Source organism: Pituophis catenifer, unplaced genomic scaffold, assembly GCF_029215685.1.
Source record: "Pituophis catenifer annectens isolate HBS135680 unplaced genomic scaffold, rPitCat1.0.hap2 SCAF_7, whole genome shotgun sequence".
Classification (NCBI taxonomy): Eukaryota; Metazoa; Chordata; class Lepidosauria; order Squamata; family Colubridae; genus Pituophis; species Pituophis catenifer.
In genome coordinates, this window is record NW_027256887.1 from 80,444,221 (window position 1) to 80,516,309 (window position 72,089).

The window sequence follows — 72,089 nt, forward strand, 5'->3', positions numbered from 1 at the left end:
GTTAGAGAATCAATTCCATTTGCAGATATTCTGCTGGCTGGAATGCTGAGGGTACGAAACTTCATCTGTAAACAAAGCTTTAAGTCCAAGAGCACATGGAAAAACGAGCTCCTGGTGTATTGGAACTGCACACATTTCAGCTTCTGAGCTGAAAAGAAGTGCTTCCAAGCCTGCAGGGCAACCATTTAAAGCAGCTGCATCTTCTTCCTGGATGATACAGTTGCTTTCTGTACCATCCCACAACTGGGAAAGAAGAAGAGCTTCTCTCTCTGTGTGGGTACTTAGTGCACGGTTCAAATTAAAGGAAAAGAACCAGGGATGGGCTGCTGGGGGTTCGCAGGGGTTCGGGAGAACCTCTAGCTAAGATTCTGTGCAGTTCGGAGAACCCCCAAATCCCACTCCTGGCTGGCCCGCCCATTCCACCCCACCCATCCCAGGAGTCTCCATGTGGCCCGTTTTGGATGCAGGTAAGTGCAGGGCACATGTGGAGACTCAGGGAGGGCGAAAAACGGACCTACTGGAAGGCTGGGAAGGCCGGAAACGGGCTTGTTTCTGTCTTCCGGAGGGCCTCCAGAGCCTGGGGAGGCCATTTTCGCCTCCCAGAGGCTCAAGGAAAGCCTCTGGAGCTCAGGAAAGGCAAAAACATCACCCCCGCTGTGGTGCAGGAAGTCGACTAGGCCACGCCCATCATGGCCACACCCACCCAGCAACCGGGCAGAGAACCCCTTGCTAAAATTTTTGAAGCCCACCCCTGAAAAGGACACACCTTTACTATGTTGCAAAAAGATTATAATATTTGATCCTTTCTGATTTATGAAAGGTCCAACAACTTCAAAGTTATTTTGCTTTATTTTGTTTTTTTGTTTTTTTTAATTTAATTTTTTTCGCTACTTTTGAGTATGGAGAGTTTAGGATATATGCTACCTATGACATTACTGTTAAAATCAGTGAAGTTAAAATCAGTGAAGGATTTTTCTGATTTTTTTTTTTTTTTTAGCTTTTTCTTGGGCAGGAGGGCATGGCTAAGAATAGCAATGAATATGATCTGTCTTTCAGAAACTAAACTGGTTTTCATATCAAATGTTTCAAATGTTCTTCTTAAAACTGGTAGTTTTGCTACTGAACTTTGGCAATATGTTCCTAAGGGGCTTCAAGGAATCTGGGAGATACAGGTTGCCTAGTCTTGCTTTAGATAAAGCAACTATTCCCAAAATATTACCTCTTCTTGCTAATAGATAGTAAAAATCTTCTAGATGATCTGCCTTACTCTGGCTCACTGCTGCTAACTCAATCTTGATCATGTCCAGCCCTACTATTTGTCTACATTGAGTAAGTGTTGAGGGTAGTTGGATTAAATTTCTTGGTTACGCCTTCTGAGTCTCTTGAAAATCCCCCCCTCTTTATAGATAAGACACAGTTTTACTTCCATGAATTTGCTGCTGAAATGTACATTGGAACAACGCAATTTTATTTTTGACAGTGAAAAAAAGATCTTGGGATACCTCTGAATCTGCAGAAATAAATTCACAGTGTTTTGAGAATGACTGATGCCATTCTTCCACAATAATTTGAACTCTCTGAAATTCATGGCTCTGGGTTTTTAGTGAATCTTAGCAGCCTAGAATATGGTCTAGAGGAGGGCAAAGAAAATGGTGAAGAGCTTAGACACTGAATTTTTTCCACCCCATATATTTATTTATTATTTATTAGTCCAATTTATATGCCTCCCTTCTCCGTAGACTCAGGGCGGCTTACAATGCATTATAGCAATAGCCTGCATACTTTTTTGTATATACCTGCTTATTAGTGCTTTCCCCCCCAAAACTGGTGTTGTTCTATACAAAGTTGGCTTATTGCCCCTCACAATCCAGGTCCTCAATTTACCTACCTCGAAAGGATGGAAGGCTGAGTCAACCTTGAGCCTGGTGAGATTCGAACTTGCACTAATTGCAGGCAGCTGGCAGCTAAGTGCTAGCACTTAACAGCATTTTATGAAGAGTTTTGCGATAAATTCTTTAAAAAAATGAAGCAATTAAAATACATGACATACCCTACGCCATGTCTGTCCACCATCTTTGTTCTAAAGCATTGCAATAAAGTCTAAGTACTGCCACATATGCCTTTTGCACGGCTGGTCTTCTCCATCTTAACCTCTGCATTTGCCTTGGATCCTCATTCAGTCTGATAGCCTGCTTCTATTTGGAAGTTCATCGGGCCTTACTTATAATCAACTGCAAATGCTTGACTAAGCCCACATCCTCCGGAGCTCATTTACTGCTCACTTGGAGTCCACTTCATTTGTTTTGCAATTTTGATGCTCCAGAAAGAAGACGACTGAAAAAGCTTGTTGCCTGAAAAAGCTGAAAGAACAATGACCTTATAGCTGGTGGTCATTTTGCTTGGAGAACTAACTGGAAGGGGAACTTGGTCTCAATTAGGAAGCATAATTTAATATTACAGAATGTATTCAGAAAGCCAAGCCTATGCTGATATACCTTTTGAAGCTGAGATTGTAAACGGAAAGATTTCCCCCCTCCCACTCCTTCCCTGGCTGAAGCATCATCAATCTCTTCCTTTCACCATCTGAAATCTCCCTGCAGGAGAAAATTGGGTGTGTATTGGTGTGTGTTGTGCTTTGTAAATATGCTTGGCTTACAAAATGAGCTGAGAAGAGTAAAGAAAGCTTCCAGGCTATGCTACGAGAATGTAACAGGACTCAGTTGAGAGAATCCCATAAAACTGCTAAGGAAAAAAATAATAATAAACCCTTAATGGTTTCTTCTTCCAATAAGCCACACTTTTCAGATGTGAAAAGAAGCAAAGAATTCATACGTTAGCAAGCTTCCATTCCTTACTGAAAGCGTGAAAGTGGTGTTTTGACAAACATCGGGAACTGCCATTTCGTAGTCATTGTCAAAATTGCAATGACAAAACAGGCTTCTTGGAACAGAGATAAGATCTTGGTAAGTGGTTGGGCTAAGGTACAGTAGCAAACAAAAAATAATAATAATAGCCAACTTGATGAAACTCATTGATGAAAACAATCACTAGGATGATTGTTTATATTATATATAAATATAATAAATGCCAAGAAGGAACAGGTGTGTGGGTGTATGTGCGTGTGTTTATTCATAACATTAGGAAAGGAAGGTTGTTTAGCCCTCCAGTTTGCTATAGTATACAGTAAGTGTCATAGTGTGTGAGAATGACCTTTGGAGCCAGAAGGAAGAGCTGCAGACTGGACAACCATCAAGTAAAAAGTATTTCAACCAGTGGTGGGATTCAAGTTTTTTTACTACTGGTTCTGTGGGCGTGGCTTGGCGGGCGTGGTATGGTTTGGCGGGCGTGGCTTGCGAGTGTGGCAGGGGAAGGATACTGCAAAATCCCCATTCCCTCCCCACCCCACTAACCTGCTTTCCAACTCCGTTCTCCTGTGCAGGGCAACAAAAGAAGACTTAGCCAATCAGCTGGGACTCGGGAGGCAGAGAAGAGATGGAGGCGGGATCAATCAGAGGTGGTGTTTACTGGTTCTCCGAACTACTCAAAATTTCCACTACCGGTTCTCCAGAACTGGTCAGAACCTGCTGAATACCACCTCTGATTTCAACCAGCCTTCAGGACAGCCTACAGAGTTGCCCCTGCATGGCCCCATGGGAGTCTGACAGCCAATCAGAGTGCATTTCTTGCACAAAGCGGGAGGCCTCGGGGCAGGGCCCAAGAGGATATAAAACTGAGGGACTCTCAGCATCTCTTCTCTTTTTTTCTTCGCCCAACATCTTGAAGCATGTGATCACTTTTTCTGTTCAGGAACTCAAGCCACGTGATTCCTGTCCACCATTAAACCATCTTTCCAAGCAGCCCTCATGTTTCCAGTGTCTTTTTCCCCACTTGGAACTGAACCCAGAAGGATATTTCTTCCAACAACAGGACCACAATTCAGAATCTCCTGGTTTCTAGCCTGATGACTTAACCAATACTTTACATTGGTGTGGGGTGCAGCGCAAATATTATGGATTAAGTTGCCAATTTTCTTCTGGTCATCTTATATAAAAATATATCAAAATATGAAAAGTTTTTTTGTTTTACAATTTATTTTATTCTATTTTAATTCCTGACATGTGTGGGTTGTGTTTTCCTTGTGCCTTGCCAGGCCTCCGGAGTCAGGGAATCGGCAGAATATAAATTTTCGAAATAAATATCTTTTATTTGACAAACGCCCTTGGGTGAGATAAAATAGCTGTGTCATGTGGGAAGACCGGGCAAAGCTATTTATAATGCATGATATTTTAAAAAATACAACCCCAAATAAAGCAGACGTTAAGAGATAAGAACAGTCTGGCTGGATAAGGCAAAAATCTGCCTGTATTCTGTTTCCTCCTGGGGTTGAACCGAGTGGAGGACAAACAATAAGTTTATAGACATGGACTGTACATTATCATGATTATTGCTATTAATGTGATGCCAACATATCCAGAGAGGGATTTTGTGGCCAATTGCTATCCCTATTTAAAGAACTGTGCAGATTTTTCTTTTTCTGTGTTTTTTACCAGAATATTTTCAGAATTTGATCACTAGTTATTAGTGAAGTATTCTTAGAAAACTATAGAGGTCCAAAATGTGTCTCGGGGCATTTATGGCTGTGGGGTCACAGGCTGCCCACCTTTGGCCTATGGGAAGTTCATCAGCGGTTCATGAATTCTGTTCTCTTCTCTGCTTCTGTTTCCAAGCAACTGGAAAAAAACAGAGAGCCTGCCTGCTCTAATTTTGGAATTAATCACTATCCTATCTACTATCTACTCTTGTTCTTTTTAAGGCAAGATTAGAAAGCTCGGATCTCCTGCATTCCAGGGGGTCTACAAGATGCCATATGTCATTCTCAGGTAGTCCTCCAAGGTAGAGCAGACTTAGGAAAACCAAGTCATGAAAGTTAAGACCACTTTTATTATTTGGTAATAGTATCTCTCAAGTCTGAATGAGCTTTCCCACTCCTTTTATCTTTGTGAAAACTAGGGAGCAGCAGTGGGTTTCAGATGTTACTACCGGTTCACCCCGTGCGTGCACGCTCGCTTCATGTGTGCATGCGTCTGGTTCGTGCATGCGCCTGCCTTCCACACATGTGCTTTGCTCATGTGCGTGCCTTTTGCGCATGCACCTGGCCTCAAAAACGTGCCTAAATAGGATGGCATAGAGCCGGGGTGGGTGGATGGGCCCACCTGCAATTTCCGCTAGCAAACCGGTCCGAACCAACTGAATATCACCTCTGCTAGGGAGGGTCTTGTATGAGGCGCTTCCTCAGATTACATTTATGGCCTGGACTCAGGTTTCTTTTATATGATCATTAGCAGCTTTTCCTCCTGTTCACCAAGGTTATTCCTTCTACCCATTACACCATCCCTCTTGTAAGATTGACCATTCATCATCTGGATTTTTCTCCAGAATTAGTCCTTGACTAAAAAATGACTCCAGATTTCCAGACTTGGATCTGTGTTGGGTCTTTTATAACTCTGGGGCAGCAATGCATTCTATGTGGAATAGAAGCAGAGTCGTTGAAGGACAGTTCCTCTTTCTCCAGGGAAAGGAGAACATCTCCAGATCTTTCAGAGGCTATGATAATGCAATTGAATCTCTACCATAAAAAAAAAAAAAACCAGGATGTTTCAACTGCAATTTCACAGCCACCATCTGGGCTATTTTGACCATAGACCATAGAACCCTTGGAAGAGATAGCATCTGACAAGACATCCTTTCATCCAGTAGTGAAATTCAATTTTTTTTACTACTGGTTCTGTGGGCGTGGCTTGGTGGGCATGGTGTGGCTTGGTGGGTATGGCTTGATGGGTGTGGCGGGGAAGAATACTGCAAAATCTCCATTCCCACACCACTCCAAGGGAAGAATACTGCAAAATCCCCATTCCCTCCCCATTCCTTGGGGAAGGACATTGCAAAATCTCCATTCCCACCCCACTCTGGGCCAGCCAAAGGTGGTATTTGCTGGTTCTCTGAACTACTCAAAATTTCCTCTACTGGTTCTCCAGAGCCTGTCAGAACCTGCTGGATTTCACCCCTGCTTTCATCCCAGAGAATGTTGGTTGGCTTTTAATAGTAGTTTAAAGACCATTTCACTTGGTTAGTACGGTGATGATTATCTCACCCTACTCTCATTAATTCCTTACATTAACATCTGACATACAGGTAGTCCTCAACTTCCAACCATAATTGAGACCAGATTTTCCACTGGCAAGGCAGCTGTTAAGTGAGCCATGCATGACTTTACAACATTTTTGGCAGTTGTTGAGTAATTGCAGTTGTTAAGTGAAACATGCAGTCATTAACCAAATTCAGCTTCCCAACACTGACATTCTTTTTTGGAGCCATCTGGGAAAGTTGCAAATGGTAACCATATAATCCCAGGATACTGTTACCATCATAAATACTTGCCAGGTACCAAGCAACCAAATTTTGGTCACATGACTGTAGGGATGCTGTGATGGTCATAAGTATAAGCACTGATTGTAAGTCATGTTTTCAATGCATTATAACTTTGAACAGTCACTAAATGAGTGGTTGTAAATCGAAGATTACCCCTATTTTAATTATGGAACAGTTCATGCCTTATTTTATGTATTTATTTTAATTTAAGCACCACACAACCCCATAACAATTATGGGTAGCCCATAATCAGTTTAAAAAAAAAAAAAGCAATACAAAACAAAATGGGATCCAGTCCTTCAGTACAAAAACAGAAATGAAACTCATTTTACAAGGGCCTCGATTCATCTTAACCAAAACTGGAGAAGACCCACTTTCCCAGTACTTTATGCAGGACACTGTTTTAAATATTTATAGTTGTATGTGGTTTGTCTCAGTGTTAATATTTGCTCACAGGTTTGGCTGCTAAGTTATGAACTAATGTATTGGCTTGATTTTTTTTTTCTAATTACTGGGCATTTCTGAATTGTATTGTGCTACATATTGTTGTAATTTTATAAAGGTGAAGGAAAATGTCTCTGCCCAGCACTAATAAAGTGATTTCAACAGCAGAGCAGGAAGAATTAAACACTTTTCATCCAAAGCAAAAGAAGAGGAAAATCCTATTTTCTTCTGCTTTGACAGTCAATTCACCCACCCTGAAGTTAGATTTTTCCTTCCTTCCTTCCTTCCTTCCTTCCTTCCTTCCTTCCTTCCTTCCTTCCTTCCTTCCTTCCTTCCTCCCTCCCTCCCTCCCTCCCTCCCTCCCTCCCTCTCTCTAGAGGATACCCTTCTAAGACACAGGTCAGCAACCTACATTTGAAAATAGATGTGACTACAAAGATTAGCTGGGACAATACAATTGAGCCATATGACGTATTTATTGGGTCAAACCAGGTTATGAAAATTAAAAGCTGCTGTATCTCAGTTTACCTCCTCTTGATGGAGCCCCAAGGCAATCCTTCTGCTTAGCACATTACACGATGATATTCATTTTCACCACACAGGGATGTACAGTAAGCAGACATTCTCCAAGAGAGTGATTTTAAGTTTTTTTTTTTTTCTCATTAGCTTTGCTTGCAGCTGCTCATATCACCCATGATTTAACTGAAGACATTCTTCAGGAGATATTTCTGTGAATTCCGTAGACCAATCGATTTACATGGAGGTGAGGGGAGGAAGAAACATAGAATATAATATAAGAGGCAAAAATGTTACTGGCTTTCTTTAAGAAAGGCATAGGGCTAGATCTCAATAACAGCCAGCTCAAGATCACAAAAATATGTGGCAATAGAGAAAAAGAATGTTGCATGTCAACCATGGTAGAATATTTTTTTCAAGAGAGGGGAGCTTTTAAAAAAAAACAAAAACCATCACAGTTGACTATTGCAAAGGGATCATATTTTTCAGCATCCCAAAAAGGATATTTTGAAGCTCATGTCCTGCTATGTGGTGGAAAGAATCCCATTTCTGTCCTTGATGCATCACTGCCCTAGGCTGCATAAATAGCAGGATAGAATCAATTAACATGTGAAGGGTTAATGTCACTTTATAATCATTTGGTAAGATTACACTTCGAATATTGCATCCAGTTTTGGTCACCACGATATAAAAAAGATGCTGAGACTCTAGAAAAAGTGCAGAGAAGAGCAACAAAGATGATGAGGGGACTGGAGGCTAAAGCATATAAAGAACGGTTGCAGGTACTGGGTATGTCTAGATTAATGAAAAGAAGGACTAGGAGTGACATGATAACAGTGTTCCAAAATTTGAGGCCTGCCACAAAGAAGAGGGGTGTCAACCTATTCTTCAAAGTACCTGAAGTCAGGACAAGACGCAATGGAAACTAATCAAAGAAAGAAGCAACCAAGAACTAAGGAGAAATTTCCTGACAGTTAGAACAATTAATCAGTGGAACTACTTGCCTCCAGAAGTTTTGGATGCTCCAACACTGGAAGTTTTAAAGAAGAGATTGGACAACCACTTGTCTGAAATGATATAGGGCTGTGATATATGGCACACGGAGCCATATATGTGGGCATGCGAGCATTGCCCTAGCTCAGCTCCAGTGTGCATGTGTGCGCCAGTCAGCTGATTTTCAGGCCTTGTGGTCCCACCAGAAGTCGGGAAACAGGCCATTTCTGGCCTCCAGAGGGCCCCCGGGGGGATGAGGAAGACTGTTTTCGCCCTCCCCAGGCTCCAAGAAAGCCTCTGGAGCCTGAGGAGGGCGAAAAAACGGGCCTACCGGGCCCACCAGTAACCTTTTTGCTATCGCGTGCCAAAAGCGGGGGGAGCACAGGGGGTCACACACGCATGTGGGGGGTCATGCAGGTATGCACTGGGGGGCAGGGTGCTGGGGGGCATTGAATTATAGGCACACGTACACACGACCCTCCCGCCATTTTTGGCATGTGATGGCACGTTCATGCCTGACCAAAGGGTTCGACTAGAAGACCTCCAAGATCCCTTCCAACTCTGTTATTCTGCACCCACTATCTCAAGACAGCATTGCAGAAAATATGCTTCTATCAAAAGTGTGTAGCTTTGTTTTGTTGCGAAGTCGTGTCCGACCCATTGCAACCCCATGAACAACTTCCTCCAGGCCTTCCTGTTGTCTACCATCCTCTGGAGTCCATTTAAGCTCATGCCTACTGCTTCAGTGACTCCATCCAGCCACCTCATTCTCTGTTGTCCCCTTCTTTTTTTGCCCTCAATCTTTCCCAGCATTAGGTTCTTCTCCAGTGAGTCCTTCCTTCTCATTAGGTGGCTTTGTTACAATAGCCATTTCCACCCCCACCCTCTATGTCTTCAAACTATACTTTTGTTCAGTATAAGGAGAAAATGACGGAGTGATTTGTTGATTGCTGCCAAAAAAAACATTCTGTTCTTGAAAGAAGGGAGACTTGTCACCACTGCTATGAAAAATAGCTCCTCCACCACCATCCCAAATATTAGTTCTGATCAGGAAGCTCCTCAGATATACCTGCTGTGAGCAGACTTTAAATAATCTATTTTTCTTCAGAGAGCTGCTCTTGAACATGCTTTGAATTGTGTTAGTAGCAAAGTCTTCTCTGACCTGATGACTTCCAGATGTGGCAATCAGAGCAATGTCCAAGCTGGCTGGGAATTATAGGGTTTGAAGTCAGAGACATCTGCAAAGCACCAGATTAAGAAATGCTGTGGAAAGAATGTGTAATGCGAAATGTACTATAGAAAAACCTGCCTTGCATATGTAGACCACTGTGGTAGATGAGTGAACATCTTTCTGAATTCCTTTGCATAGACACATTCTAGGTTACAGCCCCAGCTAGTCTATGCCTCTGCAGCAAAAACAAATGCAGTCCTAGATTGCATCAATAGAAGTTTCCATTTAATAGGTAGTCAATAATTCTTTGCCTTGGTCAACTCTCAATCCAATTACTTCGTACAGCTCTGGGTAGGACAAGGATGCTCACAGAATTACAGAAGAAAACCAATCCTGTGAAGAAAAATTGAAATAACTGGCAATGTTTAGCCACAAGAAGATTGAGGCAGAGTATGACAGCCCTCTTCAGGTCCCTAAAAACATGTCCCATAAGACAAAACCAAGACTTGCCCTCTCTCTTTCCAGAGCACACAAGATGTAACAATGGGTTTAAATTACAGGAAAGGAGATTGAGATTGAGTGTACATTCGTAATTTTTTAAATACAGTATTAAAAGAAGTGAAACCCATTTCCAATTTATAGTCATCTAAGTGAGGCCTAGGGATGCGGTGGCTCAGTGGCCAAGACGTTGACCTTGTCGATCGAAAGATCGACAGTTCAGCGGTTCGAATCCCTAGTGCTGCATAACAGGGTGAGCTCCTGTTACTTGTCCCAGCTTCTGCCAACCTAGCAGTTCGAAAGCACATAAAAAATGCAAGTAGAAAAAATAGGGACCATCTTTGGTGGGAAGGTAAATGCCTTTGGCATTTAGTCATGTCGGCCACATGACCATGGAGATGTCTTTGGACAGCACTGGCTCTTTGGCTTTGAAATGGAGATGAGCACCACCCCATAGAGTCAGGAATGAATAGCACATATGTGCGAGGGGAACCTTTACCTTTAAGTGAGGCCTAGGCATACATCGGTGAGGGAAGCCTTAATCTGGATTTTTTTCATAGAGTGACAAATTGAAGTTAATGGTCTATTTGGCCACATCCAGATCTAGGATTTTAGGATTCTCAGATGAGCTAGAATTTCGAAGAGATTTTCCATAAGACAAACAAATTGGCAAAAGGCTGATAGTTAATATACACGAGAAGTACACAATCCAAGACGCCAGAGTTACATGGGGCCTCTTTGGATGTGACCGCTGTAGAAGGTGCCAACAAATTCTAATTTTTACTGCGAGAAAAGAGAAAAGCCATTAAATATCGAAAGGGAGGGTTAACCCTATTTAATGAACTTTCTAAACTTATAAAGCCATTTCAATGCATATTTGATTCAATCAAATTTAATTTTTGTCTTTCTCTTCCTTTTTTTTTTTTTTTTGCCCTGAAGCCACCTAAGCCTACCCTGGCACACCTCCCGAGGACTAATTGCCACCTAAAACACATTACACATTGTGTGTACAGGCAGTTGACTTTTAATAGCATCATTTTGTTTTGCTTGGGGAGGGAGAAAATCGGTTGAATTTGCAGGGGAAATAAAGCACAGTCAAAAGGAAGGAGGTGGAACAATTTAGAGAAGAGCTAACTCATAGTTGTGGCACACAGGAGGTTTTAAGGCTAGATTGAGCTCAGGAAGATGAAGGAAAGGATAAAAGATGAGATGAGTTTCTGGCTCCCAGATAGGAATTTCTTCAAGTGTTTCACTCTGCAGCTTAAAGGCAGCCCTGCAGCTATACGCATTAGGTGTACAGTGATAGGTAGTACAGCTGGCTGAATTGTATCTATGCCAAAGTGCTGCTAAATGATGAACACTTGAGGATAAAGATGGTTATTATTATCGATTTGCAAATAACAGGACTTCTTAAATCTGTGCTCTGCATAGCAAAGCCTCCACTGGTACAGCTTCCAAGCTTTGCTAAAAGAAGAAGAAGAAGAAGAAGAAGAAGAAGAAGAAGAAGAAGAAGAAGAAGAAGAAGAAGAAGAAGAAGAAGAAGAAGAAGGAGGAGGAGGAGGAGGAGGAGGAGGAGGAGGAGGAGGAGGAGGAGGAGGAGGAGGAGGAGGAGGAGGAGGAGGAGGAGGAGGTGGAACTAAAATGACTCCAAAAATAAGAGCAGGAGACTGTACCAAAAGACAGTCTTTCGGTATCTTTGATCTAAAGATGGAGAGATTCATTTCGTATTCCAGAAAGAAGATATCAGTCATGGCTTGTTTCAATCCCAGTCCTTGTAAAACCCGGCACGTCTCATGTTGAGTAAAATAAGGTCAGTGCTAATCTCTCTTGGCCATTTTGCTTGGCTTCTGCAGCAAAGCTTGAACAAAATAAAATACTGACCTCCATCTATTTAGACCACGGCCCAAGAGGGGAATAGGATATCACCTGGTCTTGACAGATCCATCAGCCCAGGCACAAAGCAACCTCTGAAAGTTGTTTAGAGGACACTCGAGCCAAGCTGCTTTGGGCATCATTTACTTACTCTTATTACCTGGAATAAAACTGAAAGGCCTAATAAAGCTAGGTTTGGGCTGCAATCCATCTCACTGTGACAATTTGTGTCATTGCCCAGATAGCTATTTCTAAAATTTTGGGCCAGTGGGAAAGGACTGCTATTGATGGCGTTTGGAGCAGGAATACCTCTGCTACAGGATGTCATCTGTGGCATTGCAATCAGGAGCATAATTTTAGTCCAGAGAAGATGTGTGGCTTAAAAGAGCATGGGAGCTACCTATGGAGGTAGCTGCCATTTATTTTGTTCCAAAATCTACAAAATTAATTTGCAGAATTCTTGAGCACTAGTGGGTTTTGCTTTTCTTTCTTTCTTTTTAAGACTAGGAAGCATTTTATGGGAAATGGGCATTTTTCAGATCAGGCAGGCAAAGGGCCTGCAGCAGAGGTGGGTTTCATCAGGTTCTGACCAGTTCTGGAGAACCTGTAGCAGAAATTTTGAGTAGTTCGGAGAACCGGTAGTAAAAATTCTGACTGGCCCTGCCCCCCATCTATTCTCTGCCTCCTAAGTCCCAGCTGATCAGGAGGAAATGGGGATTTTGCAGTAACCTTCCCCTGGATTGGGGAGGGAATGGAGATTTTACAGTATCCTTTCCCTGGAATGGGGTGGGAATGGAGATTTTACAGTATCCTTCCCCTGTCATGCCCACCAAGCCATGCCCACCAAGCCATGCCAGGCCCACCAAGCCATACCCACAGAACCAGTAGTAAAAAAAATTGAACCCCACCACTGGCCTGCAGAGATGTTTCTTGGTGCTTACCACATTTTTTTTAAGTAAGTAGAAAAATTAAGGGAAAATATCTTGTTTCCATGGAAAGCATGAACCTCTGAATTACTGTCGTTGTAAAGAATGAATCTCCCCCCATAATTTGATCTCATAAGCAATATTAAAGAATAAAAAATTATGGGGTCACTGCTCTTCAGGATTTTGCTTAAAACTGTAGCTACTTATGATGCACTCTAGTTTTTTGGGTAGCAGAACAGTGCCCCTTGAATCATCATGTCACTCAAACTGATGTGTAGAGGCCTAGCCTAAATAAACTCCCATATAATGTTTTTCATAGAGTGGAAATAATCAGTGGCTTTATTATTCTACATACTGTCATCAAGAAGGTGAGCTTAGCCATTAGATCAATTTTGTTGCTAGCTAAATCCAGGACATCTGAGATGGAATATGTTGTTTTACTTGATAAAATGCCAGTCATGCCTTGAAACTTCCATAAATTCTATATAACTGGAGAGGGAAAAAAGGAGGGAGGGAGGGAGGAAGGAAGGAAGGAAGGAAGGAAGGAAGGAAGGAAGGAAGGAAGGAAGGAAGGAAGGAAGGATGGATTAGGAAATAATTCATCTTTATGGCATGTGCATAGAGAAATTTGTTCATCCTGTCACCCTACAGTAACTGGATCACTGCAGAGTTGCATATAATCCTGTTTTATTAACCATATTAACTTTTAGCCCAAATTTATCCCACATCTGTATCTTGCCTTCTCTTTTCCAGATAGAGTGCAATGTCACTCAACAGGCTTTCATAGTTAAGGTGGGACTGGAACTCACTGCCTCCTGCTTTCTAGCCTGGTGCCTTAATCAGTTGGCTTTAAGGTTTTAATTAGTTGAGTTTTCTACTTGTAAAATGATTTGGTGCCATTTATTTTTTGATTGGGGGCTGCCCAGAGTTGGTTGAAGGATGGACGGCTACATAAATTTGTAAATGAATAAATAAATAGCATGGAGATATTAGGAAGCAACGTTTCTTTATGAGTTCTTCTTCCCTGTGGCATCTCAGCAACTACAGCCGTGATCTCAAATTCTCTACACAATTTCTGGCTGAGTTTGCAGAGTGAAGAAATACATTCAGTTGGCGTGTGTGTGTGTGTGTGTGTGTGTGTGTGTGTGTGTGCGCGCGCGCTTCTTTTTAAAGATCAAAAGTCAGGACATATCAGGGAATATTTGCTTGGAATAGATGAGGGGAAAACTGTTGGATGCATAACAATTCCCTTCTCCAAAAGAAACCCAAGCATCTCCAAAGATCGGTTTAGCATTTTCACAGCTCAGCTGGTTCTAAATATACCAAGGTTTGCAGTGATATTTCTTTTTCTTTTTTGACTGTACACTGGGAGGCTTTTATTTACTTGTTTTGAAACATTATCCTTTTTTTTTTTAAAGAAAAAAACCTCCATTATAATATATTCCTCCTTCACAGATCAGCAGTCCAAATCAACAACAATGCAAAATGCACACATCCAATTTCCCCCGTCCATAATTGGTAGATATATGTATGTCAATGACCCTTCCTCATGACATTCTCTCCCTTCTGGGTTAATCCACCAATTTGTTTCATTTTCAAACAAATCAAGAAGTAAATAGAATTATTTTGCTCAAAAGCAAAGCTTCCACCATTAATTACAGAAGGGACATAGCTGTGGTTCAGATAATTTGAAACTGTTAGGCAGGGCACTTCTTTTGCAAATATATATTCCCCAAGTAAATGAAAAGGATTGTTTTTATGCTTTAGAAGACCAAATAGGATGATGATGTCTATTCAGTTATTTCCAAGTAGCAACAACAACAACAACAACAAAAAAGCAGAAGTATTAAAATACAAAAGCAGATACTGCAACATTGAAGGTAAGGATTTGTTTGCAAGTAGGAAATTACAATCTTTTCTGGGAGGGAGGGCATCTATGCAAAAGATTGTGAGGGGCCTTTTATAAACCAAGAATCTTGCAAAGTTATCATTCCCCCCACCATACACACACACACACAAACACACAGAGAGAGAGAGAGAGAGAGAGAGGGAGGGAGAGAGAGAGTGAGTGTCAGGGAATTGTGGAGTAGGGGCAAGTGAGTGTCGAGCAGCCGGAAGGGGCAAGCGAGCGGTGACAAGGCGGGGGGCGTGGCCAGCCAGAAGACGCTACCGGTTCAGCAACCCAGGCCAAATTGCCACTACCAGTTTGCCCGAACCGGTGCAAACCGGCTAATACCACTCTGGTCCAAACAAAGAGATGCTGACACAAACTTGTAGTTTTATATAAATAAATATATTTTACATCAAACTATACAGCAAACAAGACAATCAGGCAAAGAGGAGCATCATGAGGTAAATCACAAAGCATACAGGGCACACAGAAGAAAAAGGCGGGGAAAAAGGGAAACTCTCCCTTCACACCCACAGCAACCAATCACCCCACAGATTGCCTCAGAAAGGAGCTCGCATTCTCCAACCAAACAACTATAACTGTGTGTTCTGGCCCATTATACACTTTACTGTTCCAGCTAAATTTAAATATCTTAACACACACACACATACACACACATACAAGTGGGGGGAGGGGTTTGAGAAACTGGTGTATGGATCATTTTTTTCCCCATGAGAATTCACTGCTGGAATTGAATTCACAGCTTTCCGCACCTAGAGTATTAACTGACTGACCCCTAGGGGAAATCAACAGAGACAGCAGACAAAATTCCACTTTTATCTCCTTTGCTTCTTCTAAAAGATTTTCTTCTCATGCCTCTGCATATTATAAAACGTCTCTTGTTGGTTAGACTAATATCCTCCAGGCTTTTATCATTTGTCTCCTTTTCTTCCTTAGTCTCAGAATCTCTTTTCCTCTTCAAAATGAAGAAAGGGGATATTATAGGCTTATAACAATACAGAGGATCAACTTGAATAACTTGTTTTTTTTTCTTTGCCAACCTCAAGAATAGTTTCAAGTCTAAAGTTTTGCTCCAAATGTTAGTGCTTCTCCATTCGTGCTTTTCTCCTCACTGTATTAAAGTTTCTGCTCTCCAATTTCAAGTCAATGTTTCTCTGTTTATGGAGTGGGAATTGCTTGAGCTCTATTTGCTGAAGATCTTTCTAGACAGCTGGTCACAACTTGTGTGTTATTTTGGTGACAAATCACTTCCCTTCTGTGTCACCAGAAGACATTTTCACTTTTCTACATATAAAAATAGAAATTCTACATATAATTTCTACATGAAAACACCAGGACTTGAGTTCAGTTCAAAAGAGAGTTTTTGAACCACAAACATCCATAAGGGCTGACTGTCTAAGGCTATGATGGCGAACCTATGGCACCGGTGCCACAGGTGGCACATGGAGCCATATCTGTGGGCACGTGAGCTCAGCTCCGGCACGCATGTGTGCGCCGGCCAGCTGATTTTCAGGCCTTCTGGGCCCACCAGAAGTCAGGAAACACACTGTTTCCGGCCTCTAGAGGGCCTCTGGAGAGGGTGGGGAAGGCTGTTTTTGCCCTCCCCAGGCTCCTAGAAAGGCTCTGGAGCCTGGGGAGAGCGAAAAAACGGGCCTACTAGGCCCACCATGCCATCGTGTGCCAAAAGCGGGGGGGAGGGGGGTGCATAGAATTATGAATGTGGGTATGCGTGTGTGTGACCCCACCGTGCTCCCCCCGTTTTTGGCACACGATGGCAAAAAGGTTAGCCATCACTGGTCTAAGGCAATTGTTGTAAGCTGTCTAGAGTAGCCCTGCGGCAAGATAGATGACAAATAAATTTAGCAAATAAATAATAAATAAATATCTCCCATTATGAGCACTTTCTAGATGTATGGAGTTCAGGTCTCTGAACTATACCAGTTTGGCCATTGAATAATAGAGTTGATAGGGAGGTCTTCTAATCCAACCCCATGCTAGAGCAGCAGACCCTATACATTCCAGACATGTGGATGTCCAGTCTTTTCTTAAAAACCTCCAGTGATGGAGCACCCACAACTTTTGAAGGCAAGCCATTCCACTGTTCTCACTGTTATGAAGTGTCTCCTTAGTTCTAGGTTGCTTCTCTTCTTGGTTTGTTTCCACCCATCTTGTCTTTTCTTCTGGTGCGTTGGAAAATAGCTTGACCCCACTCTTTTTTGTGGCAGCCCCTCAAGTATTGGAACACTGCTATCATGTCACATCTAGTCCTCCTTTTCACTAGACTACAGATACACAATTCCCGCAACCATTCTTCTTATGTTTTAGCCTCCACCCCAGGGGTGAAATCTACTTACCTTCCCTACCGGTTCGGAAGCGCATGGGCCATGTTACGTGCGCGCGCGGACCATCTGTGCATGCACAAACCTTTCTGCGCATGCACAGAGGGTAAAAAACAGGTTACTTCCTGGTTAAAACAAGGAAGTAATGATGACCTGGCGGGTGAGCAGAGCCTCACACTGCCATTGCTACCGGTTCTCCGAACCACCCGCCGCCATCGCTACCGGTTCAGCTGAACCAGTCCGAACCGGTAGCATTTCACCCCTGCTCCGCCCCCCCAATCATCTTTGTGACTCTTTTCTGCACTCTTTCTAGAGTCTCAACCTTTTTTTTTTTTAATTTGTGACCAAAACTGGATGCATTGCTAAGAATCTAGGGTGTAAATGTTGATTATTAGGCTATCAAGGATTTAAAAGAAACCTACAAGACTTTCCATTATGGGTGAAAAGACCTATGTCTTCACCATTTTACAGCAACATGATTAGAAAGGAATCAGATGCCTTAGATGGGATTAGTACTAATGGCATTAGTATTAATGCCTTAGTATTAATTGGTTGGTTCTACAGAGGACATAACTCAGTTGCTGAAGAACTTCTAAACCTATCATTTTCATTTCAGTAACTTAAGAGGTCTCTGTGATTGTTGTCTGTAAAAATTATAAATTACAGGTAATTCTTGACCAGTTGAAAGTTACAATGGACCCTCCCCCCAAAAGGTACAATCCAGTTCCAAAGTTACAACAGGCACCCCCTCACATTTCAAGCATTCCGCAACTCATCTGCATTTACGGTTTGCGGCAAAAATGCCCTGTAGCAAATAGTGGGCTTGCTTAACTATTGGCCTTTACTTAATGACTGCTGAAAGAAAGGTTCAGGTCAGTCATGCGGACTCCATTGCAATCATAGGTCAAGGACTACATTTACTTTCTGTTTTGAACATCTGACCCTGGAAATTGGAATCCACACATTTGGAAACTGCCCAAGTTGGAAAATAGTCTAAGGCAACAACTCTTCAACTGCAATCATGTCGCACTGTTGGAATCCATAGGAAGAGTTTCGCTTAACATCTCCTTTGAAGATGCTTCTGCTGCCCATCATTCCTGCACTAGAAAATAATATTCATCTTCTCCCAGGCTATGGATCACACTTCCTTGCAGGTTGCATTTTGTCCCTCTTTCAACATATATGAACATTGTGAAGATGATTTCTTCCACTAAGCTTTTAATTCTTCAATGATTTCACTACTGAATAAAATATTTAAAATCATACTGTGTTTTTAGCATTCTATATTCTTCTTTTTAAATATTCTCCGTTGCCTTGCATATTGCCAGAATGAAAATAGTTTATACAGTGTGTGGAAGCTTGCTTAGCTCTTCTTTGTTTGCTTGAATAAGCTATGATTCCAGGTAATATTTGAACCCAGAGATAGAATGTTGTACAAACCTTGCCAAAAAGTAATAACAAAAGATTTAGAATGTTGTAAGGTTCATTATAGGATTTGATGCTTCTCCAATTTTTTAATCAGGATCTTAGATCAGAAGTGGGTAACTTGTTGCTTGACTCTCAACTGAAATCTGTATTTGTTTGCTATTATACCTACCAATTCCATTTAGGAAGACTTGATGGCAAATCTTTTCAGAACTCAACTCACAATTGTCTGCCAGTTTCCACCAAGAAATTAAAGAAGTCATGTGCTAGATTCTTCAAAACGTTTAGTTTGCCCAACTTTCATCATGTCCCACTCCCCAAATTATATTATTGTATGTTGCTTGGAATTGCTTTTTTGTAAGATAGTCAGCCATTTAAAATTGAAGAAAGAGGGGGGAGGGAGAGGGGAGGAAGGGAGAAAGAAAGAAAGAAAGAAAGAAAGAAAGAAAGAAAGAAAGAAAGAAAGAAAGAAAGAAAGAAAGAAAGAAGGAAGGAAGAGAAGAAAGAAAGAAAGAAAGAAAGAAAGAAAGAAAGAAAGAAAGAAAGAAAGAAAGAAAGAAAGAAAGAAAGAAAGAAAGAAAGAAAGAAAGAAAGATACTGTAGATACTATTTCACTCATTCTCCATCCCTGGTTAGTATCTACTGGATTTTTTTATTATTATTTTTTTAATTTGATTTATATGCCGCCCTTCTCCCGAGACTCAGGGCGGCTTACAGTGCGTTAAGCAATAGCCTTCATATTTTTGTATATTTTATACAAAGTCATCTTATTGCGCCCACAAACTGGGTCCTCAATTTACCTACCTTAGAAAGGATGGAAGGCTGAGTCAATCTTGAGCCTGGCAAGATTCGAACTTACTTTAATTGCAGACAGCTGGTGTTAAATTACAGTGCCTTGTCTGCAGAGCTATCCAGGCTCCTAGAGTATAGGAGACATCTTTTCTCCCTCTAAAAGGAGGTGAAAACTTGGGTGCGTCTTATACACCGAATGTAACCCCTCCCACCCACTGGCCCCCACCCTTTGGCCTCTGCCTCCCAGCAATTTACCTCCTTGCAGCAAGCAGCAAGAAGAAACAGCCCATTTCAGCTTCAGCACAGCCTAATTAGCACAAGTTGATTGTCCGTTGGATCGGCCTCCTGACACTCAGCTGTTTCAGGCTGCAGGGATTGCCATTGCCTATTGCTGCGCGGGCCTCTGCTGCTCGCTGCAAGGAGGTAAATTGCTGGGAGCAGATTTTTTTTTTTGCTTGTGCTAATCAAGCTCTGCTGAAAACGAAAATGAAAGTAAAGCAGGCTGTTTGCTGTTTGCTGCAACAAAGCAAAATTGCTGGGAGGCAGAGGCAGATTTCTTTTTCTTCCTATCCTCACCAAAAAAAGGTAGGTGTGTCTTATAGTCCGATGCGTCTTATACTCCGAAAAATACAGTATCTACCAAAAATAACACCATCTTCCTAGCTGCACAACAGCCAACTACTTCCAACTTAGATTACAAATCAGTTCTTCAGGATCTCACAGTGGAGATTCTCTAATGTGTCTATTAGATTGTGTTCGGAACATCTTTTTCTTAATTCTCACCAGAGCCATTCTTGTGTTGCTGAAAATGAGACTCCAGGATTGACTATTGACCTTTCCATAATACTGTCATCGCTAACTGGGGACGTTGGACAGTCAGAGTAAACCAAGCTAAAAATGAAATATTGAGTCCAAAAAGAGCAAGAAAAGTGCTCTGACATTTTAGCTAAAAAATCATACCTCTCTATTCACTGCCTGACCTTTTAATCTTTCTAACTACCTTTGCTTTGAGGAAATTGGAAAGCAGCACCTAGGGCCAAAGCTTTGCATACTTGACTTTTTAAAGGGTCAAGCTTCCATAAATGATAAAGGTAGACAAATTTTGCACACAAGTTGTATCATAATAGTATGATTATTGGTTAAAGGGCAGGTTTTAAAAATATATAGTTGCCACTTTGGTGAAGAAGTAAACTGTTCAAATTTGGGAGGGTTAGAAGACCAATACGCTCCCACAGAGAGGGGCTCCTCAGGGTGCCGTCGGCCAAACAATGCCGGCTGGCGGCCCCCAGGGGGGGAGCCTTCTCTGTGGGGGCACCTACTCTCTGGAACGAGTTGCTCCCAGAGATAGGGCGGATCCCGGATCTGGGCACTTTCCGCCGTACCCTAAAGACGTTTCTGTTTCATCAAGCCGGGCTGACCTGACCTAACTTTTTAAAATTGTTTTAATTTTAAATTGTTAAATTATGGGTTTTAATATAGGGGTGTTTTAACTGTGGGCCAAACTAATTTAATTGGATTTTAATATTGTTTTAAATTTTGTATTTTTTGTATTTTATCTGCTGGCTGTTCACCGCCCCGAGTCCTTCGGGAGGAGGGCGGTATACAAATATAATAAACGTAACAAACATAACAAACATCACTTTATTGATGACATTGTTGACTATTGCATAAGGTTAATATCAGAAGGTATCTGATTTGAACAAATTGTACTTAACGTGCACGAAGAATAGGGTTCTTTATTATAACCATGATATGTGAAATCTATAAGCCACTTATTAATAGGGAAAGAAATCTAAAGGAGGATGCAGACATTACCTATCTCCCTAATTCTACTTTTGCAAAATGTCTTTAATAAGGTACCCAGGTCCATGGCATTGGACCTGGGTACCTTTGAGACCATCTTCTGCCACCAGTAGCCTCCCACCGGCCAGTCCGCTCCCACAGAGAGGGTCTCCTCAGGGTGCCATCGGCCAAATTATGTCGGCTGGCGACACCCAGGGGGAGGGCCTTCTCTGTGGGAGCCCCTGCCCTGTGGAATGAACTGCCTCCAGAAATGCGTAAGATCTCCGACCTCCATGTATTTCGCTGTGCCCTCAAAACCTTGTTGTTCCGCCAGGCCGGGCTATCAATGTAAAGATTTTAATTGGTTTTAAATATGGGATTTTAAATTTGGGGGTTTTATAATTGAGCCAATTATTTAATAATTTTAATTATTTTTAAATTTTGTCTGTCTTTGTGCTTTTAATCAGGCTGTACACCGCCCTGAGTCCTTCGGGAGAAGAGCGGTATAGAAATAAAATAAATAAATAAATAATAATAAATAAATAAAATAAACAGGCATTTAAGAAGAGAAGTCTTTTTGGTATGATTTTAGCATTTTTCAGTATTGGTGATTTCAGGTACTGTTTCTTTAAGCCAGGGGTCTCCAATGTTTCCGGTTTTATGGACCAGTGGGGGAGGGGAGAGAGATGGTTCCACACAAGCAGCGAGCACATGTGCTTGTGTTAAAGCTCCATTTATGGAAGTGACGGATGCACATGTCCACCACTCACACCAATGGAGCTGTGCGCACTTATGCACTCTTGACTGTTCTCCAGAATCTATTGAGAGGCTTCAACATTTTACTGGCTTATGGGCTGTGTCCTCTCTAGAGTTTTGTAACAGAAGGAATGAAGGTGACTTCAAATATTCCTTTAAAGTTAGAAGACATGGTTGTACGCCTTGGTCACTTCCCATATGGATTACTGCAATACTTCATAAATAATATTGCTCTTGAAGCCTTCCTGGAAGTTACAACTGGGTCAGGGGTGGGTTCTATTTATCTTGACTACCAGTTCGCATTGCACCCGTGCTCTTCTGCGCATACGCAAAAGCTTCTGTGCATGCGCAGATAACTTATGATGACGTCCGGGTCAGTGGGTGGAGCCTCCCGCCGGTTTTACTACCGGTTCTTGCGAACCGGTCTGAACTGGGGGCAACCCACCACTGAACTGGGTACATTGTGCTAATCCACACACTTGGTCTTTCACTAGCATGGGACATCACATGGAACAAACCCAGCTACAGGGGTCATGCATCACACTCTCTTTTGAAAAATGATACAGACCTGAGACCAAACAACAGCGTCCTACTTTTATTCATGGGGAAGTTTTATTGCAGCAAAACTAAAGGTTTGCTTTTACCAATGCAACTGTGGCTTTTATGGTTATTATTATAGCTATGCTCTATTTCTTTTTACTACCTTTTTATTTTTCTACTTCAGCCTTATTTTAATATTTTCCCAGTAGGGATCTTATTCCTACCCTTACGACTCATTTCTTTCTATTCTGTTTCTATTCTTACAATCTCTATATATTTATTCTTAACATCTTTACATATTGGGGTGTTTTCCTATTGTTAGGTTTCTCTCCCAACTTGATTTGTACAGGTTCACTTGGTCTACATGATATCCTGCCTCTTTTTTTTTTTTTTTTGAAAATTTTTTATTTACTTTTCACATAAAACATAAAAACAACATCTTTTTAGAGCAAAGGTTTGGTCCGGTGTAAAATAAGTATGGATTCCAAATTTCATCAGTTAAACATCTTTTAAAACACACACACACACACAAATCTAAACCCAATTTTTGTCATTCAATCTAACATCTTATTCTAACATTTAGCATTCTATTATGTAGTCACCCTAAATCTTAAACTTCAAATCTAAACAGCTCTTTATAATATTCATTTATCATTTTAACAATCAGTATTTCATATATTCTCCTTACTTCAAAGACCCAAGTCACGTCAGTTTCTTTTAAATCACATCTAATAATCAACATATAATATTTTATTCCTCTCTTAAAAAATATTTCAAAATCAGTAACTATTCTTCTAAGATATCTCCTTCGCTCCTCCTACTTTTATTTTGGCTAGATTGCAGCTTAATTAACTGGTTTCCAGGGATGTTCCTCCACTCCTAACCTTATTTGTTGGCTGGATCACAGTTTGGTTTTAACTGCTTTCCAACATTTTCTCCTTCACTCCTCCTAGGTTTATTTTTGTCTGGATAACAGCTTTTCAGCTGTTTTCCAGTAGTGCTTTCCTCCACTCCTTGCCTTATATTTAACTGGTTCACAGTTTATTTTAACTGGTCCCCAGGATTGTCTCCTCCACTCCTTCTAGGTTTATTTTTGGCTGGTTCACAGCTTAGTTAGCTGTTTTCCAGTGGTGGATACTCCTGCCTCTTATTTTCACCACAGCACCAACTTTGTGAGGTGGGTTGGGCTGAGAGAGAGACTGGCCCAAAGTCACCCAGTTGGCTTCCATGTTGAAGGTGGGACTGGAACTCGCAGTCTCCAGATTTCTAGTCCAGCAGCTTAGCCACTACACCAAACTACATTAGTTTTGTGGTCCTCCTTGTGATTTATCTCTATAGATCATCTGTATTTCTTACTTCTATATTTTTTCTATTTTCTTATAACCAGGGCCTCCTCAAGAGAGCTGAAAAAAAATCAAGATGACAGCTGCAACCATTGAGATCGTAGCATGGAGGTCTTAACACACATGTATGCGATTATTAGTGTTGTGGTTTTGCTAAGCTTCAATAGTTTTATCTATTTTTGAGGAATTTTTTTTTGTTGTATCTTGTTTGCCACCCAGAGTTTCTTGGATAGATGGACAGCAATATAAATTGGATAAATCAAAAAGTCTGAAGCATCTGTCCATTCATCACATATATCTATTTTATATATATGTGTGTGTTTTATATTTGCTGATAAAGAAATAAAGGGAGACTAGTATAAATCTATTTCAAGCTATTTAGCTCTCATCAGCTAGCAATACCCTTACTCTGATGAGAGCTACAAATAGCTTGAAATTGATCTATACTAGTCTCCCTTTATTTCTTTATCAGCAAATATAAATTTGGTATAAAATGGTTTGTCGTGAATGCGCCTGCTTGAGGGCTCCTGGATTGGAGCTGAAAGGTGAAAGGGAAACAGTATGCTCCCTCCCATGGGGTAATGTGACTGGGTAGGCGTGACCAACTTTTTTTTTTTTTTACTTTTAAAAGGATTTTTTCTACAACCTTAAGAGGTTGCAGAAAAAAATGCGTTTAGAAGCCTCTGACGATCAGGCAACTCAGCTGGGATCTCCAGAGGCTTTTAAAAGCATTTTTTCTACAACCTCTACAGCCGAAGAGGTTGTAGGAAAAAAAATGCCAGCTGAGCCGCGCGATCATCAGAGGCTTTTTTTTTTTTTTTACTTTTAAAAGCATTTTTTCAGCCAAAGAGGTTGTAGAAAAAATGCTTTTAAAAGTAAAAAAAAACAGTCTTTGATGATCGCGTGGCTCAGCTGGGCATGGGGGGGGGCTGCAGGGATTTTTGCTACCAGTTATCTGAACCACCTGCCACCATTGCTACTGGATCGGGCAATCCGGTCCGAACCGGGAGCATTTATTATTTATTATTTATTAATTCGATTTATATGCCGCCCTTCTCCGGAGACTCAGGGCGGCTTACAATGCATTAAGCAATAGCCTTCATACTTTTGTATATACCTGCTTAGTAGGGCTTTCGGGCCCCCCTAAACGGTGTTCTATTTTATACAAAGTCAGCTTATTGCCCCCACAATCCGGGTCATCATTTTACCTACCTCGAAAGGATGGACGGCTGAGTCAACCTTGAGCCTGGTGAGATTTGAACTTGCAGTAATTGCAGGCAGCTGGCAACTAAGTGCTACTTTAACAGCACTTAGTCCACTGCGCCACCAGGCTTTCACCCCTGGGAAAAATCCATTCTAAAATAAACCCAATCCCTTTTGAATGGGAAACTAGAGACATGCAGTGTGGCACAAATACAGATTCTTCTTCTATTCACAGACCACCTCCTGCCTTTAATAGAAGTGTCTTCATCTGTATCAGCAAAGCCCATGTCTGCCTCTCTCTACAAAGATAAATGTACTTGGTGTGGCTGATACATATCTGCATACAGAAGCGTCTATATATGTATGCATATACACGTATATGGGTAAGCAGGTGAGTGCATTGCTCTTCTCTCTGCAGAAAATTTTCTAGATCTGTTAGGATCAAAAGCACCACTGACAAATCTTAACTGCAACTGTCAGAATTGGCTACCTATATATAGAATACACGAGCAGCAGGCAAAAGCTCACAAATACAAGGGGGAAATATAAAGGACAACATGAAGAAAATAAGAACAATGAGGGATAACTAACAGGTACTGCTAAGCATATGAATGAGCAATCGCACACCAATCTTTTTTCTCTTCTTTACGGTCTAAACAGTATATTATTAGATCTCAGCTGAATCTGACGCTGAGCTACATCATGCCATTGTGTGGCACCTGCAGTACCAGATTCAATGTGGTGGTTTTCACTCTGAACAAAACACAGTATTTTAAGTGCTGGGTTTTAAACGATTCCAACATTCTTATTTTATTAGTCATATTTCTATGCCGCCCACTCTCTGAGGACTCTGGGCGGCTTACACCAAAGACAGTATATTAAATAGCATATTGCCCCCAACAATCTGTGTCCTCATTTTACTCACCTTGGAAGGATGGAAGGCTGAGTCAACCTTGAGCCGCTGAGATTTGACCCGCTGATCTGGGAGCCCCAAAGCCTAGAGATCAAATAATAATAATAATAATAATAATAATAATAATAATAATAATAATAATAATAAGAAGAAGAAGAAGAAGAAGAAGAAGAAGAAGAAGAAGAAGAAGCCCTAGCCACAAACTGTATGAAGGCAAAAATTCAACATGTTACCACCAACAGCAAATGCCGCCTCTGCAATGAGAAAGATGAGACAGTTGACCACCTGATTAGTGGATGCAGCAAAATTTCACAAACTGACTACCTACAACGCCATGACTGTGTTGCTAAAATCATTCACTGGAAATTGTGCCAGAAGTTTGGATTTGAGTACAGCAAAAACCACTGGGAACATCAGGTTGAGAAAGTTTTAGAGAATAAGAAACTCAAGATCTTGTGGGACTTTAGGATTCAGACTGACAGGCACTTGGTCCACAACACACCTGACATAACAATAGTTGAAAAGAAAAAAGTATGGTTCATTGACATTGCAATACCTGGTGATGCACGAATTGAAGATAAGCAGCAAGAAAAAATCACAAAGTACCGGGACTTACAAATTGAAGTTGAGCGACTGTGGAAAAAGAAATTGTGTGTTGTCCCGATTGTAATTGGAGCCCTCGGAGCAATACCCAAAGGGCTACCCCGCTATTTAGAAATTCTAAATTTGCCGGACTTGAACATTTTGACTCTACAAAAAACCACCTTACTCGGAACAGCTTACATCCTCCGACGATACCTTAACAGTTCCTAGGTCCTTGGTTAGGACTCGAGCTGCTGAGCTATTAACCAGCCTCAAAGGCTGTGAATCTCACTAAAGATTAACCAATAAATAATAATAATAATAATAATAATAATAATAATAATAATAATAATAATAAGAAGAAGAAGAAGAAGAAGAAGAAGAAGAAGAAGAAGAAGAAGAAGAAGAAGAAGAAGAAGAAGAAGAAGAAGAAGAAAAAATCACAAAGTACCGGGATTTGCAAATTGAAGTTGAGCGACTGTGGAAAAAGAAATCGTGTGTTGTCCTGATTGTAATTGGAGCCCTTGGAGCAATACCCAAAGGACTACCCCGCTATTTAGAAATTCTAAATTTGCCGGACTTGAACATTTTGACTCTACAAAAAACCACCTTACTCGGAACAGCTTACATCCTCCGATGATACCTTAACAGTTCCTAGGTCCTTGGTTAGGACTCGAGCTGCTGAGCTATTAACCAGCCTCAAAGGCTGTGAATCTCACTAAAGATTAACCAATTAATAATAATAATAATAATAATAATAATAATAATAATAATAATAATAATAATATTTCTATACCGCTCTTCTCCCGGAGGACTCAGGACGGTGTACAGCCTATTAAAAGCACAAAGACAACCATCAATTAAAAATAATTAAAATTATTAAATAGTTTCTGCTCAAATTTAAACCCCCCAAAAATATATCCTCAGGTTGACTGCATTTATTTTACACCGGCTTTGACCTATTCCTTAATGATTAGCTTTTTTTCTGCTTTTCTACATCTGCTTTGTGTCGTTGCAATTAAATTTAATTGACTTCTCCTCTTCCCTTGGGCTACAGGAAACTCCTATGAAGCCTTCTGGAAATAATTTGAGGAAGGAGGGGCCACCAGGGAAATGAAACAGTAGCGGCTTTCTCCCTGTAATGCATATTTTTAATTAGACACAAATAGTTTTTTTTTTTTTTTTAACACCATCCCACAACAGAAACAATATAACTCAGTAGCAAGCAAACACAGACCGATTCCAACATTGTAAACTCTGCAGGGTACATATAATTCTTACAGTATATTCTACTCCTTAGTGAATCACGGTTTATTTATTAAGAATTCAATCCAAGCTATTAGTTTTCCAATGTTGAAAACACACAAAACTTTCCAAGACTTCCAGGGAATATCTTCGATAGTATAATATAGTATAATATAGTAATATAGTATAATATATTATATATATATATATATATAATATAGTATAATACAAGCTTCTTAAGCAGTATCAACCACTGATTTTAATCATCATTCATTAAAACTCCCTTTTTACAGCCTGTAATCCCTTAATTCGGGGTAAAGTCAGGGCAACTAGATGGAGTTGAGCGTTTACTGGCTGGACACCCTTCCTGATGCCACACAGAGTTTGCAGTGTCCTAGCAGAGAAACATCTGCTGCTACCTAGGATTGAACTCGCAACCTTCTGAGTGAAAGGCAAGCATCTTCGCCACTAGGCCACCATGCCATTCAAAATCATCTTTCATTCATTTTGGTTATATTCTAAATATCTTCCAGGAAGTCTGTCAGAGTTATGCCAAATTGTCTCATTCATGATGAGACAGTTAGGTTACTTCGTGGGTTTATGGCAGAAAAAATACATGTTTTCTTTGCTAATGTTTGTTCAATGTTTAGATGTAATCTATGGCTGTATAGCAAATCTCCCAAATATATACTCATTATTTTAATGTATATTTTCCAAGCTAGAGACCATTCGTTGCTATCCACACTTGTTTATCAGAGTGCTTTAGCAGGCTGTAATATTGTATTCCATTAAAACTTACCATATATCTAAGGTTTTTTTATCTAATATATTGAAAATGTGCATTAATTATCCTATTTAATACTTCATATTAAATGATGATGATGATGATGATGATGATGATGATGATGATGATGATAACCACATTGGGTTGCCCTCAGTGGTGAAATCCTCCTCGAATCGCCACTAGTTCGCTGCCTGCACATGCGTGGTGCATGCCACAAGCACACTGCACAGGCATGTGCAGTGCACACCAAATGTGTGCTTGGTGCGGAAAAAGAAGACTTCCCTAGGTAAGTAAAACAGCGAGGGAGGAACAGCTGTGCTGCGTGATTTCCTGCTTTCCAGCAAAGCTAAACAATGCGGAACAGCTGATCATTGGAAATGCTGGTTCTGACGAACCAGTAGCTTTTTTTTAACTACCAGTTCGCCTGAGCCAGTAGCTTTTTTTACTACCAGTTTACACGAACCGGTAGCTTTTTTTTTACTACCTGTTCACCTGAATCGGTAGTTTTTATCACTACAAACTACTGGTTTGTAGCACCCCTGGTTGCCCACTAACTAAATTCTAGCTATTTACTATAACATTCTCATGCAATTAACTTAAACCATAAAAGTTAGACTATACATATATATATATATATATATATATATATATATATATATATATATATATATATATATGTGTGTGTGTGTGTGTGTGTGTGTGTGTGTGTGTGTGTGTGTGTATAGTTAATATTTCGGGTTTCTTCCCGTGTAATTGTGGATATATCCCTAAAAGGGTAGAAGTGACGTTTCGACAGAATCTCATCTGCCATCATCAGGCTTATGTGAAACCCGAAATATTAACTATACACACATATATACCCGTGAAAACTTACACACACACACACACACACACACACACACACACACACACACACACACATATATATATATATAGTCTCATTCGTTATCTTCAGGCTGGTGTTCTCGGCTTCGTGCTTCCAGGAGCTTCCAATTCTACGTGGGAGAAGACCCGAATAACCAAAGACCTACATACAAACACCCGCGAAAACCTGACTAAAAATAATTTCTCATGTGATACCAGCAATATTTTAAACTAAGATTACAGGTGTATCATCAGTTTCAGATTAGTTTCAGGCAGTTAAAATAAAATAGATCAATAAACTGAAAGCGGTAGCATCTTAAAACCAAAGCAGTAATTTTCAAAATAACATCAAAAGGTCAACGTCTATAATATTAAAAAGCAAGCAAAGCCTTTAAGGTATATTTAAAACAAACTGCAGAGTCAGAGAAAATGCATGCATATTAAACTAAACATTCTCATGCTTTTCCAATTAGCAGAAAAAAAGACGATGCAGATGTATTGATTGGGTGAAATCTGTATCTTGTGGTTTGTTTCTTGCTGTGAGATTTTCTTTTTTTCTAGAGAAGTTGACCAAGTGAGCTTCCAAGTATAATTCAAGGTGCTGGTATTTATCCATAAATATCTGAGGACCAGGATATTTGCTGGGACCATCTGTCTCCAGTTATCTCTGCCTGTCCTACAGGATCTGACAAGGTAGGACTGCTCCAAGTCCCATCCATTAAAAAACATCACATATGACATAGGACCAGGATGGTAAATAAGTCTATTGCGATAGTATGAAGTCTGTATTTTTTTCCTCTGGTTCAGTGTGTTTTATTATTTTATTGTCTTCTTATGATGTTTTAACCTGTTTTAGCTTTCAGAATTTGGAGGTTCTTTACTGGTTGCTGACTAATCTTTAGCTACTCTAGGCCTACAGAAATATAAAGTTTAGAGCACAGGACGTAATTTTTCCTCTCTATTCTAGTTTCCAGCTGGAATCTGTGTCCAATTTTGAGTTGCACCATTTCAAAAGGAGAGTGAAACCTTGGAGTAAGTTCTGAGGAGGACTACCAAGGAGATTTTTTTTATGTGACAGGAAAATGTCTGTTGCAATATTTTCAGGATCAGACTCAATAAAGATAATAGAAGTTATAGGTTTAAATATAATTCTCTTTAATCATAATAGGCATTCTATATTCGCTGAATATTCAAGATAGAAGCAAGGAAAATGGAGAGGATGGCTCCTTTTATATACAAGGGGCGGAGCCAGGAATGGGAGTGGTAAATTATGAATACATTAAAGCTCAAGTAATAAGTTAACCCCTGATGTTCCATATATACATTATTTACACATTAGAGAATAAGGCATTTACATCTGACAAATCCCCCTCTAAATGCCGGTTCGTTATACAACACCAGTTACATTCAGATTCAGGACAATATAATACATATAATTTAGAAGTTAAATATTTGTGTTGTTTAGAAGGTAAGGGTTTTGTTAATATGTCAGCTAATTGTTCAGAAGTATCACAATGTATTGCTTTGATGAATCCGTCTTGAGATAGTTGTCTCACGTGCTTAAATTTTATATCAATATGCCTGGACCTTTGTCCAATTGCATCGGATCTAGAAATTTCAATGGCCGCTTTATTATCTTCATGCATAATAAAGGGTAAAGTAGGTTTCTTCCAAACATCTGTGATCAAATCATTGAACCATACAAGGTTATTTGCAGCTTTAGACAAGCAAACATATTCTGCTTCTGTGGTAGAGGTGGCTACCAGTTCTTGTTTACCAGTATACCAGTAAACTGGACAATCGTTCAATAGAAAAACATAACCAGAGGTACTCTTTCTGCATGATGTATCACCGGCCCAATCTGCATCAGCATAACAAGTAATTTTTGGTTCTTTGTCATTATTGGGTTCCAATATTAAACAAAAATCTAATGTACTTTTCAGATATCTTAAAATTCTTTTGACAGCTTCCCAATGATACAAGGTTGGTTTGCTAACATATCTTGACAATAAATTGAGAGGTAATGCAATATCTGGCCTAGTCCAATTAGATATATAAAGGAGTGAACCTATAATTGATCTGTAAAATGTGTTGTCTTTAAACTCAGGGGAAGATTCATCATTGTTTCTAAGAAAATCAGTTTGCATAGGTGTGTCACATGTTTTGGCATTATTTAAGTTACATTTGTTTAGGAGTTCAATGATTTTATCTTTCTGAGTAAGTTTGAATCCCCCTTTTGTTTTGTTAATTTGTACACCAAGGTATTTATTCACTCTACCTAGTGATTTCAATGAGAAGTGTTCGTTTAACTTATTTACAAAGATTTCCCTGCTCTCTTTATGCTTTCCAATATATAAAATATCATCCACATAAATTAATACAAATTCAATATGATCATTACTCTTTTTTACAAAGAAACAGTTATCAGCAGTGGTGGCGTTGAAATCCATGGTCTCTAATACTTTTACCAAACAATCGTACCATCTTTTGCCAGATTGCTTCAATCCGTACAGACTCTTATTTAGTAACCAAATTTCGTTCTTATTAGTGTATTGACTGTGTGGTGCTCTTACATATATTTCCTTATCTAATTTTGCATGTAAGTATGCAGTCTGTATGTCATATTGAAACACGTCTAGATTGAGTGCAGATGCTACTACAAGAGCTGTTTTGACACTCTCTGTTCTCACTGTGGGTGAATATGTGTCAGTATAGTCTTCTGGATATTTTTGTGCATAACCTTGTGCAACTAGTCTGGCCTTGTATAAGGTATTACCTCCTTCTAAATTCTTAATTTTATAAATCCACCTGGTACCTATAATTGTTTTATCCTTAGGTGCGATCGCAGGTGTGAATACATTTAATCCTTGTAAACTTTTCATTTCTTTTTCCATAGCTAGTTCCCATTTTTCTCTTTCTTCACGGGGAAGTTTCAATACTTCCTCATATGTATTAGGTGTTATTTGTTCCCCATCCATATGCATAATATAATCTTTGTATTTATTTGGTATTTGGTTTCTATTATTTCTAATATTTCTTTCAGGTTTGCTATGGTTGTCATGCAAATATCTGGCTTCCTTTTTTGTTAATGTGTCTGTCTTTATTTTATGCTGACTATTTGTCCAAGTTTTGGTTTTGTTCTTACTTTTGCTAATATTTTGATTTTCTGTTGTTCCTTCCTCGCAAGGTATATTATCTTTGCTTTTATTAGGAAAAATTTCATTAAGGTGCAACTTAGACCAATTGGCCTGCTCATGAAACACAGCTGTTCTGGATACTATAAATTTGTTATTATTATCGATGAATCTGTACCCTTTGGTTCCAGTTTCGTATCCCATGAATCTTAATCTCCTGGATACGTTTTCTCCCTTTCTCCTCAATTGTTTAGGTATGTGCACGTCTGCAGTAACTCCAAATATGTGCATGTGTGCTAATTTAGGTTTTCTATTGTACATCACCTCATATGGTGTCTTATTCACAATACTGGACCATGTTCTATTTTGAGTGTAATTTGAATAATGTAAGGCTTCTGACCAAAATTGTTTGCCTAAACCAGCATCCTCTAATGTGCATCTAATCATGGTTTGTAGTGTGGAGTTCTTTCTCTCTGCAATCCCATTTTGAAAGGCAGAAAATGGATTGGACGTGAAATGTAGCATCCCTCTATCCTTTAACCATTGGGAGAATTCTTTAGACATGAATTCACATCCCCTATCTGTCATAATTTGTTTTATTCTGATATTATGTTGTGTTTCTATGCGTTTGTAGAATTCCTTAAATTTCTGAAAGGTTTCATCCTTGTGCTTTAATGTGTAAACAAAACCATAGCGACTGTAATCATCCACTATTGTTAGGAAGTAACGTTTTCTATAGGTAATTGATGGAGTTAATGGACCAACTAAGTCCATATGTACCAAATCAAAAATATTGTTAGTTGATCTGTTAGATTTTTTTGGTCTAGGACTGGTTTTTAGTTTGGTGGATTTACATACTGAGCATTCTAAATAATTTTCACAATTTTTTATTTTTACACCTTCTGCGTGTTCAGTCATTTTTTGTACTACAGGAAAGCTTGCATGTCCTAACTTCCTGTGTAAGATATGAGCACACTCATCATGAATTGGTTTACCTATTTTTGGTTTCTTCTCATTGTGTGTATTTTTGTTATCATGAGTTATTTTACATTCATCATTGTCACTGTTACTGACATTTTCATCATCTGCTTCAATACAATCTTTCATATTTGAATCAATGTTATGTAACCATCTTTCTTTGGTTATCAGATAGGGTAGACCCCCTTTTATCATCACAGTGCCTATATTTGTTTTGTTCTTTTCTATAGTTGCTTTCCCCTTTGAGAAAACTATATTGATGTCAGATTCTCTGCTTAGTTTTATGGCACTTAGTATGTTGTGAGGTATTTCTGGGATTAATAATACCCCCTCTATTTTCCCTAAACCAGGCAAGGTCACATTTCCTCTGCCTAATACTTGAACCTTTTCTTGATTAGCTACCTTTATCACAAACTTATCTTCTGTAAATGAAGATAATATACTTTTGTTATTAGTGGTGTGATTTGTTGCACCAGAATCAATAAGCCAATTATTGTTCTCATCTTGTTGTGTTTTGGTGCTGTCTTGTTTATTTAGCCCATTTAGTGACCCAGATTTTCTCTCTTTTGAATTTTCTCTACCCCCTCTACTTTCTCTGTAGTTTGGTGGGCTTCTATATTTGTGTCTATCTGTGGAAGATTGTCTGTAATTGTATTTGCTCCTATATTCTGGCCTATGTCTCTCCCTTGGGACTTTGGGACAGTCTCTTTTACTGTGTTCCCTGGATCCACAATTGTGGCATCTAAAGGCCTCATTATATTTATCTTGAAAGACTACTTTCCTAAAAGGTTTGTGTTCTGTTTGGTTATTGGAACGATTTTTTCTTGAATTGTCTTCTGCTATCAATTTGTTAGATAGACTTTCTATTGATAAATATCCCAAATTAATGGTATCTAAGTGTGACATAAAGCTATCCCATGATGGATCAAGTGAATTGATAATAACACTTTTCATAGTTTGATCTGAAATCACTTCCCCCCTCAATTGCAGCTCAGCTCTTATTTTGTTTAGATTTATCAAATGTTCACTTATAGAAACCCCTGGTTTCACTCTAGAAGAAAAGAAATCCTTAGACATTCTTGTGGTTGTGGCTACGCTATCGCTGTGAAATAGATTAAACATGCATTGAATTATTTCTGATACAGTTAGGTTTGGTTTGATGCTATGATACATTGCAGGAGACACGCTAGAAATTATTATGAAAAATGCTCTATGATGTAAACAGTCTATTTTTAAAGTCCAAGGTCTTCTTGGAGGACTAGTTATAAAGAATAGTAAATTTTCTTTCATAAAAATAACCTGAAGCTGTTGGTACCACTCTTGTAAATTAATGCCATCAACTCTAAGTTTTGGGAAGTCACTGGGTAAGTTCCCCACATTATTCTGTCCATTACTTACAACCTGAGGCAGTCCGTGGTCTCTCAAGTGCAGGAAATTACAGAACGGCATTGGGATGCTTGTAACGAGTCTGCGCGGTTCTCTGGCCAGTTCAAGTCTTTCGGGGCCGTCTACGTAGTTTTGCACATGCGCGTTGCTCATTTCTTCTTTGGCGCCGTTGTGGAAGGTTCTCTCTATTTCAGCTCTCTCGATCCGCTCCTCTTCAGATGAGTCGGTTTCTGGCTCGGTTTTTGGGGCTTTGGTGATGGCGGCGGTTCTTCTCTTTCTCTTGTGTGTGCTGGCACTCGATTCTGTCTGCGGTGTAGGACGGAATCGGCATGGCTCTCTGGGCTCGGGTGTCGTAGTTTTCGAAGTCAGGATGGGAGCGTGCAGGTCTTGAGTTGTCGGTTTGATTGCTTGCTTCTTCGTTGATGTCTTAGAAATTTTCAATCTTGGCCCAAAAGCAGCAAAAAGTGTTTTCATTGCTGACTCTACTTGAGACTTTGTTAAATCGTCTTCACTTTCTGATTTTGGTTCATCTGAAGAGTTTGAGACTTCTTTTTCACTTTCTTCGTCTGATAGCGTTTTTCGCGCCAGAAATTTTGAACTGAGCGTTTTGATTGGCTCTGCTTCACTCTCTTTTGAAGTTCGTTGAAACCAAGATGGCTGCCGTTCAAAATTTCGCGCGGGGTCACATCTTTTCTTTTTTACAACTATTTTCTCAGTAGTCATTTCACTCACAGTTTTTTGATCTTTGGGTTTTTCTTTAATGATGTTTTTCTCTCTCGCTGCTCCGCTGTTCCTCAGCATCTCCTGGAGGTCCGCGATGAGGCTTTCATCATTCTTTTGGCTTTTTAGTATTTTTAATATTTCTGACCTGAGTTCGTTATTTTCTATCTCGATTTCTTCCTGGTCGTTATTTTCACTCATCAGTTCTTCTTCTTCAGTGGTGTATTCTTCGGATTCTCTCGAAATCGCATTAGTGGATTCGTTGATCATCTCTTGATCAGTTTCTATTTCTTTGCTGTAGGCCCTGGTGTTGGGCCTATCTTTCTTGGACATTTTTAACTACTTATTGAGTCAATTAACCATCCTCTGCTACCAGCTTGTTGCAATATTTTCAGGATCAGACTCAATAAAGATAATAGAAGTTATAGGTTTAAATATAATTCTCTTTAATCATAATAGGCATTCTATATTCGCTGAATATTCAAGATAGAAGCAAGGAAAATGGAGAGGATGGCTCCTTTTATATACAAGGGGCGGAGCCAGGAATGGGAGTGGTAAATTATGAATACATTAAAGCTCAAGTAATAAGTTAACCCCTGATGTTCCATATATACATTATTTACACATTAGAGAATAAGGCATTTACATCTGACAATGTCATTCCCAAAGGGCTTTGGGTGATGAATTGTGGAATACAGGAAGGGCATGAGATGGAAAAAAAACAAAACAGAGAAACAAGATTATTGAGGTCAGAAAGTCATGAAGAAAAGCAGAATATTATACGCTTAAAAACTACCTTAAAGGTAATTTATTACAACCTCTCTTCAATGCAGATCCACAACAGCATCTCTGACAGATGATCTGATTGAAGGTCTCTCACTTCACATGGCAGCCTGTTCCACTGGCTAACGGTTTATACAAGTCAAAAAGTTCCTCCTAATGTATAAATTGTACCAGCCTTCTTATAATTTTAATTCATGATTCGCTGGTCTTACAATTTGGAGTAATAGATGTCACTTCCTCTCCTGTGTAATGACCTTTGTTAAGATATTTAATTTAATAGCTCTGAACTTTATATTTCGGTAGGGACTAGAGTAGCTAAAAATCAGTTGGCAACCAATTAAGAATCTCAAAATTCTGGGAAGCTAAAACAGGTTAAAAATATCATAATAAAAAAAAAGAAGACAATAAAATAATAAAACGCTGAACCAGAGGAAAAAATTAAAGACGTCATACAATTGCAATAGACTCATTTACCATCCTGATTCTATGTCCCATATGATGTTTAATTGATGAGCAGTCCTACCTTATCAATTCCTGAGGGCAGAGGACAGAGATAACTGAAGACAGATTGTCCCTCAAACATTTATGGTAATTATCAGCGCCATGAATTACACCTGGAATTACACCATTTATAATAATGGATCTCAGATAGTAGTGGTAGGCATACAATGTGTGCCCATAACTGCTCATGTCAACACATTATAACCTGATGTTTCTGAGAGGTGTCCAAAGGCAAATCCATGTAAAAGGCATTGCAACTTTCCAAACAAGAACTAATTACAATACCCACTACAATCAAGGAAAGTATTTGGTGGTAAAAAAAACCATGAAAGCAATGTCTTGTCCACAAGAACAAGCTTACATTTGTATTTAGTTCTTTAGATTTAGAATAATTTTAATCTGAGATATATCATTATACTTGCTACGCAATTCATGGTGATAGATCACTAAAGATTGAATTGGAATATATTTATAATCCTGGAATATTGTCCATTTCTTCTTTATATCCTATGCAGAGTTCCAAAGCATTATGAATGCAAATCCCCCCAAAATATGCCCTCTTAACAAACCATCTCAACTATCTAGATTTCTGTATCAATTCACATCTGCATGTTGATAAGAGGAAGATAAAGAGAAGAGGTAGAATGATGGGGATCAGAGATGTAAATAGAAAGAAAACCGGTATGGATTTCTTCTCAGGCAAAATAACATGATCCCCTAAACTGAAGCCGTAACAAGGAGAGGCATATGATTCAGAGGCATCAATTTTTGTGCAAAAATACTCCAAATATCTGCACGATGTCTGCAGGGGTGGGTTTCACTTACCTTTACCACCGGTTTGCCACACACGTGCACACTCATTTCATGCACACATGTGCTGTCCGTGTATGCACCCTGCCTTCTGTGCATGTGCTTTGCTCACTCGTGCGCCTTCTGCCTAAATAACATGACTTGGAGCCAGGGCGGGTGGGTGGGGTGTCGCTGCTACCGGTTCACCCAAACTGGTGTGAACCACTTGAATATGACCTCTGGGTGTGTATCTTTTTGTGTTGAAAAACAAAAAGATACACATCTTTGTCAATGTATGAGAAATTATGAGCTGGAATAGCCATAACAACAAGTCAGCCAATGGGAACTGTTTGGTGACTGAGAGCTATGTCAGAAATCTCGGAGCCTGGGCGTGGATTAGCTTGACTGATCTGTGTATATATAAGCTTGCTTCTGTGATTATATAGATTCTGTGCTTCTGGATTCTGAGTTCTGCTGCATGGGTATTGTATATATGCATCATGCTTTATATTACTATATATAAAGACATTTCTTTTATACATGAATCCTGCTGAATTATTTACTTGTGTGCTGGTTGGATTGCTGCAAACTCTTAACAATTGTGCAGATTATTGGAGAATTTCTGCACAAAACAGAAGAAAAGTACTTTCAGGAATATTTTGTTTAAAAAAACGTATGAATTTGAAAAAGCGAGAGAAACATCGTACGTTTGGGAAACGTAACAAAAAGAGAATATATTTAGGAAAGCTAATGAGTACACAAGGGGAATATGCGTATGTCTGATATTCAGTTTTTAGAGACTATTTCTCTAAATTACCAAGTCCAGTTAGACATCTTTTCCTTCTAGCAAACTGTACACGTCAAAATCCCTGGCAAAATAATATTGCCAAAGGGTCAGTTTCCAATGTGGAATACTGAAACTTGCTACAGTTGAGCATGACAGATCCAACATTAAAAAAAGAAAGAAAAAAAAGGATTTGTCTGAAAAGGGATGTTTGCAGAGTATAGTCCAAAATGTGAGTCTACCAGGAGATCCCGGGGACCTTAACAAACTTTGGAGACTGAAAACCATTTTAACTGCTGTCAAGAAAGCAAGAGGGATGTGTCCATGAAGTCACCATAAGTGAGCTTGACTTGAGTGATACATTTACCATGGGCCAAATGTTAATCCACAATCATTTTAATAATAAATAGACCCATTTCCAGCAGGTTTACTTTTTTTTAGATTTTGTAGCCCACCTTTCTTATGCTTATAAGTAAACATACCTAATACTCTTTCCTCCTCCCATTTTCCTCACAATAACAATTCTGCAAGGTGAGTTAGGCTGAGAGAGAGAGAGAGAGAGAGGGAGCAGCCAAAAGTCACCCATTCTGCTTTCATGCCTAAGGCAGGACTAGAACTCACAATCTCCTAGTTTCTAGCCTGATGCCTTAACCACTAGGCCAAACCTGTAAGAATAGAGTTCCTCATTCTGCCCCCCAAAAAAAGGCTCAGAAGCATCTAGGAAGCTGTTTAGCTTTCTAATTAGTGTGTACTTTATTATCAGGATAATAAGGATCTTTATGATCAAAACAAGGATCTTTGCAATTATTGTGCAAACACACCGATCTCCTAATGTGTGCATTTTGTGAGTGTACCTACTGCACACTTTTATAATTCCAACTCTGAATTCACAAGTTGATTCTAGGATTCCTTTTGACTGAATAGTATCAGGAGCTTCAAATGACAGCTCTATCTTTCCTTAAAGGACCTAATAAGCATCTTAGCAGCTTCCTGATTGTTCATTTATTGGCTATTTATTTGTTACAAAGATTTGTGTATTTCCTGCACAATTTCTTAAAGGCATTTAGAAAATCTGCCATACATTCCTACGGGAAGTGTAACAGGTCCATCTGGTTTCCTTAATAACTTTGTTTATTTATTCATATATTTATTTGTTTCAGTGGTGGGTTTCAAAATTTTTTACTACCGATTCTGTGGGTGTGGCTTGGTGGGTATGGCATAGCTTTGTGGGCGTGGCTTGGTGGGTGTGGCAGGAGAAGGATACTGTAAAATCCCCATTCCCACCCCACTCTGGGGGAAGGATACTGCAAAATCTCCATTCCCTCCCCAATCCAAGGGAAGGTTACCTCAAAATCCCCATTTCCTCCGGATGAGTTGGGACTTGGGAGGCAGAGAATAGATGGGGGCAGGGCCAGTCAGAATTTTTACTACTGGTTCTCCGAACTACTCAAAATTTCCGTTACCGGTTCTCCAGAACTGGTCAGAACCTGCTGAAACCCACCTCTGACTTGTTTGCTGACTATCTTGCCTAGAGACAACTCTGGGTGGGTCTACAAACTAAAATGTAGAAGTGGTTTGCTCTAGACTTCGCTTCAGATTCTTTTTCTAATCTCCAGCCCTGGAATTTGCTGATCCTCTCCCAAGTCACGCTAACCAGATCAAACTCTACTTAACTTTTTTTAAAAATCAGCAGAGATCAGCTAGGAGGAGACAGGCTTCGCCCAACGACGCCCAACTTTATACTGTGCAAAAGTGAGGGCTTTACAGAACATCACATTTTGCACAGTTCTATTACTACAAAAACTACATACAGAATAGAATAGAATAGAATAGAATAGAATAGAAGAGAAGAGAAGAGAAGAGAAGAGAAGAGAAGAGAAGAGAAGAGAAGAGAAGAGAAGAGAAGAGAAGAGAAGAGTTGGAAGGGACCTTGGGGGTCTTCTAGTCCAACCCCCTGCCCAGGCAGGAAACCCTACCCCACTTCAGACAAATGGTTATCCAACCTCTTCTTAAAAACTTCCAGTGTTGGAGCATTCACAACTTCCGGAGGCAAGTTGTTCCACTGATTAATTGTTCTAACTGTCAGGAAATTTTTTCCTTAGTTCTAGGTTGCTTCTCTCCTTGATTAGTTTCCACCCATTGCTTCTTGTTCTACCCTCAGGTGCTTTGGAGAATAGCTTGACTCCCTCTTCTTTGTGGCAGCCCCTGAGATATTGGAAGACTGCTATTGTGTCTCCCTTAGACACGATAGCAGGGCCATAAGATAGCACTTATAACCTCCATTAATGTTACTGACTATTTAAAAATGCTACATTAATTTGTAATCACACAATAAATAAAACTAGATAATAGTCCTCGACTTACAATCATTTGTTTAGTGACTGTTTGAAGTTACAGTGGCACTGAGAAAAGTGACATATGACAGTTTTTCCAAACATATGATAATTGCAGCATCCCTAAATTCACTTGATCAAAATATGGATGCTTGGCAATCCATCATAGTTATGATGGTTGCAATGGGCTGGGTTCTGTGATCAAATTTTGCGATCTTCTGACGAGCAAAATCAATGGGGAAGCCAGATTCACTTACCGTATTTTTCAGATTATAAAATGCACCGGAGTATAAGACGCACCTATCTTTTTTGGTGAGGAAAAGAAGAAAAAGAAATCTGCCTCTGCCTCTGAATAATTTTGCCTAGTTGCAGCAAACAGCAAACAGCCTGCTTTACTTTCATTTTCACTTTCAGCATAGCTCGATTAGCACAAGGAAAAAAAAATCTGCTCCAGCAATTACTTCTTTGCAGCAAGCAGCAGAGCCCTGCGCAAAACAGCTGAGAGCAGATCAGCTGAGAGTCGGGAGGCCAATCCAATCATCTTGTGCTAATTAGCCTGTGCTGAAGCTGAAAGGAGCTGTTTTTTTCTTGCTGTTTGCTGCAAGGAGGTAACTGCTGGGAGGCAGAGGCCAAAGGGTGGGGGCCAGTGGGTGGGTGGGTGGGGCTACATTCGGTGTATAAGACGCACCTAAATTTTCACCCCTTTTTAGGGGGGAAAAAGGTGCGTCTTATACTCCAAAAAATACGGTAACATCCATGGTATGCCTTAACAACAACAACTTAACAATTGTGGCAAGACAAATCGTAAATGGATCAAAACTCACTTAACAACTGTCTCGGTTGGCAACAGAAATTTTGAGTTCAGCTGTGATTGTAAGTCAAGGACTACCTATATTATGATGCAGTGTAAATAAATTTCCTTACTCCCCCCCCACCCACCTGTTGAACTGTAGTCTTTGCCACATTAGAACTATCTCTGTTGCTACGGTATTCAATTAATTATATGAAGGATTCCATCCAACTATAAAGTGCTTTGCTTATTTTGTAATGAATCCCTTAATGATAAAATCCTCAATCAATGGAAAGATATTGATCTCCCTGTATTAACAGTAATTCTTTGCTCATTTGTTTGGAGATTCTGCTGGAAATAAGGATAAAAAAAAAATAAACTAAACTAAACACAGCTGTTGCAAATGAGAATTGAGCAGCAGATTTTCCATTTGCATAATACTCATTTTAGCTCAGGGTTAATGAATTTGTATCATGTGAACTGCATTAATGTTTTTTCCCCTACTTTTCAAACAATATTTCATGCTAGATAATTAAGTAATAATCCAGAAAATGGAATGTTGCTTATTCCTAATAAAAAGAGAATAATGGGACTGCATTAGAATTTTGCTCAAATCATTAGTTGTATTACAGATGTACCAGGAGGGAAATCCAGCAGGTTCTGACAGGTTCTGGAGAACTGGTAGCGGAGATTTTGAGCAGTTCGGAGAACCAGCAGCGGAAATTTTGAGTAGTTCAGAGAACCAGCAAATACCATCTCTGGCTGGCCCCAGAGTTGGGTAGGAATGGAGATTTTGCAGTATCCTTCCCCTGCCATGCCCACCAAGCCACACCACGCCCACCAAACCACGCCCACAGAACCGGTAGTAAAAAAAATTGGATTTCACCACTGAGATGTACCATTACAATACAGACATATCTGGTCTATAACTTTGTGAAGAAGTAAGTAACTTTGGACCATGGATAACTGCCCATCAAAGCTAAAGGAACCTTCATGATATGTATATTTTTAAAACTTAAGATAGCAGTTTTGGCAAATTTCCCAATACTTAAAACAACTCCAATAAAATATGTTCAAAGCAGAGTTTAACAGAGGAGCATTTTGAATTTTGCCATGATTGATTTGACTTCATATATGACCCTTGTAGCTATGATTAAAGTGTTATAAAATGTTATAGAAAATTCCAACTTCCTTTAAAATTAAATTTTAAAAAACCTGTGTGATTGTCAAATTTGGGTTTACACCAGTGCTGGGTTGCACCTGGTTCAGACCGGTTCTATAGAACCGGTAGTAAAACCGGCGGGAGGCTCTGCCCACTGACCCTGATGTCATCAGAAGCGATCTGCGCATGCACAGAAGCAAGGCGCGTGCGCAAGTGAAGCGATCCCGCTCGGGTGATCCCATTGTGAACCGGTAGTAAAGGTAAGTAAAACCCACCCCTGGTTTACACAAGGAGATCAGGTCAGTTGTAGCAAATGCAGATGTGTCCTGCTTCTCTGTGAAAAAGGTTGCTTTGCATTGTATGAATTAAACCTATTTTGTTTAGTAGGTGCAAGCAACCATATCCACGCCTTTACAGTCCAAGCTAAGTATTTTATTATATTCTGCCTATAATACAGGAATCTCACCAGACTGCTTGCCTTCCTTGGGAACAGATAGATAAGGTTCCATCAAGCTTGGGGGAAGAGGACAGTCCTGGATCTCAGGAACAACTCAAGGCTAATTTCCCACTTGATTCTTTCTCCCTGTCTGGTTGGGCATTTTCCAAGATATATAATGGAACTGCATCTACATGGAGGGAAGTATGCAGTGGAGTACCCCAGGGCTCAGTTTTAGGCCCAGTGTTCTTCAAAATCTTCATCAATGATGAGAGAAGACATGATAGCAGTGTTCCAATATCTCAGGGGTTGCCACAAAGAAGAGAGAGTCAAACTATTCTTCAAAGCACCTGAGGGTAGAACAAGAAGCAATGGGTGGAAACTAATCAAGGAGAGAAGCAACCTAGAACTAAGGAGAAATTTCCTGACAGTTAGAACAATTAATAAGTGGAACCATTTGCCTCCAGAAGTTGTGAATGCCCCAACACTGGAAATTTTTAAGAAGATGTTGGATAACCATTTGTCTGAAGTGGTGTAGGGTTTCCTGCCTGGGCAGGGGATTGGACTAGAAGACCTCCAAGGTCCTTTCCAACTCTGTTATTCTATTCTATTCTATAATTGTCATGGGCCAGGACTCATACAATGACTGTGAAGAAGAGCCTCAGGAGACACAAAGCAAATAATCACCTGAGGATGGTCAAATATAGGTGCTGCTTGAAGAGTTGAAGCAGTCAGATGATACTGATATCAGGCCTCCCAGCTCCTGCACCAGACATGTAGAGTGAAGAGCAAAGCACATATGTTCTTTGAGGCTCCTTGCCAAGCAATGGAATAAATCCTTTGATGAAAAGCAGCTGGCAGCAACCTTATTTAAGACAGCCCTGATCCCTCACTAAAATCAACCATCTGATCTTGGGCTCTTGCATGACATTTGCATAGATTCTGCTCGTGAAATTTTGATCACTGGACTGGCTGACAACCCTGATCTGGTTTTTGGAACTCTGGACTGGACTTTGACTATTCTTCTGCGCAATCCTGTTAAAAGCAAAACCATTCACGTAGGTTTCCCACAGAGGCTATGTTTTGGTTTGCATTCCTTGTCTGCTGATATCTACTCAGCCATAAGTAAACTGCTAATTTCCATAACAACTTTGTGTGTGAGTGTACTGTTGACACCAAAAATAGGACAATAGTAATAGCAGAACTTTCTTGCTTTTATTAAAGAACAAATGTCAAGACAACTTCATAGTCTTATATCTGCTTTCATCTTACTCATCCAAACGTTACATGTCAGAGCTATCAAGAGTTTCTTTTCATTCCATTTCACTCTTCAAACTGTAAGATTGTACCCAGGGGAATCCATATGCACAAATACAAAGGCCATGCTTAACATCTCTAATTCAAATACTCAGAAAAACTCGACTGCAGAAAATACGACTTCAGTAACAGAGTAGTCAACACCTGGAATGCACTACCTGACTCTGTGGTTTCTTCCCCAAAACCCCAAAATTTTAACCTAAGACTGTCTACTGTTGACCACACCCCATTCCTAAGAGGTTTGTAAGGGGCGTGCATAAGCGCACCAACATGCCTACCATCCCTGTCCTAATGTTTTCTTTTGTTCGTATCCTTTTCATGTATTTATAATTATGTTTACACTTGTATCTGTCATAAAATGCATGCTTGATGAAAATAAATAAATAAAATGAATAAAAATAAAATAAACTGCAGGAGGAAATGTCATTTCCACACAGCCCCACTGAAAAGATGATGAAAATTAAACCTTTGCCTTCCATTCACTGAACTGAATGATGCTTGCAATTAAACAGGCTCTTCTTCAAACTTCCAAAGCGGCAAAAACATCCAGATAATATATATCTTCTCCTGATCCCAATTTAGAGTGAATTAGATCTCACCATGACAAATCTAATGTGTACGGGAGTTATTATGGCTTGTAATTTTTTCTTCTGTACCACTGTGCCTTCTCCAGTCATCAGAAGATGCTATAATAAGGGGAGTGTGGGATGACAGGCCAGGAAATAAGCTATTGAGTACGCAGATGGCTAATTGGCAGATCTTAGTACTTTATGTTGCTCTAATTACGTTTCATTAGAGGAGGTCTTTCGGAACTTGAGATGATGACTTGGGAGAAAGAGATCTGTTCTTGCAAATGGCCTGCTACCTAGCTTTACTTATTTCTTCCATTTCCCATCTCATAACCTGAATTGCGGATGTCAAAAACTCTTTGTAACCAACACTGTCTTGGAGCTGTACCTCACAGCTACTTTAAATGCTTTTCTCTAGTCAAGGGGTCCCAGTTGCAAGGTATGGCTGTGAAAGTTGGAGCATAAGAAAGGCTGAGCACCAAAGAATTGAGGCCTTTGAACTCTGGTGCTGGAAAAGATTCCTACGAGTCCCTTGGACTGCAGGACGATCAAACCAGTCAGTCCTAGAGGAGATCAACCTTGACTGCTCTTTAGAAGGCCAGATCCTGAAGAGGAAACTCAAATCCTTTGGCCACCTAATGAGAAGGAAGGACTCACTGAAGAAGAGCCTAATGCTGGGAACGATTGAGGGCAAAAGAAGAAGGGGATGACAGAGAACAAGGTGGATGGATGGAGTCACCGAAGCAGTCGGTGTGAGCTTAAATGGACTCCAGGGTATGATAGAGGACAAGAAGGTCTGGAGGAACGTTGTCCATGGGGTCGCGATGGGTTGGACACCACTTCATGACTAACAACAACAACAAGTCCAGGGGTCTCCAAACTGGACAACTTTAATATTTGTGGATTTCAACTCTCAGAATTCTAGGAGTTAAAGTCCACAGCATGGCTGGTGGGGAATTCTGGGAATTGAAGTCCACAAGTCTTAAAGTTGCCAAGTTTGGAGACCCCTGATCTCGTCTTCAACCCGGTCAAAAAATTGGATTCAGACACAGATTGCTGGGGATTAGAATATGGGATCAGTTTTAAACACCAGTTCCATCTTTCTGTAAGCAGAAGTGACGGAACATGGTCAGGAGGTGGATCCCAAAAGGGAGAGGATGAATTCCAGAAGAATAAGAGGCAACTCAACCCAGATATTACATGTGAGAGAAAGAGGGTGAAGATAGGTCACAGTGTATATTGCAGGTGAAGATAATAGAGTCCTCAGCAGGGGTGAAATCCAGCAGGTTCTGACAGGTTCTGGAGAACCAGTAGCGGAAATTTTGAGTAGTTCAGAGAACTGGCAAATACCATCTCTGGCTGGCCCCAGAGTGGCGTGGGAATGGAGATTTTGCAATATCCTTCCCCCATGAGTGGGGAGGGAATGGGGATTTTGCAGTATCCTTCCCTGCCATGCCCACCAAGCCACATCCACAGAACCGGTAGTAAAAAAAATTGGATTTCACCACTGGTCCTCATCCTAGTAAGATTTTGTCTATAAGTGTGATACAATAAAGAACTCAGTTTGGCATAATTGTGTGTCATTCTTGATTTTCAGCTTGAGAGCAGCCTACCCATAGATTTCCACCATGTCTCCTTTTGCCCAACATAATTGAAATGGTACAACTTTTCTCTATCCAGCATCAGTCTTCCTTCAAACCTCAACCGTTCCTGCTATTTCCAGTTGCTGTTATTAAATGCCATGGAACTTAGAACCATAAGGCTGGAAGGGACATCCGAGGTCTTCTAGTGCAGTGGTCACCAACTGGTGGTTCGTGGACCACTGGTGGTCCACGAGAAAATGTTGGTGGTCCACAGAAAAATTATTTGCATTGTTTATATTGCACCAAATCAGGGGTCCTGAAACTACGGCCCCTGGGCTGGATACATGCAATGAACGTTTGCGTTCATTGTCTCTCCCTTTGGGGTCTTTTTGTGTGGGTCGGAGGGGGGGAGAAATTCTGACTTGGGGTCTGCTTTGGCCTGGGACTGCAGTGGGACTGCATCATGGCCTGGAACTGGCTGACCATCTCAGCCTGCTGAGCCTCCAGGCACCGGTACCTGGCCTAGCATTCCCGCAGGTCTTCCCTCTGCTTGGAAAGCCTATGCTCCTAGTCCTGAGTGAGGTGCTTCTGCTGAGCCTCCTTCTCGGTCAGATCCAATTTGAACTGAGCCAGCTGTTTTGCCAACTCTTTCTCATGGTGGCTGCTTAGCTCCAACAACAGCTTCCTGTTGGGGCCCTAAGGAGCCCGGGCGGGCAGGCAAGGAGTGTCTGGGAGGGGAGGAGCGAGTAGAGGCGCCCATTGATATGAGTGACATTGAGTTGACCATGCTCAGCCAGTCACATGACCACCTAGCCACACCCACCCAGCCGGTCATTAGGCAGATCATATTAGTGGTCTGCGGGATTTAAAATTATGAATTTAGTGGTCCCTGAGATCCGAAAGGTTGGGGACCTCTGTTCTAGTGCAACCCTCTGCTCAAGAGAGGCTACCTTATACCGTCCCTCTCAAATGTTTGTCCCATCTATTATTGAAAACCTACAGTGATGGAGCACACACAACTGTAGGAGGCAAGCTGTTCCATTGATCAATTATTGTCACTGTCAGAAAATTTCTCCTTACTTCTAGGTTGGATTTCTGTTTAACAAGCTTCCACCCATTACTTCTTGTCCTGCCCTCTGGTGCTTTGGAGAATTAATCAATCCCCTCTTCTATATGACAGTCCCGCAAGTACTAGAAGACAATTATTGTGTCAAAAAATTTCAAGATGGTGGCAGTGATTGCAATTGAAGTTCTTTGCACTTCGTATTCTTTTTTTTCCTTTCCTCTCGCCTCCCTTTTCCATTTTTGACAGCCATCCCTTGTTCATCTATACAGAGGTGCCATCCCTTAAGTGAAAACACCTCTTGCCATCTGCCCACCACTAATACCATGGCTTGTTTTCCTTTAAATATGAAATGAACACAGAAGGCTCCTAGCATATGAGCTACAATAATTTGGATTGTGTTAGCTAAAAATAAGAGCGGCTTATTCAGTTCCTGACTTTGTCTGCTTTTAATTATTTCATAACCATAAACAAAATCTGCTGAACCAAAAATACCCAGATGCTTTATCTTTTTTTTTTTCAATTCAGGCTGAACCAAAAATACCCAGATGCTTTTTTTTATTATTATTCAGGCCAAATTTAAAAAGAAAAAAAAAAGATAGAGATACCTTCTAGTTCTGTAATCAGCTCATACGGATGCCTTAAACATTTTATTACCTTGATATTGAACAATTCTTCACATCCATCTTCTAAGATTGCCAAGTTTTTTTTTTTTAATTTTAGTGCTTTTTCTTCTCCTTTCTCTCAGGTTTTATTTGTATCCTGTCTTTTTGCAAATGAAAAATCCAAGATATTGAACAATAAAAGCACAAGGCCCTTCAATAACATTCATAACATTCTTTTGATGACACCTACTTACATTTATTCAGGGTGAAGCTTAGCTTGCAATGAAGCCAGTTTTCCAAAATATTTTGGAGAGAAAATGTGAGGGGAAAAAAACTTGGATCTCCCCCTCACCCCGTGATGAATTTTAAGAGAAAAATAAAGCTTTCTCCATCTCAAATGTATAAGTAGGCTCAAATGTACAGAAGCATTCATAAACTATTTGAGAACCATCCTATATACCCCAAAGCAAATTCTCAGAAGTGTATGGATCTTATAAATAATAAAGGAAAATTTGAAAAACCAATAAACAATATTTACAGACCCCAGATCTTAATATTAGAGCTTATTTTCTTTAAATGGTTTAGGACCTGGGTACTTACGAGATCGCCTTCTGCCACCGGTAGCCTCTCACTGGCCAGTACGTTCCCACAGAGAGGGGCTCCTCAGGGTGCCGTCGGCCAAACAGTGTTGACTGGCGGCCCCCAGGGGGAGAGCCTTCTCTGTGGGGGCACCTGCCCTTTGGAACGAGCTCCCCCCGGAGATACAGAGGATCCCGGATTTACGCACTTTCCCCTGTGCCCTCAAGACTTTTTTATTCCAACAAGTGGGGCTGGCCTAACTCTTTTTAATTGTTTAATTTTAATTTTAATTTGTTTTTAAAAACAGGGGTGTTTTAATTAGTATGGGCCAAATTTATTTAATATGTTTTTAAATTGTTTTTTAAATTTTATATTGTATCTGTTTTATCTTTGGCTGTTCACCACCCTGAGTCCTTCGGGAGTAGGGCGGTATATAAATCTAAATAAACTCAAACTCAAACTAAACTAAAAAAAAAACTTTAGTAAGTTTAAAATAGGGTTTCTTCTGCCATCAAATATGGTTGAAATTGGGATTCTCTGAAGAGTGAAGTCTATACAAATCATCAGCAGGGGTGTGATATTAGTGGCAGTGGTAAAAAGGAGTCAAAATGGTGGACCATAATAGTAATGCAATTGAAGGGCCACCCCATTGAACAAAGAAGCAAAAATCAAAGGAAAAAAACCCAAGGAAGTCCAGTTGCCTTTTAGAAAAGCACTTGTAGGACAACCAAGACCTGAATGATTGAGAATCTCCATGGAAACAAAGCTTTGATTGTGCTGCCACAGCTGTTGTCTTGACTTGATGGGTCTTCTACCGTGTTTCCCTGAAAATAAGACCCTGTCTTATATTTTTTTGAACCCTGAAATAAGCGCTTGGCCTTATTGTCATGCACTCAAAAGCCCAATTGGGCTTATTATCAGGGGATGTCTTATTTTGGGGAAAACAGGGTAGGAATCTTTGAATCCCTCCCATGGAAACTGCTGTCCCCCCATAAATGTTGCCTATTTCATGTAAATGATAGATTTATACATGACTGATTGCTTGCACATATTTCCTTTGAAGTCCTGTTTTGATTCCGTTAGGTGTCCCTTATAATCAATCTTTCATTCTTCTCCTCTGAAAAAGTTGATCATTTGCTCCGGTAACTTTCTATATGCTTTCCAGAGATGTAATATGACCTGGAATGAAATGTGGTTAATGCTTCTAATCAGAGGTGGTATTTAGCTGGTTCAGACCGAACCGGTAGCAGAAATCGCAGATGGGCCTGCCCACGCACCCCAGCTCTATGCCATCCTATTTAGGCATGTTTTTGAGGCCAGGCGCATGCGTGGACAGGGCGCGTGTGAGCAAACCAAGCATGTGTGTGCACTCACATTTGCGAACTGGTAGGGAAAGTAAGAGGGATGCGGTGGCTCAGTGGTTAAGATGCTGAGCTTGTCGATTGAAAAGTCGGCAGTTCAGCAGATCGAATCCCTAGTGCCGCGTAACGGGGTGAGCTCCCGTTACTTGTCCCAGCTTCTGCCAACCTAGCAGTTCAAAAGAATGTAAAAAATGCAAGTAGAAAAAATAGGGATCACCTTTGGTGGGAAGGTAACAGTGTTCCGTGCACCTTTGGTGTCTAATGATGCCGGCCACATGACCACGGAGATGTCTTCGGACAGCGCTGGCTCTTCAGCTTTGAAACAGAGATGAGTACTGCCCCCTAAAGTCAGGAAGGACTAGCACATATGTGCGAGGGGAACCTTCACCTTTTACCTTTAGGGAAATTAAGTGAATACCACCCCTGCTTTTAATGCTGTGGATAGGATTTTGAACAAATGACATCCCATCCTCCTTTCCCCCCCCCTCCAATCCTTCTGCAAAGAATAATTGTTTAGTAGCAATCTCCCATCTATACAATATGTAGAATATGCATAAGGAGATTGAAACCATGCACTAGAATCCCAAAGGTGTTTTTTTTTTTTTCAAGAGGCAACTGGACTTTCTGGTTTTTCTTTGAAGACATTTTGTTTCTCATCCAAAAAGCTTCTTCAGCTCTGACTGGATGGTGGGGAATGGAAGGTGGGTCAGAGCTGAGGAAGCTTCTTGGGTGAGAAGTGAAATGTCTTCAAAAAAAAAAAAACAGAAAGTCCAGTTGCCTCTTGAAAAAAAAGAGCACCTTTGGGACAACTATGACCTGGATGACTGAGAATCTCCATAGGTATATGTACTAGGAGACATATGTACTCCATAGACATATGTACAGGGGTGAAATCCAACAGGTTCTGACAGGTTCTGACAGAACCTGTAGCGGAAATTTTGAGTAGTTTGGAGAACCGACAAATACCACCTCTGGCTGGCTCCAGAATGGGGAGGGAATGGAGATTTTGCAGTATCCTTCCCCTGCCACACCCACCAAGTGACGCCCACCAAGCCATGCCACGCCCACCAAGCCATGCCCACAGAACCGGTAGTAAAACAACTGCATATGTACTAGAATAAACTTCAGTTGGGGATTAAATTATAACTTGCATTGAATCCAAACAGGATAAATTCCCTGCTGATGGTTTGTACCATTATGGTCTGTGCCTTAATACTTCTCCCAAGGCAATCGCCTTTTATTTCTCAATACTTATGCTGAGTTAGAAGAAAGTAAGTAGGAAACTATGCTGATAGTCCAGAGAATTCATCCATTTCTGGGTAGGTAACGTTATTGGAAACAATTAGCTCCCCCATCACAGGATCTAACCCTGATCACATCCCAGTTTGTATCCAAAATTGTTATTTATATAAAACTCTAGCCACATCTAATTTTGGACCTAATTTTGGTCAGGCTGTTATCTAAAGCTCTAGTGCTATCTAAAGATAGCACTTTGCTATCTATTTGTTGGCAACTAGACCTGGAAAGAATATCCTTATCGCCTAGGCACTATCATTAAGAGAGCAAAGCTTAATTAAAACATCTAAAATCCATCATTTTGTCCAATTGAGGGAATGTAATGTCTCATTTAGAGCTCATGGTTCAGAGTACAGAGTATCTAAACCACACTATTTATTGTTAAGTGGCTTTTCCAAATCAATCAATCAAGAGCCATTTTTGGGGCCAATCAAAATGTGTGCAGGTATGCATGTTTGAGTGCTTTGTGTGTGTTTCAGAGGTGAAATGCTACCGGTTCGGACCAGTTCTCCCGAACAGTAGTAAAAAATGCTACAGGTTCAGGCAAACTGGTATTTCCGATGATCAGCTGGGCGATGATCAGCTGTGATCCGTGATTTATATTAGCTAGAATTGTCGGATTTCTTGCTTTCTAGCTAATCTAAATCGTGTGGCACAGTGGATTCCCCCCCCCTCACTGTTCTACTTACCTTTGCAGACTCGGAAGGCTTCAAAATGTTCCTTTTTTAGCACTGTTTGAGCGTGCAAAGCGCGAGCTCGGTAGCAGACTCACAGAACTGGTAGCAGACTTCAGAGGATTTCACCACTGGTGTGTTTAATATCTTGGTTTGGATCCAAATCTTAATTGTAGCATGAATCATCTAGGTCCATGATGGTGAACCTATGGCATGCGTGCCACAGGTGGCACGCGGCGTCCTCTCTGTGGGCACGTGAGCCGTCCCCCAGCTCAGTTCCACCGTGCATGTCTCTGGTGCGGGGGCAGGGCGCATGCGCAGGGGTTTTGTATGCATGCATGAAGGTGGGAGGGGGTCTTATGCACATGCACAGGGGTGGAGGAGCGCCAGGGGAGCGGTGCGCCCCTGTGCGGCAAATTGGAGAGTCACACATGCATGCATGAGGGAGCATGGGGGGGTCATGCATGCATGCACAGGGGTGGGGCATGTGGGGGGCATTGCATTATGGGTGTGGGCATGCACGTGCGCAACCCCCCCCCCGTGATACCCCCACTTTTGGCACACAATGGCAAAAAGTTTAGTCATTACTAGGTTATTTTATGAAGCACTGGACCTTGGAGTCTCTTTTCATTTGCTAGGGAAACAGTGACTTGTAATACACTGAGAATTTCCTTCTTCTAGCGGCAGAGAAACAATCTGGGTGACCTTGAGCCAGTCACTCTCTCTCTCAGTCCTAGGAAGGAGGCAATGACAAACCACTTCTGAAATCTTGCAAAAAAAAAAACCTTCAAGACTTGCCCAGGCAGTCACTCCTTCTTCTCCTTCTCCTTCTCCTTCTCCTTCTCCTTCTCCTTCTCCTTCTCCTTCTCCTTCTCCTTCTCCTTCTCCTTCTCCTTCTCCTTCTCCTTCCTCCTCCTCCTCTTCTCCTCCTCCCCTTCTTCTTCTTCTTCTTCTTCTTCTTCTTCTTCTTCTTCTTCTTCTTCTTCTTCTTCTTCTTCTTCTTCTTCTTCTTCTTCTTCTTCTTCTTCTTCTTCTTCTTCTTCTTCTTCTCCTCCTCCTCCTCCTCCTCCTCCTCCTCCTCCTCCTCCTCCTCCTCCTCCTCCTCCTCCTTCTTCTCCTTCCCCTCCTCCTCCTCCTCCTTCTTCATCTTCTCCCCCCCAATAATGAGAGGAGAAAAGATTCTCCTCCCCCCCCCCCAGTTTCTTGGATCACTGGCTCAGCTACAGTGAAGTTTCCCCAAGGATTCCTTGGGCAATGTGTGTCTCTTGGGGGAAAAGAACTACTGGTAGTCAAGGAATTCTCTCAACATTCTAAGATTGCAACTCCTTAGCTAGGAATTGAACAAAGTCCCCATGGAAAGACATGTTCCCTTGAGATTGAATTGAAGTATGGATAGCCAGGAAGGAACTTGCCATGAAAAATAAAATCTACGTGCACGTACCCACAAATTCCTCTTCGCTACACTAAGCACTAAACAAATCATTCTATATTACTTGTTAGATACTATATCAGCAGCATCTGAGATAAATCCAATTGTGAGTATCCAACAGAAGCGACAGTGGCATCAAAATGAAGATACATATATTATTACATATATTATTACATATACTACGGGACCGTCTTCTGCCACCAATTGCCTCCCACCGGCCAGTTCGCTCCCACAGAGAGGGCCTCCTCAGGGTGCCGTCGGCCAGACAATGTCAGCTGGCGACCCCCAGGGGGAGAGCCTTCTCTGTGGTGGCATCTGCCCTCTGGAACAATCTACCCCCAGAGGTATGAGTGATCCCAGACCTCCAGACTTTTCGTCAGGCCCTTAAAACCTATTTTTTTCAGTTAGCCGGGCTGTCCTGATTTTATGGTGGGTTTTTAAAATTTGAAATTGGTTTTGAATTGAAATGTTTTAAATTATGGGCCAAACTTTATTTAATTATTTAAAATCTATTTTAACTTTTGTGAACAAATGTTTTATTTTGGCTGTTCACCGCCCTGAGTCCGAAAGGAGAAGGGCGGTATAGAAATCTGAATAATAATAATAATAATAATAATAATAATAATAATAATAATAATAATAATAATAATAATAATAATATAAAAATTATGCGATAACACAATTCCATTATGGGCCAAGTGATGTGCCCTAGATTGATTTTTTCTCTCCTGTGATAGGTGCCCATATGTTTAGTTCAGATGAAATATTTTGATGGAAGACTAAAAAGATTCCATTCAATATTTGCTCCTCCATTTTAGAGATACAAACACCACACCTATCGATCGTGCTGGCTGGGGATGCCAAGCGTTGTAACCTCAGCACACACTGATGGCACTTATGTACTTGGGACCGATTATTACAATGTACATTTACTTAAAGTAAGTTCTAATTTAATTTGGTGAAATTTATTTCCGTGTAGACATTCTCACTGAAATGCGGAATTGTGACCCCGAAAAAAAACAATAACTGTACAGCATATTTCAAATGTTTTGAATACAGCTATTTTTATGGGATGTTGACTGAGTGCAATAAAGGTGAAATCCTGTTTATCTATTATTACGGCTTTGCCATCTGCATTTTTCTATTAACAGCAGGCATTCTGCTTTATTCATTCTTATAACCATAGCTATAAAGTGCAGGAAATTGTAGACATTTTCTTTGTAATCATAGTACCCATCTTTCTACTTTCATCAGCAAATATCTATTGAAATGGAAACTATAATAGGATTAAATATTTCTTTTAAATCTCTGGGCTGTGTCTATAGAGATACCACTGAAATAACTTCATTGACAAGACAATTTTCTCAAGTTTACTTTTCCTACTGGTTCTTGAGATCTTATGTAAATCAGTTGTTCTGTATGAAGTGAAGTCCTTGAATTCTCAACTCACAAAATAATAAAGTTTGGGATAAATGAAATCCAGGATGATGCTCTGAAGAAAGAATTTTCCAGTAGATTATGTTCCATTTCTTTGAAGAAGTTTATACTGATCGATTGTGGGACTACAGTGAGGATGATATGTCTAGTCCCTTGAATTTTTATTTTCTTCTGTCCTGTACACAGGTTTTATTTATTTATTTATTTATTTACTTATTTATTTATTTATTTATTTATTCATTTATTCATTCATTTATTCATTCATTTATTAGAATTTGTCAAACAAAAACAAGAACAAGAATAAGAGAATAAAAATACAATGACAGGGACAATAGGCACATTAGTGCACTTATGCACGACTCCTCTACTAACCACTTAAGTATGATGTAAGGTCCACAAAAGTCAATTTGTGACTGAAACTGTGAAAATATGTAGCTGAAACAACTGAATCAGGTAGAGCATTCCAGACTTTGACAACTCTATTACAGAAATCATATTTTTTACAGTCAAGTTTAGAACGATCTACATTGAGTTTAAAGCGGTTGTTAGCATCCATATTATTGCGATTAAAACAAAAAAAGTCATTTACAGGTAAAACATTACTATGTATAATTTTGTGTGCAATACCTAGGTCTGACCGTAAGTGACGCAGTTCTAAGTTATCCAAACTGAGAATTTTGAGCCTAGGAGCATAGGGAATTCTATTGTATACAGACAAGTGCAAAACTTTTCTCGTGAAATACTTCTGAATCTGCTCAATTGTACTGAAGTCAGATCAGGGTTGAAATCCAGCAGGTTCTGACAGGTTCTGGAGAACCGGTAGTGGAAATTTTGAATAGTTCAGAGAACCAACAAATGCCACCTCTGGCTGGCCCCAGAGTGGGGAGGGAATGGAGATTTTGCAATATCCTTCCCCTGCCATGCCAACCAAGCCACACCACATGCACCAAGCCATGCTCACAAAACCATAGTTAAAAAAAATTGGATTTCACCACTGTGTCAGATATATGGCATAACAACTAACATTTCTTCACTATTTTCCTGAGTGCCAACTTGCCGTGTCAATAGTCTTATCTATTGTAAGGCCTTCTAAACAGAGAGTAATTTGTCATTATTTTATGTTGTCATGTTATTCAACTTTCTGATTGGATTTCAACTATAGGTAGTCCTTGACTTACTACCACCATTGGAACTAGAACTTCTGTCACTAAGTGATGCAGTCATTAAGGGAGTTCTACCTGTTTTCATGATCTTTTTTGTCATGGTTGTTAACTGAATCACACAGTTGGCTTCCCCTATTGCCGTGAAGGCGAACCTATGGCATGCATGCCACAGATGGCACCCAGAGCCATATCTGTGGGCATGCGAGAGCATTGCCCTAGCTCAGCACCAGTGCTCATGTGCACGCCAGCCAGCTGATTTTCAGGCCTTCTGGTCCCACCGGAAGTTGGGAAACAGGTCATTTCCGGCCTCCAGAGGGTCTCCGGGGAGTTGGGGAAGGCCAATTACTGCGAGTTCAATTCTCACCAGGCTCAAGGTCGACTCAGCCTTCCATCCTTTCTAAGGTGGGTAAAATGAGGACCCGGTTTGTGGGGGCAATAAGCTGACTTTGTATAAAATATACAAAAGTATGAAGGCTATTGCTTAATGCATTGTAAGCCGCCCTGAGTCTCCGGAGAAGGGCGGCATATAAAAATAAATAAAAATAAAATAAATAAATAAATAAATAAATAAATAAATAAATAAATAAATAAATAAATACATGACGGCTGCCAAGTGCTTGAATTGCAATGTTGTGTGAGTTTGTAAGTGCAAGGACAAGCCGTAAATCATCTTTTTCACCAGTTTTGTCGTAACTCCAGAGCAGAGAGGTGAAAGAGCCACATGCGGCTCCAGAGCCGCAGGTTGCTGACCCCTGTTGTATAACATAGAGAAACAACACAGTCAAGTTCAGATGTATACATGTACATGGCGAGAAAAACGAATCTTGCGACTTTACCAGATGGATGGCCTAGAGAACAAAGCTGTTACAGAATCTGGTAGTCCTGCTAGAAATACTTCGAAACCTCCTGCCAGAGGTCAATTTTGAATACATTTGTTACATTTGAATACAATATAATTCACTGTATTTGGGATATGGCAGAGCTGACAGCTGAACAGTGTAAAGGACAGTCTGGCACCAATAGCCATAAAGGGATTGGAGCAGTTCCTTTACAGATCTGTTTAGGGTTGCCAGGTCTGCTTCCAAAAAATAGCGGACAAACGGGGGTGGTGGTGGTGGTGGTTAAGTAGTAAAAAAATAAAAAAAAAATTACAATTAAATTATATATTTTCTTACAAACATTTTAACACATATTAAAATAATCACTTCAAAACTTTACTTAAAATTCAAAACATCAAATATATTATAATAATATGTAAAATATTAAATTACATTTTACTTTGCTGTCGTGTGTATTTTTTATTTGACTGCGCAGCTTTGATCAATTCTTTGTGTTTAAGGAATAATTCTTTAATTTCAGTACAACGTTAAGAAATATTAAAAAATATACAAAGTTCACTTCGAACTGATACAAGCAGTCGGTTATGTTCATCAGTCCACAAATTTCTCATGCTGCTGAAAATTCGTTCAACGTTTGCATTTGATACCGGAATTGATGCACAATACTGGAACAGTTTCAGTAAACTCGGAGCTGGCTCTTTCTTGAAAAAGTACGTCCACTTATCAAGGGATGAATTGCCCTGCAGATGAACATAAACTTCTTCTAAGGCAGAAATTTCATCGAAGAGAGTGTTTGGTGGAAATTCTTCTCGCCATGGTGATAATAACCAGATGTTCGACATTTCTTCTAAAGTTGGAGGATTATTGTGATCAATTAGATTGAAACAATTTAGCGTCTCATATACTGAATCGGTGAAATTATACCACTTTTCTAGGTACACAATGGCTCTTTGATACACGTTGATGGCTTCTTTCTTGAACTTTTGCACGGCATTCTCAGGCAAATGTTTTTCACGTAAGGCAAATAAAACTTTCATTCCAAAAAACTGCTCATCGTATTTTTTTTGCAAAGAATCACGCAGCTTACACATGATAATGTGAAGATTACATGCAAGAATTTTCTTGCTTACCAGCTTCAGTAGGGTGTCTTGAATTATTGACATGAAGAAGTGCATGAAATATAAATACAATTCTGAAATTGTTGGTTCATCATCCTTTGCGAGTTCATTTTCCTGATCCGAAATAAGGTTCCAGATAACCTTATGGCACTCATCAGATCCAAGAGAAATAAAATACGATTTTAGAGGTATCCAGTTTAAAAGAAGTCTTTCGACCGCTTTAAACAAACTTAACCAACGTGTTGGAACATGGCGCAAAACTTCATGGAATTCTGACTCGCAAAACTCAAAAAATGATTTCAACTCTTCTCGTTTCTTCGCAGAATTCGAAAATTCAGCAAAAACCTTCAACACTACATTTTCGATATCAAAAGATAACTGCTTTAATGCATTTTTTGTGCTGTTGTGTAAAATGTGATTATTGCGATCTTTGTCTCATTCTAACTTATGAAAAAAAAGACAAAACGCGATTCTCCTATCCTTATTCTCTTAGACTGTACAGCTTTAGATTACGTACCATTTCATCATAAAGCTTTTGAATAAAAAAAATGTCCACTATTTTGTGACAAAAAATAGTGAACATAATGTGAAAAAAGTGGCCTGTCCGCTCAAATAGTGGACACCTGGCAATCCTAGATCATCTGTTTCCTAAAATTATAGAATCTTCTTCCAAGATTATAATGGAAAATTTGAACCATTGTCTGGAGGCATCGTCTAGGTGGGACAAAATAAACTCAGATTATCTCCCTCTAAGGCAGAGTTCCTTTATAAACATCCAAGAATATCAACTCTAGTGCAATTACAAGCATTTTATGATAAAACAGCCAGAGTTAAGGACAGGTTTGGGAATCAAGGTATGTTTATTCTGTTTAGGGTTTTTTTCCCCCTTCTGTTCAATTATGTCTGATGTTTGGAGACTGCCTGGACTAGTCCTTGCAGCTTTCTAAGCAATGGTTTTTTCCAGAAGTGGTTTGCCATTCCCACCTTCTTAGGGCTGAAAGAAAGTGACTGGCCCAAGGTCACCTTGCTGGCTTTATGAGTAAGATAGGACTAGAACTCGCCGTCTTCCAGTTTCTAATATGTGGCCTTAAACACTACAACAAACTGGCTCTCATTCTACTTAACTATTTGCCTGCAAGTCAGGTTTAATATTCTGCAAATTTGTCTTCTAAATTCTACTTTGAGCATGCCAGGAAATATGCCATATCAGACCCAGTCAGACATGGGATCTACTTATCTTCTGAAGTGTGCCTGGTGGCTCAGTGGTCCTTTCCATCATTCAATTTTCAAAAGCCTCTTATATTGCTGTCTGGAACAAGAGTGCTTGATCTCACAGCCAAATAGAAGAAAATTCTAGGATTCAAAGAGGCCCAGGGCTGTTGTGAGTTAAAGTTTATAAAAGTTAAAATAAATAAAGGGCCTTGTTGGATACCTCATAAAATTTATGCTCCTAACAGCAGAATGTTCAGTACAGGTTTTCCTCAATTTACACTTGAGGAATTGGCACCAGACTTTCCAGTGCTAAGCAAGGCAGTTCTTAAGTGAGCTGCACTCAATTTTACAGAATAACAGAATTGGAAGGGACCTTGGAGGTCTTCTAGTCCAACCCTCTGCTCAACCAGGAAACCCTATAACCATTCCAGACAAATGGCTGCCCAGTCTTTTCTTAAAAGCCTCCAGGGATGGAGCATCCACAACTTCTGGAGGCAAGCTGTTCCACTGGTTAATTGTTCTCACTGTCAGAAAATTTCTTCTTAGTTCTAGGTTGCTTCTCTTATTAGTTAAGTTTCCATCCATCGCTTCTTGTCCTGCTTTTGGGTGCTTTTAGGATAGGGGTATCAAACCAGGGCTACTTACCTTTACTACCGGTTCTCTTTGTGTGCGCGCTTCACGCGCAATCACCTTTTCGGTCGTGCGCTTTGCATGCAATCACCGCGCGCATGCTCGGGTCGTTCGCAGGACACCAAACCTGCGCTTTGCGCAAGCGCGTTGTGAATCTGCCCAGCAGAGGTGCGGCAATCCGCTCTGCCGCACCTCTCAGCGGGGCGAAAAAAACGACATATAAGGTCGGCATAACGCCAGGGCAGGAGGGAGGGCCCAGCTCCCGAAGACAGAAAACCAGTTCGGTGATGTCATATCGTCACCGTTACTGGCTCTTGCGAACCGGGCCGAACCAGGAGGAACCCACCACTGTATCAAACTCAATTTCATTGAGGGCCACATCAGGCCCGTGGTTGATCTTGGGGGCAGGGGGGTGGCCAACTAGATGGGTGTGGCCGACTGGGTGGGTGTGGCCAGCTTGACGCCATTCCCCAAACTGCTGGCATGTTTCCTCTTTGCATTCGGTAGACTGGACCGAAGCTACACTGGCCGGCCCCTTACATTTTCCAGGATTCGACCATATTACTTGTGTTTGACGCCCATGTTTTAGGATCTTTTGGGCATAGTTGTTAAGTGAATCACAGCACTATATAGCTACTTCGCTTGGCATTTATAAATGGGTAGGAAAATTTAATCCTCATAGAGGATTAAAAAGAGTGTCTCGTTTCCTCTTGTTGGTGGCCTCCAGTCTTATTTCCCATGCTGCAGAGCCTAATGGAGTAAACCACAAGAAGGGTGTTGGCTACCATACATTTTTATATACAGTAGTGGCCAAAATTGTGGAAACCTTTTGGGAAAAGTGTATTTTTGAGGTTTGATGGCTAATAACACCACTTTTTTTGCGGGGGGGAGGAGTTTCAAAATAATCCTATTCCACTGCTGGAATGGCCTGGGAATAGCCCAGACCTTAACCCAATTGAAAATCTATGGTGCCGACTAAAGAAACTTGCTAGTCAGAAGCGAGCCAGCAGTGGAATATAGTTATCTTGAAACTACAAAAAAAAAATAAAAAAAAATGGTGTTATTAGCCATCAAACCTCAAAAACACACTTTTCCCAAAAGGTTTCCACAATTTTGGCCACTACTGTGGTATCCAATCAACTTTCTAGCCCTTGACAATATAACCCTCTCTATGTCTTTCAAGCACTCCTAATTGGAAACTACCATTCCAGCTTCTGAGGAACCCCAGGATACCCCATAATACGATTTGAAAATGAATATGCCTTTTAGAGACTGACAAGAAATCTTTGTTTTGGCAAGGATTCTCTTCTAATCCCACGGAAGAGCAATTACTTAGGATAATACAAGACTGCCTGTGAAGTATGTGTAGGATGGCAAACATTTTACCCATGATGAATGTGTCTTTTTGTTGTTCCCATTATTCGCGTTTCGAACATTTTCCTGACACAAATTGCCACTTGGTTCCTGACTCACAGCTGCGTATTTCATTTCTAGTTGAGTCCACTGTGCTGTAGAATGAATTTCTGTTTGGTACGAAGCAGGCAGCTACTAATTAGCCAAGAAAGTGAAATCACAAGAAAACAACCATCTGCAAATAAGGGTGCCTTCAATATTGGAGACAGGAGGATGTAGTAGGTAGCCTAGAAATGGGATGTCGGTATTTTCAGAACAAAAATATATGAGAGAGGAAATTCCCAGGTTAAAAATGGCAAATTAACTGGCTGGAATGATCAATATATAATGGGCTGGATCAGGGGTGGGCTTCAAAAATTTTAGCAAGGGGTTCTCTGTCCGGTTCCTGGGTGGGCATGGCCATGGTGGGTGTGGCCTAGTCGGCCTCCTGCACCATGGCAGAGGGAGGCATTTTTGCCCTCCCCAGACTCTTTAGTCGAGCCTCCGGGAGGGTGAAAACGGCCTCCCCAGGCTCCGGAGGCCCTCTGGAGGCCGGAAATGGGCCCATTTTTGGCTTTCCTGAATTTCCGTTAAGTCTGCTTTTTGCCCTCCCCCAGCCTTCACGTGCATCCTGCACTTACCTACATCCAAAATGGGCCGCTTGGGGACTCCTGGGGTGGGCGGGGCAGGGTGGGATCCCAACCAGGAGTGGGATTTGGGGGTTGTCCGAACTGCACAGAATCTTAGCTAGAGGTTCTCCCGAACCCCTGAGAACCCCAGCAGCCCAGCCCTGGGCTGGATCACTTGCCTTCCCTACAACTTGATTCTTCCTCCTCCCATTTCCCTCCTCCCTTTGTCAATGAAGTAGTGTTTGACTTAGTGTGGTTGATTTAGAGTGGTTGACTCAAGCTGAAAATCTAAAGTTGTACCAATAAAGGAGAATACTTATAGCCCAGGTTTGAAATGAGAGGTCCTTGGTGGGTCTCTGAGCTTGCTTGTTTTCTTGCAGATGTTTCATTACCCTAACTACAGTAGTGGCCAAAATTGTGGAAACCTTTTGGGAAAAGTGCATTTTCTAAAACTAGTTAATAACACCACTTTTTTTTTTTGGGGGGAGTAGTAGCATAAAATTATATATCAATGGAAAGATCATTTAATCAAGATCTCCGCGAGCTGCACTGCCTCCCTATCGGTCTCCGGGCGCAATTCAAGGTGTTGGTTATTACCTTTAAAGCCCTACATGGCTCAGGACCAGGCTATCTTCAAGACCGCCTTCTACCACATAGCTCCCAGTGACCGGTAAGATCCCACAGAGTCGGTCTCCTCTGAGTCCCGTCAGCTAAACAATGTCGGCTGGCGGGCCCGCAGGGGAGGGCCTTCTCTGTGGCTGCCCTGGCTCTCTGGAACCAATTACCTCCTGAAGTCCGGACCATCCCCACCCTATTGGCCTTCCGGAAAGCAGTGAAGACCTGGCTCTTCCAGCAGGCCTGGGGCCGTTGATCTCGTTATAGTGATCTTGCGAGACCAGGCCACAAATTGGAGTGTATGTGTTTTAACGTTTTAATGTTTTAATGTCTTTTATCTTTTGTATGGGATATTGTTGCATTGTTTTATTCTCTGTTGTAAGCCGCCCAGAATCCCTTGGGAATTGGGCGGCATAGAAATGCAACTAACTAACTAACTAACTAACTAACTAACTAACTAACTAACTAACTAAAGTAATGCAATAACTTTTATGAAGGATTTGCTATTAGAATAGCAGTTACAGTTACAGCAATTACAGTGCATGCTGGCTGAGGAATTCTGGGAGTTGAAGTCCACAAGTCATAAAGTTGCCAAGCTTGGCAACCCCTGTCCTAGTTCCCTTACATGGGCTGATCTGAACCACAAATACCACCCCCCCACACCAGGGGTGGGTCCTTACCTTTACTACCAGTTTGCAATGGGATCGCGCTCGTGCGCTCGCTTCACTCACGCACGCGTCTTCTGATGATGTCAGGGTCAGTGGGCGAAGCCTTCCAACGGTTTTATTACCAGTTCTATAGAACCGGTCCGAACCGGGGGCAACCCACCACTGCCCCCCCAACACACAAATACTTCAAGGCATTTAATTTCTATCAATAGCTTTGCATATTTCATTTGAGCAGAAAGCAATCACCCTTAAATAATGACACAATAAATCCATGCTATTATATTAGGACATCATGTTCTCCTAGCGGTGTGCAATCATTTTTTGTGAGGCTATTTGTATCATATTTGGGAAACAAGGGAAACAATTAGGCCAAATGCAGCTTTCACAGCAGGGGAATAAAGAAGCAAAACGGAACGGGTTGTATCATCGGCAGAAGAAAATTAGTAACTCTGGACACATTATATTATCAAATAGCATTATTTACTACCAAAAGTAACAATTAGAGGGATAACCAGGGTAAAATTAATGCTATCATTGGTTCTTTCTTGACATTATAAAAACCTCACTTAGTTTTGCTTATTAATTCTTCCCTGCAGGACATAAAATGCAGGGACAACGTGAGAGGAAAATAAATCAGTTTAAATCTGCAAATAGTTTGATCATATGATGCAAAAAAAAAAAATTATAGGTTATGCAGCGGAAGAAGATTGACCAAAGAAAAACTGAGAGGGCAAAACCTGAAATTACTGCTATTTCCATAATATCTTTCTTTTTTAGAAAAAATTATCAGAGGTTGATATAATAAAAAATACAAACAAAGAACAGAAGAGGGGGAAGTAAAGGGAAAGTGTGTAAGGATGTTAAAAAAAGAAAAGAAAAGGAAAAAAGCAGTGACTTCTGATTTTTTTGGTGGTGCATTAGATTTTAATTTTGGCCCTTATCTAACAAAATAAAATTCAATAGTGTGTAAAGTAAGTTTTTACACTTAGGCAAGAAAAAAAAACAAATGCACAGGTACAATATAGGTGGTACCTGGCTCAATAGTAGTAACTGTGTGAGGGATCTAAGGGCAACCACTTAAATATGAGCCACCTTTGGATCAACTTAAATCATTTGATATGAGTACTCCAAGGTCCTTGACAGAGTGAGAGTCATCTACAACTTGCAAACAAGATGAGAGGAATTGACTCTTTCAAATACCACTTGCTTACTTTCTCAGCTGAACATTTCATGCAAATGGGTTTATTTTCTGAAGCAGAAAAGTTGGCTTGCATCACCATTTATTTATAGCAATGCATCAACGTAGCAGGGGAATTTGCTTTTGGCTGTAAGAGCTGAAAAGTTGAGAGACCCTAAGCCAGTGATGGCTAACCTTTTTGCCATCGCGTGCCAAAAGTGGGGGTCGCATGGGGGGGTGGCGTGCTTACGTGCCCACACCCACAATTCACTGCACCCTGCACATGCAACCGCTCCACGCTCCCCCTGCTTTTGGCACGTAATGGCACAGTGGTCCCGTTTCTCACCCTCCCCAGGCTCCAGAGGCTTTCTAGGAGCCAGGGGAGGGCAAAAATTGCCTTCCCCAGCTCCCCGGAGGCCGGAAATGGCCTATTTCCTGACTTCCGGTAGGCCCAGAAGGCCCGAAAACCAGCTGGCCGGCGTGCGCATGTGCACTGGAGCTCAGCTAGGGCAATGCTCACGTGCCCACTGATATGGCTTCATGTGCCACAGGTGACACGTGTGCCATAGGTTCGCCATCACGGCCCTAAACTGTACTATGTGCAATGTGTTTTGTGTGCATGCATGTACTTGCACCCATATACACAAGGACTGGAGTAGATTAATTATTGTCAATCTACATCTTACTGCATTCTGGATCTAATTATTTGTCATGACAACCAGTAATTAGACTAGATCCAGTAATTTTCATTCTTTTCTATTCCCTTACTGACAATTAGCTCAGTTGTCAACCAGCAAAGCATCAAATGAGTTTCTAAGTGAGGTTGTTGTTGTTTTTAAAATGAATGATATCTAAGGACAGAAAACAAATTGTCAGCTCCTGCCTGTCTTGTATTCCCTGCGCTAGCAATTTTCTTTTTTCAATTCTCTAACATTAGAATACAATACAATAATGTACTTTATAAAAGTATAAAACTGAAAAGAAAAACTAAAAAAAGGGGAAAAAAGAAAGAGAACGTAGAATTTTGACCTCTTTTTTTCCTATTGAATAATTGTCATATTACTATTTCCTCTTCCTCTCTAACCCTTTCTTAATCCTCAGATCCATAAATCATCCAGTCTGTCTTTTCTTGTTTTAGCAAAAAACAAAAAACAAAAAACAAAACAAAACAAAAACCCACCCAAAAAGCTTCTTTCAAAAAAGTCAGTTTCCTCACAATCTTGCTGGCTGGGGAATTCTGGGAGTTGAAGTCCACACATCTTCAAGTGGCCATTTTTGAGAAACACAGGTTTAACACAATGCTACGGATTTTCTATGAAGCTTTTGAAAGAAAGGGCTGGAAGCATTTCTACTTCCCTGATTTTTTTTTTTTAATGGCATACCATTTTTTTGAAAATGAAGTCTCTGCCTCTCACAAAGACATATTGTCTCACCAACGTGGGCATCTCTGAAGGGTAGCTGATCTTTTCAATGAGGAACATTTTGATCAGTTGTAGAAAGAGTGTTCTTGCTGCCATTTATAATTTATTTATTCATTAAAGATTGTTAGCTTATGATCCCCGATTCTTAAATATCACAATGATCTCTTTTTACATGGATTAAGACAGGAATTCCAAAGATTAAGAGAGGAAGAAGCAACCTCAGATGTTCTTCACTCAATTATAACAGAATTTTCTGGAGTTTGCTCACTCTGGTATTAGGAAAGAGAGGATGAAACCTCCATACTAACAGCTGCTAGATATGGCACTTCTGGAATTCAACTCTCTTTAGGTGAAACAAAGGGATGGGATTCCCTAAGAGAGAAAAAATAAATGAAATAAACAGTGCTTTGCCAATGTAACACAAAGGACTCGACAGTTTAAGTGAAACACTTCAGCCCTGTTGTTACTGCACAAAAACAAAACAAAACAACAACAACAGAGATTAAAACTGCCCAGAATATCATCGGGCTCCAGCTACCAGCCCTGGATGACATCTTCGCATCTCGCTGTTTGAGGAAGTTGCATAACATTCACAGAGACTCTTCCCATCCTGCTTACAATATTTTTGGATTGTTGCCTTCTGACAGAAGATACAGAACAATTAAAACTCGGACCACACAGTCTTCTGAATAGTTTTTATCCCAGAGCTATAATTGCATTCAACAATGAACTAAAGGGCCACCATCAGTGAGCTGTTAGACAGCATTACTTGGTCTGCTGTGTGGATGCTTGGGTGTTTGAGGGGTGGGGAATTTTTGGTGGGTGGGAGTGTGTCTGGGGATTGTCATGTGTGTTGAGCTTGGTCTCTGGGTGTTATGTTAATTTCTTTTTATGAGTATACTGTGTATATATGTACAATGACAATAAACTTTATTTTAAAAAATTGCCATATTTCTTCTATATTACTGCTGGATTTTGTTACCCAATTGCCTTTTAAAATGTGCTCTTCTTCCATTTGTACCAATTTTATATTGTAAACGTACGTGGAAAGTGGCACTGGGAAACTTTTATTTGGTGATCATCTCAGTATTTTTTAAAAAACTCTTCCCTTTCTCAGACATCAGGGTGATGCACTTGGCTTTGCAAATTACCAGAAATGATTAAAGTAAGCAAACTACCAGGCACTTTTACATCACTGTTTTCTCACGGAGTAACATAGAACAACATAAAATAGCAAAGTTTGGAAGGACTTTGGAGGTCATCTAGTCCAACCCTCTGCCCAAGCAGGAGACCCTGTATCATTTCAGACAAATGGCTATCCAGTCTGTTCTTGAAAGCCTCCAGTGATGGGCCACCCATAACTTTTGAAGACAAGTCATTCCACTGGTTGATTGTTCTCTGCTTTGTTGCAAGTCTTATCTCTATGATCATTATTTTATATTTATAACTAGCTGGACGCCCGTGCTTCACTACGAAACTATGTGATCGGGCATGATAAATTGACACTTAAAGCCTGAAACTTAATGTAGAATGTGTAACTCCGTAGCATCAGAGTGTGTTAATATAAGGCAACTGGCAGTTGGAACAGAGGGGGAATGGGAGTAGAATGTCCCCGCCCGCAGGCCAGATTAGTCCCGTGCTGGCCACGCCCACGCCAGGGGTGGGTTCTACTTACCTTTACTACCGGTTCGCATTGCGCCCGCCCATGCACAGATCAACTTTGATGATATCCGGGTTAGTGGGCAGAGCCTCCCACCAGTTTTACTACCAGTCCTTGCAAACCAGTCCAAACTGGGGGCAACCCACTACTGGCCCATGCCTGGTTTAGTGAAGGGGCAGCATCAGAGCGTGTTAATATAAGGCAACTGGCAGATGGAACAGAGTTCCTTTCAGGTGGGGAGGGGGAGTGGAACATCTAACTCCTTAGCATCAGAGCATGTGAATATAATACTGTATATGAAATACTAATGATCTGATGGTCATTTTGAAAAATCCTTTCTTAGCAAGCACCTAGAAGCCAATAGGAACATATGTGCCAAATTTCAAGTTTGTAGGCTTTACTGTTCTGGAGATTTTGTGATGAGTGAATGGTATTTGCCATATATATATTCTCATATTTATATTAGTTCAACCTTCCTCATCAAACTTTCTCTGTTATCTCTATCTATCGCTGTCTCTATATCTAATCAGTTTTTCCACTAATTCAACCCTAATGCATTCTGGTCTCTTTACAGATATTAAGACAAATAATAGTTTGAGACATCCCAAGGGGGCTGAAGCTTAGAAACTAGGAAGAAAGAGGAGGTCCAAGATCCCTACAGTACGGAAATGCCCTCAAGCTCTATGGAGTTTCATAGTTGAAAAAAGAAAGTTAGAGTTTACATCATCGTCACAAATTTGATTAATTCATAAGAGCACCAGAAATAGAAATCTCTTAGGATAGGCCAAAAATAGAAATTGTGTTTTTGAGACAGAATGGTTCTACCTCCAGAACACTCAGTTCAACCATTAAATATTCTGGCATTGGTCTCATGTTTTTCAGAAATGTTCCAGCCTCAAAATGAGGTTGGGTAAGGCAGGAGAGGACATGTTTGTTAAGTCCGAGGAACATACAACCCTTCCCCAAAAGTTGTGAATTCTTTTAGAGTTCTTTTCAAACTTGGAAATGTTTTGTCCATTTGGCCCGTTACTGCCAAGGTTCAATAGTGGATAAATAAATACAATGACTTTGGACCCTTGAAATTGTGGTGCTTTCCCTGATATCATCAATTATATTGGTTGGGGGCAGTAGGAAGGATAATGGCAGTGGAAGAAAAACCTATATAAATTGAAAAAAGATTGTGCAGTATGTTGTATACAGCTGAGTCAGCATTGTAGTCACCTCTTTCTGCCTGCTTTTATTTTAGTTAAGCAGTAAAGAGTTTGGGATCAAAGGTTTTTTCACATATATTGGGAAATCACCAGTCTTTCATCATTAATTGTGCTATTGGTTCACTGCTCACAATTTCTAATTGTAATGAGGTGCATGTGTGCATAGATACATGGGATATAGTACATTGGTGCTTCTTGTATCCCATGAAAGGTCTACATGCTCCACTTACGATCCTATTGAATTCTCTCCAATGACCCCTGTGAAAAGTCATCTCAACAATTCTGTCTTTGGCTACTTTTTCCCCAAAGAAAACCCTATGGTTTACTCAGGAGGAGGTAAATGGTAATCCTCTTTTTTCTCATGGCTTGAATAGATGGTACCGGTGCATCTAAAACATAGCCTTTTCTTTTCAAAATGAGCATGTCTGATTAACTAAGAACACAATATTTTATTTTGTATGGCAAATTATTGGTTGGTTGGTTGGCTGGCTGGCTGGCTGGCTTATATGCTACTCCAATCATAGTAGATTTTCAATGGCATACATAAGTCTTACAGCAATCAAATTATCCCAGGCACTTCAGGAAATAATTCATATACACACAAATTAAAGAACCAGAAGTAGGACAAACACCAAAGGACAAAAAAAATGAAGAAGAAATTAGAAGAAATGAGCAATGACTTTTGAAGAACTTGGTTTCAGTTTACACTCCTAAGGCCTATTCTCCAGGGGTGAAATGCTCCTGGTTTGGACCGGTTCGCCTGAACCGGTAGCGATGGTAGCCACTGGTTCAGAGAACCGGTAGCGATGGCGGTGCGAGACTCTGCACTACCCGCCCGGTCATTGTTACTGTTACCTGTTTTTTACCCTCTGCGCATGTGCAGAAGGGTTTGTGCATGCGCAGAGGGTCCAAGCGTGCACGTGATGCGCACATGTGAGTGAAGCAAGCGTGCGCAGCACATGCACATACTTCCGAACCGGTTGGGAAAGTAAGTAGATTACACCCCTGCTATTCTCCCACAGAAATACACACATACTCTCTATCTCGCTCTCAACATTCCACAGCTCAAATCTCAGTCAAAACAAATCAAATTCTAATCCATACCCAGCTTTCTTTTTTGAGTCCTGCGTAATCCTGGTCTCTAGGAATTGCAGCTTTTTTTCTGATTTAGCTTTCAGCCAGTTGTAGAGATAAGCTCTGATGGGAAGTAAGATATAAAACAAAAATGGATCACTTTCTTTCTTTAAAAGCACAGGTTAAAGAAACCCTTCTGGCTCCTGATTGGTTCCTGAGATTTTTATTTTTCTGGGCTTCAGATATCTCTGGCCATTGATCTGAACTGAAAACTTCAGATTTAACTCAACTGTATATATAATATATATATATATATATATATATGAAGGGACATGGTGGCTCAGTGGCTAAGACGCTGAGCTTGTCGATCAAAAGGTCGGCAGTTCAGCGGTTCGAATCCCTAGTGCCGCATAATGGGGTGAGCTCCCGTGACTTGTCCCAGCTTCTGCCAACCTAGCAGTTCAAAAACATGTAAAAAATGCAAGTAGAAAAATAGGGACCACTTTTGGTGGGAAGGTAACAGTGTTCTGTGCGCCTTTGATATTTAGTCATGCTGACCACATGACTATGGAGATGTCTTCGGACAGCGCTGGCTCTTTGGCTTTGAAATGGAGATGAGCACTGCTCCCTAGAGTCGGGAACGACTAGAACATATGTTCACATATGTTCACACCTTTATTTTATCCCTATTCACTATAAAGATAATATAAATCAGTGCAACAAGAGAACATTATTTGAATCTTCTTTGGTTGCCCAAAAGAACTGTTTTTGTGAAACACTAGAAACCAAAATAAATCTTTCAATGGAACAGTGATATTTAAAATGCAAGAATTTGATCCAGCTGAAATTAACACAGCAACAAACTAAAGAACCCTACAATAAAGGAATAAATATGTTCATAGCTGATCACCATCTATATTAACATACTTTTTCTAGTAGATTACCTTAGTCCAGGGGTGTCAAGTTTGTGGCCCGCGGACCAGATGTGTCACGTGCTGGCCACGCCCACCCCTGGTTTAGCGAAAGGGGTGGAGTTGCAATACGTCACATGATGACGGACAATGTGTCATTGTGAGTTTGACACCCCTGCCTTAGTCCATGCAGATATATTTTTGGGTAGAAACATTGACTATGGATGATAACAATGCTTGCATTTTTTCTTAAAGCTCTATGCCTACCCATATATATCTGTTTATTATTTTTCAGCTGCTATCTGCAACCCCTTAAGTCAAATGTACCTCTATCTGGGATTGGAGAAAATACACCGTTGCTTTAAGAATTTGCAGATAGATGTTATGTTCACACCTAAACATATTTGGAAATATATATTTTTTACCTTCAATCTTACCTTTCTCTCTCCATTAGCAGGATAGCTCTCTGAAAATGGAACACAACAAGAAAAAAAAAATTGTCATGCCAGCAAAAGAAATACCTGTCAGCATTCTGATGCTGCCATAAAAAGGAGGAGGCGAGGCTTGACTTTTCACCTACTTATTTTCTCTGTAGATAATATCCCCTAGGAGATGGGATGGGAGGGGGACATGCCTGTGGGCTGAGGTCAGAAGCTGGGGAGACTGACCTGGAAGATGGCCAATGAGAAGATGAGAATTGGGGAACGGAAAGGGAAGGGTTTGGGGGTCAGAGGGTTAGTATCGGCTACGACGAAGTCGGGGCCAGATCTGTCGTACTCAATAAATGGAATACTTCAGCAAAGATTAATTGTTTTGGGAGTGCAATTTATTTGAGATGACATCAAAACCTGACAATACCAGCTTTGAAAATGAGTTAGGCAGGCTATGAAACTAAGAATACTATGTGATAGTATTTGCCACTCTTTCCTTCTTTAGAGTTGCTGGCATGGTTTAGTTAGAATGTTTACTGAAACTTCTTTCATAGCTTGTCATATTTTCCGTAGATATTACATCAATTCCTGTAGCCATATCAATATAGATCTTTGGGGGAATGTGTTTCAGAAAGATGGGACTGTCCATAGCTTCTTGGCCTATATTCAGGTGCTTTGGACAATAGGTTGACCCCCCTCTTCTTTGTGGCAGCCCCTCAGATATTGGAACACTGCTATCATGTCACCCCTAGTCCTTCTTTTCATTAAACTAGACATACCCAGTTCCAGCAACCGTTCTTTATATGTTTATCCTCCAAAGTTACTTAAGTTTCTTACTTAACTTAATTAATATTCTATGCCTGTTATGTATGTTCAGTCCCTAGATAGTCATTTTTCCTT